Source organism: Zootermopsis nevadensis, unplaced genomic scaffold, assembly GCF_977971745.1.
Source record: "Zootermopsis nevadensis isolate Lab colony 2312 unplaced genomic scaffold, Znev_1.0 Znev_ptg000008l, whole genome shotgun sequence".
NCBI lineage: Eukaryota > Metazoa > Arthropoda > Insecta > Blattodea > Termopsidae > Zootermopsis > Zootermopsis nevadensis.
The window spans coordinates 17,958,610-18,030,698 of record NW_028259140.1 but is presented as its reverse complement, the minus strand read 5'-3'; the positions used below and the strand labels follow the sequence as shown (position 1 = coordinate 18,030,698).

General features: G+C 38.6%; 1 protein-coding gene across 4 annotated transcripts; it reads right to left on the bottom strand.

Annotated features, from left to right (window-relative positions):
* Window positions 1–17,260: 17,260 nt before the first annotated feature.
* Window positions 17,261–38,997, bottom strand: LOC147874561 (transcription-associated protein 1-like). Of its 4 annotated transcripts, none has more exons than XM_087345347.1 (10): window positions 38,068–38,997; window positions 37,162–37,875; window positions 36,389–36,540; window positions 35,819–35,894; window positions 35,219–35,304; window positions 34,197–34,396; window positions 31,223–31,312; window positions 24,887–25,360; window positions 24,255–24,430; window positions 17,261–18,397 (listed from the first exon to the last, which is right to left on the bottom strand). In XM_087345347.1, exons 3-6 carry the CDS (start codon window positions 36,429–36,431, stop codon window positions 34,224–34,226), a joined length of 378 nt encoding a protein of 125 aa, XP_087201473.1. In that variant the 5' UTR covers window positions 36,432–36,540; window positions 37,162–37,875; window positions 38,068–38,997; the 3' UTR covers window positions 17,261–18,397; window positions 24,255–24,430; window positions 24,887–25,360; window positions 31,223–31,312; window positions 34,197–34,223. The 4 variants fall into 4 exon arrangements, with proteins under 4 accessions (XP_087201473.1, XP_087201476.1, XP_087201474.1 ...); XM_087345350.1 differs by lacking the exon at window positions 35,219–35,304 and adding an exon at window positions 34,743–34,964 and having other exon boundaries at window positions 31,223–31,683; window positions 34,197–34,402; window positions 35,819–35,916; window positions 38,068–38,325; XM_087345348.1 differs by lacking the exon at window positions 31,223–31,312 and having other exon boundaries at window positions 24,887–25,293.
* Window positions 38,998–72,089: the final 33,092 nt, after the last annotated feature.

Below are 72,089 nucleotides of genomic sequence, written 5' to 3'. Positions count from 1 at the left end.
TCAATGTATGTCCAAGGGTTTGGACGATAGAGACATTTAAATTTTTCGAAATTATTCGAAAGTCAATTCTTAAAAGGCAAATATCTCCCGATCTGTAGGCATCTGAGAGACAAAACTTATGTCACTTTGAGGGTACGTATATGTCAACTTCATGTCAGAATCACGTCAATGTATGTCCAAGGGTTTGGAGGATAGAGACACTTTAATTTTTCGAGATTATTCGAAAGTCAATTTTTGAAAAGGCAAATATCTCCCGATCTGTAGGAATCTGAGAGACAAAACTTATGTCACTTTGAGGGAAAGTATATGTCAACTTGCTGTCAGAGTCACGTCAATGTATGTCGAAGGGTTTGGACGATAGAGACATTTTAATTTTTCGAGATTATTCGAAAGTAAATTTTTGATAAAGCAAATATCTCCCGATCTGTAGGAATCTGAGAGACAAACCTTATGTCACATTGAGGGAACGTATATGTCAACTTCATGTCAGAGTCACGTCAATGTATGTGCAAGGGTTTGGAGGATAGAGACTTCTTAATTTTTCGAGATTATTCGAAAATCAATTTTTTGAAGGCAAATATCTCCCGATCTGTAGGAATCTGAGAGACAAAACCTATGTCACTTTGAGGGAACGTATATGTCAACTTCTTGTCAGAGTCACGTCAATGTATGTCCAAGGGTTTGGAGGATAGAGACATTTTAATTTTTCGAGATTATTCGAAAGTCAATTTTTGAAAAGGCAAATATCTCCCGATCTGTAGGAATCTGAGAGACAAAACTTATGTCACTTTGAGGGAACGTATATGTCAACTTCATGTCAGAATCTCGTCAATGTATGTGAAAGGGTTTGGACGATAGAGACATTTAAATTTTTCGAGATTATTCGAAAGTCAATTTTTAAAAGGCAAATATCTCCCGATCTGTAGGAATCTGAGAGACAAAACTTATGTCACTTTGAGGGAAAGTATATGTCAACTTGCTGTCAGAGTCACGTCAATGTATGTCCAAGGGTTTGGACGATAGAGACATTTTAATTTTTCGAGATTATTCGAAAGTAAATTTTTGATAAAGCAAATATCTCCCGATCTGTAGGAATCTGAGAGACAAAACTTATGTCACTTTGAGGGAACGCATATGTCAAGATCATGACAGAATCTCGTCAATGTATGTCCAAGGGTTTGGACGATAGAGACATTTTAATTTTTCGAGATTATTCGAAAGTCAATTATTAAAAGGCAAATATCTCCCGATCTGTAGGCATCTGAGAGACAAAACTTATGTCGCTTTGAGGGAACGTATATGTCAACCTCATGTCAGAATCTCGTCAATGTATGTCCAAGGGTTTGGACGATAGAGACATTTTAATTTCTCGAGATTATTCGAAAGTCAATTTTTAAAAAGCAAATATCTCCCGATCTGTAGGCATCTGAGAGACAAAACGTATGTCACTTTGAGGGAACGTATATGTCAACTTCATGTCAGAATCTCGTCAATGTATGTCCAAGGGTTTGGACGATAGAGACATTTTAATTTATCGAGATTATTCGAAAGTTAATTCTTAAAAGGCAAATATCTCCCGATCTGTAGGAATCTGAGAGACAAAACTTATGTCACTTTGAGGGAACGCATATGTCAACTTCATGTCAGAATCTCGTCAATGTATGTCCAAGGGTTTGGACGATAGAGACATTTTAATTTCTCGAGATTATTCGAAAGTCAATTATTAAAAGGCAAATATCTCCCGATCTGTAGGCATCTGAGAGACAAAACTTATGTCACTTTGAGGGAAAGTATATGTCAACTTGGTGTCAGAATCACGTCAATGTATGTCCAAGGGTTTGGACGATAGAGACATTTTAATTTTTCGAGATTATTCGAAAGTAAATTTTTGATAAAGCAAATATCTCCCGATCTGTAGGAATCTGAGAGACAAACCTTATGTCACACTGAGGGAACGTATATGTCAACTTCATGTCAGAGTCACGTCAATGTATGTGCAAGGGTTTGGAGGATAGAGACATCTTAATTTTTCGAGATTATTCGAAAATCAATTTTTTGAAGGCAAATATCTCCCGATCTGTAGGAATCTGAGAGACAAAACTTATGTCACTTTGAGGGAACGTATATGTCAACTTCCTGTTAGAGTCACGTCAATGTATGTCCAAGGGTTTGGAGGATAGAGACATTTTAATTTTTCGAGATTATTCGAAAGTCAATTTTTGAAAAGGCAAATATCTTCCGATCTGTAGGAATCTGAGAGACAAAACTTATGTCACTTTGAGGGAACGTATATGTCAACTTCATGTCAGAATCTCGTCAATGTATGTGAAAGGGTTTGGACGATAGAGACATTTAAATTTTTCGAGATTATTCGAAAGTCAATTTTTGAAAAGGCAAATATCTTCCGATCTGTAGGAATCTGAGAGACAAAACTCATGTCACTTTGAGGGAAGGCATGTCAACTTCATGTCAGAGTCACGTCAATGTATGTCCAAGGGTTTGGAGGATAGAGACATTTAAATTTTTAGAGATTATTCGAAAGTCAATTATTAAAAGGCAAATATCTCCCGATCTGTAGGCATCTGAGAGACAAAACTTATGTCGCTTTGAGGGAACGTATATGTCAACCTCATGTCAGAATCTCGTCAATGTATGTCCAAGGGTTTGGACGATAGAGACATTTTAATTTTTCGAGATTATTCGAAAGTCAATTATTAAAAGGCAAATATCTCCCGATCTGTAGGCATCTGAGAGACAAAACTTATGTCGCTTTGAGGGAACGTATATGTCAACCTCATGTCAGAATCTCGTCAATGTATGTCCAAGGGTTTGGACGATAGAGACATTTTAATTTTTCGAGATTATTCGAAAGTCAATTTTTTAAAAGCAAATATCTCCCGATCTGTAGGCATCTGAGAGACAAAACTTATGTCATTTTGAGGGAACGTATATGTCAAGTTCATGTCAGAATCTCGTCAATGTATGTCCAAGGGTTTGGACGATAGAGACATTTTAATTTTTCGAGATTATTCGAAAGTCAATTCTTAAAAGGCAAATATCTCCCGATCTGTAGGAATCTGAGAGACAAAACTTATGTCACTTTGAGGGAACGTATATGTCAACGTCATGTCAGAATCTCGTCAATTTATGTCCAAGGGTTTGGACGATAGAGACATTTTAATTTTTCGAGATTATTCGAAAGTAAATTTTTTAAAGGCAAATATCTCCCGATCTGTAGGAATCTGAGAGACAAAACTTATGTCACTTTGAGGGAACGCATATGTCAACTTCATGTCAGAATCTCGTCAATGTATGTCCAAGGGTTTGGACGATAGAGACATTTTAATTTCTCGAGATTATTCGAAAGTCAATTATTAAAAGGCAAATATCTCCCGATCTGTAGGCATCTGAGAGACAAAACTTATGTCACTTTGAGGGAAAGTATATGTCAACTTGGTGTCAGAGTCACGTCAATGTATGTCCAAGGGTTTGGACGATAGAGACATTTTAATTTTTCGAGATTATTCGAAAGTAAATTTTTGATAAAGCAAATATCTCCCGATCTGTAGGAATCTGAGAGACAAACCTTATGTCACACTGAGGGAACGTATATGTCAACTTCATGTCAGAGTCACGTGAATGTATGTGCAAGGGTTTGGAGGATAGAGACATCTTAATTTTTCGAGATTATTCGAAAATCAATTTTTTGAAGGCAAATATCTCCCGATCTGTAGGAATCTGAGAGACAAAACTTATGTCACTTTGAGGGAACGTATATGTCAACTTCCTGTCTGAGTCACGTCAATGTATGTCCAAGGGTTTGGAGGATAGAGACATTTTAATTTTTCGAGATTATTCGAAAGTCAATTTTTGAAAAGGCAAATATCTCCCGATCTGTAGGAATCTGAGAGACAAAACTTATGTCACTTTGAGGGAACGTACATGTCAACTTCATGTCAGAATCTCGTCAATGTATGTGAAAGGGTTTGGACGATAGAGACATTTAAATTTTTCGAGATTATTCGAAAGTCAATTTTTGAAAAGGCAAATATCTTCCGATCTGTAGGAATCTGAGAGACAAAACTCATGTCACTTTGAGGGAAGGCATATGTCAACTTCATGTCAGAGTCACGTCAATGTATGTCCAAGGGTTTGGAGGATAGAGACATTTAAATTTTTAGAGATTATTCGAAAGTCAATTATTAAAAGGCAAATATCTCCCGATCTGTAGGCATCTGAGAGACAAAACTTATGTCGCTTTGAGGGAACGTATATGTCAACCTCATGTCACAATCTCGTCAATGTATGTCCAAGGGTTTGGACGATAGAGACATTTTAATTTTTCGAGATTATTCGGAAGTCAATTTTTTAAAAGCAAATATCTCCCGATCTGTAGGCATCTGAGAGACAAAACTTATGTCATTTTGAGGGAACGTATATGTCAACTTCATGTCAGAATCTCGTCAATGTATGTCCAAGTGTTTGGACGATAGAGACATTTTAATTTTTCGAGATTATTCGAAAGTCAATTATTAAAAGGCAAATATCTCCCGATCTGTAGGCATCTGAGAGACAAAACTTATGTCACTTTGAGGGAAAGTATATGTCCACTTGCTGTCAGAGTCACGTCAATGTATGTCCAAGGGTTTGGAGGATAGAGACATCTTAATTTTTCGAGATTATTCGAAAATCAATTTTTAAAAAACAAATATCTCCCGATCTGTAGGCATCTGAGAGACAAAACTTATGTCACTTTGAGGGAACGTATATGTCAACTTCATGTCAGAATCTCGTCAATGTATGTCCAAGGGTTTGGAGGATAGAGACATTTTAATTTTTCGAGATTATTCGAAAGTCAATAGTTAAAAGGCAAATATCTCCCGATCTGTAGGCATCTGAGAGACAAAACTTATGTCACTTTGAGGGAATGTATATGTCAACCTCATGTCAGAATCTTGTCAATGTATGTCCAAGGGTTTGGACGATAGAGACATTTTAATTTTTCGAGATTATTCGAAAGTCAATTATTAAAAGGCAAATATCTCCCGATCTGTAGGCATCTGAGAGACAAAACTTATGTCACTTTGAGGGAACGTATATGTCAACTTCATGTCAGAATCTCGTCAATGTATGTCCAAGGGTTTGGACGATAGAGACATTTTAATTTTTCGAGATTATTCGAAAGTCAATTTTTAAAAGGCAAATATCTCCCGATCTGTCGGAATCTGAAAGACAAAACTTATGTCACTTTGAGGGAATGCATATGTCAACTTCATGTCAGAGTCTCGTTAATGTATGTCCAAGGGTTTGGAGGATAGAGACATTTTAATTATTCGAGATTATTCGAAAGTCAATTATTAAAAGGCAAATATCTCCCGATCTGTAGGAATCTGAGAGACAAAACTTATGTCACTTTGAGGGAACGTATATGTCAACTTGCTGCCAGAGTCACGTCAATGTATGTCCAAGGGTTTGGAGGATAGAGACATTTAAATATTTAGATATTATTCGAAAGTCAATTTTTGAAAAAGCAAATATCTTCCGATCTGTAGGAATCTGAGAGACAAAACTCATGTCACTTTGAGGGAAGGCATATGTCAACTTCATGTCAGAGTCACGTCAATGTATGTCCAAGGGTTTGGACGATAGAGACATTTTAATTTTTCGAGATTATTCGAAAGTCAATTTTTGAAAAAGCAAATATCTTCCGATCTGTAGGAATCTGAGAGACAAAACTCATGTCACTTTGAGGGAAGGCATATGTCAACTTCATGTCAGAGTCACGTCAATGTATGTCCAAGGGTTTGGAGGATAGAGACATTTAAATTTTTAGAGATTATTCGAAAGTCAATTATTAAAAGGCAAGTATCTACCGATCTGTAGGCATCTGAGAGACAAAACTTATGTCACTTTGAGGGAACGTATATGTCAACATCCTGTCAGTGTCACGTCAATGTATGTCCAAGGGTTTGGAGGATAGAGACATTTTAATTTTTGGAGATTATTCGAAAGTCAATTTTTGAAAAGGCAAATATCTCCCGATCTGTAGGAATCTGAAAGACAAAACTTATGTCACTTTGAGGGAACGCATATGTCAACTTCATGTCAGAATCTCGTCATTGTATGTCCAAGGGTTTGGACGATAGAGACATTTTAATTTCTCGAGATTATTCGAAAGTCAATTTTAATGGCAAATATCTCCCGATCTGTAGGCATCTGAGAGACAACACTTATGTCACTTTGAGGGAACGTATATGTCAACCTCATGTCAGAATCTCGTCAATGTATGTCCAAGGGTTTGGACGATAGAGACATTTAAATTTTTCGAGATTATTCGAAAGTCAATTTTTGAAAAGGCAAATATCTCCCGATCTGTAGGCATCTGAGAGACAAAACTTATGCCACTTTGAGGGAACGTATATGTCAACTTCATGTCAGAATCTCGTCAATATATGTCCAAGGGTTTGGACGATAGAGACATTTTAATTTTTCGAGATTATTCGAAAGTCAATTTTTAAAAGGCAAATATCTCCCGATCTGTAGGAATCTGAAAGACAAAACTTATGTCACTTTGAGGGAACGTATATGTCAACTTCATGTCAAAATCTCATCAATGTATGTCCAAGGGTTTGGACGATAGAAACATTTTAATTTTTCCAGATTATTCGAAAGTCAATTTTTAAAGGAAAATATCTCCCGATCTGTTGGCATCTGAGAGACAAAACTTATGTCACTTTGCGGGAACGTATATGTGAACTTCATGTCAAAATCTCGTCAATGTATGTCAAAGGGTTTGGACGATACAGACATTTACATTTTTCGAGATTATTCGAAAGTCAATTTTTAAAAGGCAAATATCTCCCGATCTGTAGGCATCTGAGAGACAAAACTTATGTCACTTTGAGGGAACGTATATGTCAACCTCATGCCAGAATCTCGTCAATGTATGTCCAAGGGTTTGGACGATAGAGACATTTTAATTTTTCGAGATTATTCGAAAGTCAATTTTTAAAAAACAAATATCTCCCGATCTGTAGGCATCTGAGAGACAAAACTTATGTCACTTTGAGGGATCGTATATGTCAACTTCATGTCAGAATCTCGTCAATGTATGTCCAAGTGTTTGGACGATAGAGACATTTAAATTTTTCGAGATTATTCGAAAGTCAATTCTTAAAAGGCAAATATCTCCCGATCTGTAGGAATCTGAGAGACAAAACTTATGTCACTTTGAGGGAACGTATATGTCAACTTCCTCTCAGAGTCACGTCAATGTATGTCCAAGGGTTTGGAGGATAGAGACATTTTAATTTTTCGAGATTATTCGAAAGTCAATTTTTAAAAGGCAAATATCTCCCGATCTGTAGGCATCTGAGAGACAAAACTTATGTCACTTTGAGGGAATGTATATGTCAACCTCATGTCAGAATCTTGTCAATGTATGTCCAAGGGTTTGGACGATAGAGACATTTTAATTTCTCGAGATTATTCGAAAGTCAATTATTAAAAGGCAAATATCTCCCGATCTGTAGGCATCTGAGAGACAAAACTTATGCCACTTTGAGGGAACGTATATGTCAACTTCATGTCAGAATCTCGTCAATGTATGTCCAAGGGTTTGGACGATAGAGACATTTTAATTTTTCGAGATTATTCGAAAGTCAATTTTTAAAAGGCAAATATCTCCCGATCTGTCGGAATCTGAGAGACAAAACTTATGTCACTTTGAGGGAATGCATATGTCAACTTCATGTCAGAGTCTCGTTAATGTATGTCCAAGGGTTTGGAGGATAGAGACATTTTAATTATTCGAGATTATTCGAAAGTCAATTATTAAAAGGCAAATATCTCCCGATCTGTAGGAATCTGAGAGACAAAACTTATGTCACTTTGAGGGAACGTATATGTCAACTTGCTGCCAGAGTCACGTCAATGTATGTCCAAGGGTTTGGAGGATAGAGACATTTAAATATTTAAATATTATTCGAAAGTCAATTTTTGAAAAGGCAAATATCTCCCGATCTGTAGGAATCTGAGAGACAAACCTTATGTCACATTGAGGGAACGTATATGTCAACTTCATGTCATAGTCACGTCAATGTATGTGCAAGGGTTTGGAGGATAGAGACATCTTAATTTTTCGAGATTATTCGAAAGTCAATTTTTGAAAAAGCAAATATCTTCCGATCTGTAGGAATCTGAGAGACAAAACTCATGTCACTTTGAGGGAAGGCATATGTCAACTTCATGTCAGAGTCACGTCAATGTATGTCCAAGGGTTTGGACGATAGAGACATTTTAATTTTTCGAGATTATTCGAAAGTCAATTTTTGAAAAAGCAAATATCTTCCGATCTGTAGGAATCTGAGAGACAAAACTCATGTCACTTTGAGGGAAGGCATATGTCAACTTCATGTCAGAGTCACGTCAATGTATGTCCAAGGGTTTGGAGGATAGAGACATTTAAATTTTTAGAGATTATTCGAAAGTCAATTATTAAAAGGCAAGTATCTACCGATCTGTAGGCATCTGAGAGACAAAACTTATGTCACTTTGAGGGAACGTATATGTCAACATCCTGTCAGTGTCACGTCAATGTATGTCCAAGGGTTTGGAGGATAGAGACATTTCAATTTTTGGAGATTATTCGAAAGTCAATTTTTGAAAAGGCAAATATCTCCCGATCTGTAGGAATCTGAAAGACAAAACTTATGTCACTTTGAGGGAACGCATATGTCAACTTCATGTCAGAATCTCGTCATTGTATGTCCAAGGGTTTGGACGATAGAGACATTTTAATTTCTCGAGATTATTCGAAAGTCAATTTTTAAAGGCAAATATCTCCCGATCTGTAGGCATCTGAGAGACAACACTTATGTCACTTTGAGGGAACGTATATGTCAACCTCATGTCAGAATCTCGTCAATGTATGTCCAAGGGTTTGGACGATAGAGACATTTAAATTTTTCGAGATTATTCGAAAGTCAATTTTTGAAAAGGCAAATATCTCCCGATCTGTAGGCATCTGAGAGACAAAACTTATGCCACTTTGAGGGAACGTATATGTCAACTTCATGTCAGAATCTCGTCAATATATGTCCAAGGGTTTGGACGATAGAGACATTTTAATTTTTCGAGATTATTCGAAAGTCAATTTTTAAAAGGCAAATATCTCCCGATCTGTAGGAATCTGAAAGACAAAACTTATGTCACTTTGAGGGAACGTATATGTCAACTTCATGTCAAAATCTCATCAATGTATGTCCAAGGGTTTGGACGATAGAAACATTTTAATTTTTCCAGATTATTCGAAAGTCAATTTTTAAAGGAAAATATCTCCCGATCTGTTGGCATCTGAGAGACAAAACTTATGTCACTTTGCGGGAACGTATATGTGAACTTCATGTCAGAATCTCGTCAATGTATGTCAAAGGGTTTGGACGATACAGACATTTACATTTTTCGAGATTATTCGAAAGTCAATTTTTAAAAGGCAAATATCTCCCGATCTGTAGGCATCTGAGAGACAAAACTTATGTCACTTTGAGGGAACGTATATGTCAACCTCATGTCAGAATCTCGTCAATGTATGTCCAAGGGTTTGGACGATAGAGACATTTTAATTTTTCGAGATTATTCGAAAGTCAATTTTTAAAAAACAAATATCTCCCGATCTGTAGGCATCTGAGAGACAAAACTTATGTCACTTTGAGGGATCGTATATGTCAACTTCATGTCAGAATCTCGTCAATGTATGTCCAAGTGTTTGGACGATAGAGACATTTAAATTTTTCGAGATTATTCGAAAGTCAATTCTTAAAAGGCAAATATCTCCCGATCTGTAGGAATCTGAGAGACAAAACTTATGTCACTTTGAGGGAACGTATATGTCAACTTCCTCTCAGAGTCACGTCAATGTATGTCCAAGGGTTTGGAGGATAGAGACATTTTAATTTTTCGAGATTATTCGAAAGTCAATTTTTAAAAGGCAAATATCTCCCGATCTGTAGGCATCTGAGAGACAAAACTTATGTCACTTTGAGGGAATGTATATGTCAACCTCATGTCAGAATCTTGTCAATGTATGTCCAAGGGTTTGGACGATAGAGACATTTTAATTTTTCGAGATTATTCGAAAGTCAATTATTAAAAGGCAAATATCTCCCGATCTGTAGGCATCTGAGAGACAAAACTTATGCCACTTTGAGGGAACGTATATGTCAACTTCATGTCAGAATCTCGTCAATGTATGTCCAAGGGTTTGGACGATAGAGACATTTTAATTTTTCGAGATTATTCGAAAGTCAATTTTTAAAAGGCAAATATCTCCCGATCTGTCGGAATCTGAAAGACAAAACTTATGTCACTTTGAGGGAATGCATATGTCAACTTCATGTCAGAGTCTCGTTAATGTATGTCCAAGGGTTTGGAGGATAGAGACATTTTAATTATTCGAGATTATTCGAAAGTCAATTTTTAAAAGGCAAATATCTCCCGATCTGTCGGAATCTGAAAGACAAAACTTATGTCACTTTGAGGGAATGCATATGTCAACTTCATGTCAGAGTCACGTCAATGTATGCCCAAGGGTTTGGACGATAGAGACATTTTAATTTTTCGAGATTATTCGAAAGTCAATTTTTGTAAAAGCAAATATCTTCCGATCTGTAGGAATCTGAGAGACAAAACTCATGTCACTTTGAGGGAAGGAATATGTCAACTTCATGTCAGAGTCACGTCAATGTATGTCCAAGGGTTTGGAGGATAGAGACATTTAAATTTTTAGAGATTATTCGAAAGTCAATTATTAAAAGGCAAATATCTACCGATCTGTAGGCATCTGAGAGACAAAACTTATGTCACTTTGAGGGAACGTATATGTCAACATCCTGTCAGTGTCACGTCAATGTATGTCCAAGGGTTTGGAGGATAGAGACATTTTAATTTTTGGAGATTATTCGAAAGTCAATTTTTGAAAAGGCAAATATCTCCCGATCTGTAGGAATCTGAAAGACAAAACTTATGTCACTTTGAGGGAACGCATATGTCAACTTCATGTCAGAATCTCGTCATTGTATGTCCAAGGGTTTGGACGATAGAGACATTTTAATTTCTCGAGATTATTCGAAAGTCAATTTTTAAAGGCAAATATCTCCCGATCTGTAGGCATCTGAGGGACAACACTTATGTCACTTTGAGGGAACGTATATGTCAACCTCATGTCAGAATCTCGTCAATGTATGTCCAAGGGTTTGGACGATAGAGACATTTAAATTTTTCGAGATTATTCGAAAGTCAATTTTTGAAAAGGCAAATATCTCCCGATCTGTAGGCATCTGAGAGACAAAACTTATGCCACTTTGAGGGAACGTATACGTCAACTTCATGTCAGAATCTCGTCAATATATGTCCAAGGGTTTGGACGATAGAGACATTTTAATTTTTCGAGATTATTCGAAAGTCAATTTTTAAAAGGCAAATATCTCCCGATCTGTAGGAATCTGAAAGACAAAACTTATGTCACTTTGAGGGAACGTATATGTCAACTTCATGTCAGAATCTCGTCAATGTATGTCCAAGGGTTTGGACGATAGAGACATTTAAATTTTTCGAGATTATTCGAAAGTCAATTATTAAAAGGCAAATATCTCCCGATCTGTAGGCATCTGAGAGACAAAACGTATGTCACTCTGAGGGAACGCATATGTCAACTTCATGTCAGAATCTCGTCTATGTATGTCCAAGGGTTTGGACGATAGAGACATTTTAATTTTTCGAGATTATTCGAAAGTCAATTATTAGAAGGCAAATATCTCCCGATCTGTAGGCATCTGAGAGACAAAACTTATGTCACTTTGAGGGATCGTATATGTCAACTTCATGTCAGAATCTCGTCAATGTATGTCCAAGTGTTTGGACGATAGAGACATTTAAATTTTTCGAGATTATTCGAAAGTCAATTTTTAAAAGGCAAATATCTCCCGATCTGTAGGCATCTGAGAGACAAAACTTATGTCACTTTGAGGGAACGTATATGTCAACTTGCTGCCAGAGTCACGTAAATGTATGTCCAAGGGTTTGGAGGATAGAGACATTTAAATATTTAGATATTATTCGAAAGTCAATTTTTGAAAAGGCAAATATCTCCCGATCTGTAGGAATCTGAGAGACAAACCTTATGTCACATTGAGGGAACGTATATGTCAACTTCATGTCATAGTCACGTCAATGTATGTGCAAGGGTTTGGAGGATAGAGACATCTTAATTTTTCGAGATTATTCGAAAATCAATTTTTTAAAGGCAAATATCTCCCGATCTGTATGAATCTGAGAGACAAAACTTATGTCACTTTGAGGGAACGTATATGTCAACTTGCCGTCAGAGTCACGTCAATGTATGCCCAAGGGTTTGGACGATAGAGACATTTTAATGTTTCGAGATTATTCGAAAGTCAATTTTTGAAAAAGCAAATATCTTCCGATCTGTAGGAATCTGAGAGACAAAACTCATGTCACTTTGAGGGAAGGCATATGTCAACTTCATGTCAGAGTCACGTCAATGTATGTCCAAGGGTTTGGAGGATAGAGACATTTAAATTTTTAGAGATTATTCGAAAATCAATTATTAAAAGGCAAATATCTACCGATCTGTAGGCATCTGAGAGACAAAACTTATGTCACTTTGAGGGAACGTATATGTCAACATCCTGTCAGTGTCACGTCAATGTATGTCCAAGGGTTTGGAGGATAGAGACATTTTAATTTTTCGAGATTATTCGAAAATCAATTTTTAAAAAGCAAATATCTCCCGATCTGTAGGAATCTGAGAGTCAAAACTTATGTCACTTTGAGGGAACGCATATGTCAAGTTCATGACAGAATCTCGTCAATGTATGTGCAAGGGTTTGGAGGATAGAGACATTTCAATTTTTCGAGATTATTCGAAAGTCAATTTTTGAAAAGGCAAATATCTCCCGATCTGTAGGCATCTGAGAGACAAACCTTATGTCACTTTGAGGGATTGTATATGTCAACTTCCTGTCAGAGTCACGTCAATGTATGTCCAAGGGTTTGGAGGATATAGACATTTTAATTTTTCGAGATTATTCGAAAGTCAATTTTTAAAAGGCAAATATCTCCCGATCTGTAGGAATCTGAGAGACAAAACTTATGCCACTTTGAGGGAACGTATATGTCAACTTCATGTCAGAGTCTCGTCAATGTATGTCCAAACGTTTGGAGGATAGAGACATTTGAATTTTTCGAGATTATTCGAAAGTCAATTTTTAAAAGGCAAATATCTCCAGATCTGTAGGAATCTCAGAGACAAAACTTATGGCACTTTGAGGGAACGTATATGTCAACTTCATGTCAGAGTCACGTCAATGTATGTCCAAGGGTTTCGAGGATAGAGACACTTTAATTTTTCGAGATTATTCGAAAGTCAATTTTTGAAAAGGCAAATATCTCCCGATCTGTACGAATCTGAGACACAAAACTTATGTCACTTTGAGGGAACGTATATGTCAACTTCATGTCAGAGTCACGTCAATGTATGTCCAAGGGTTTGGAGGATAGAGACAATTTAATTTTTCGAGATTATTCGAAAGTCAATTTTTCAAAGGCATATATCTCGCGATGTGTAGGAATCTGAGAGACAAACCTCATATCAGTGTGAGGACACTTATATGCCAACTTCATGTCAGAGTCACGTCAATGTATGTCCAAGGGTTTGCAGGATAGAGGCATTTTAATTTTTCACGGTTATTCGAAAGTCAATTTTTCAAAGGCATTTATCTCGCGATGTGTACGAATCTGAGAGAAAGAACTCATGTCACTATGGGGTCACGTACATGTCAACTTCATGTCAGAGTCACGACAATGTACGTCCAAGGGTTTGCAAGATAGAGAACTTTTACTTTTTCGCGGGTATTCGAAAGTCAATTTTTCAAAGGCATATATCTTCCGATCTGTAGGAAACTGAGAGACAAAACTCCTGCCGTGTCTTCAAAGTGTTGGTAACGTATCTGAAACACGCATGTCATTGCTAAATGTACCTCTGACTTTTCTTCACGGTGGTACTGTCTTGTCTCAATCTCGTACGTCTTAGTTAAATGTACTCTTGTCGTGTTTTATGGAATTCATCGGAATAAAGTATAAATATCACAAAACAACGCACTTGCATACAGCACACCAGCTCAAGGAACACAATACATCATCATACAGTAGCGTATGACACAATAAATTGCCATTTGAAATATTATAAATTCTGTGTGATATGTGACTAATTTTTGTCTTAACAAACAAAATACGAGCTACAAAACATGCATGATGTGGGTGGGTGTGTGTTTGGGTTAATCTTCGTATGTATACATAGATTGGTAAATACATGAAGGGATGGATAGATATGTAGATGGGTAAATAGATAAATAGGCAGACACATAGACAGGAGACAGAGAAACAGATACACAGAGAGAGAGAGAGAGAGAGAGATATTCAGATAGATAGAATAGATAGATTATATAGGTAGAGAAACCGAGATATCTAAAGCTGGCCTGATAATCTTTTATACTCGTACTATTCTGTGGCCTGAGTGAACAACCGTCTGTCATCAAATGTTATATGAGTAAGGATCGCTTTTCACTACATCCTCGAAGTTAATTCTGAAAATACCTAAACCCCATCTCTAATGAGTATTTGTATTCATAACATAATAATATAATTGGCTTCTTTCTCTAACTAACGAAACTAAAATATTTAATCCAAGAATGTATTCCACACATACTCAAGTGTATCCACTCATGTAGCCAAAAATCTATTATGTCATATGAAAAAAGTAACGCAGTCCTAATACACGCCATGTGGGACGCTTGGCTGGAGAGGCAGTACAGTGTATACACAAAAGAATGGTGCGGTTTCAAACGTTAATAAAAAATTTATTTACCAACTTACATGTGCACAACATACACCGTCAGCGGCGGCAACTCTCAAAGTTTCTCATGCGTTCATTACAATCCTTCAATGTGTGCATCCTGGATCACACGACACACATCCACACGGTAATCAAACTCATCCCAGACCAGCGCTGTGGAAAGACACGGTTGAGAAGCACTCGTACATTCCTGTGAAAATGTCCAGTTGTAGAATGTAATCGTCATAATTGGTATTCAGTTGGAGTAACAACCAGCTTTCCAACATGTCCAGAAATGAGTCGCTGTCTAAGTTGCTTCAGCGAAGAAAGATGGGCCGTGCACTTTTTTGCTGGACACCGCACAGAAAACGTTGACTTTTGTAGAGTCACGCTGGTGCTCGGTTCCCCAGATACGGACATCGTGTATGTTCACCTTGGCACTGATGTGGAATGTGGCTTCATCGGAGAAGATCAGTCTTTCGACGAACCCATCTTCCTCCATTTTGAACCCCATCTCCTCGCAAAAGCCTCGCCTTTTCACTTTGTCTGATGGTTTAAGGGCCTGCACCAATCGCAATCTTGTACGGTTTGGCATGTCCAATTCCCTGCTTCCTCTAGCCACTGACTTGCGGGGACTTCGCTGAAACGCCTCACGAACTCTTTCAATGTTGTCATCAGTCATACGAGGTCGACCAGGACTCTTGCCTTTACAGCATCCAGTTTCTACAAACTGCTTATGTTATTCTTGTGTGGTGCGTCTTTTTGAAACCGTGCACGAAACTCACGCTCTGGACACCTCAAAACGGAGCACACAGAAAGCCTTCTCCTGCTGCAACGCCATCTTTGAAACTGGCCCCGCGGCCACGCAGTAAGCATGGGAAACTTGGACAGTTGCCGCCGCTGACGGTGTGTATGTTGTGCCCGTGTAAGGTTAGAAATAATTTTGTTATTAACTTTTGAAACCGCACCATTCTTTCTTGTATACCCTGTAATTGTCCTCCTTCACTTCATACATGTCAAAAATTTAAAATTAAACTATATTAAGTACACATTTATTTCTGCAGTAATTTTTAACTAAATTATGATATCAATCTTATACCGCATTGAATCAAAGAAGCTACTCAGGCACCTAGTCTACAAATTATGTCTACCGATGTTCATTCCCATGTTCACAGCAGCTGTTACTAGACACTCTATTATCTTCACATCAAATTTTATGTCTTCCCTTCGGGGGTTTTTTTCAGACCCAAAATCCGTATTCACTTGTAATTTCTAAGTCATCCCCGATTTTTACCGCGATTAATACTTTATTTCTGGATCCTCTGCAAGTCCGCGGTTCAACTACCGACAGCGACACAATCAAGTTCGGTCCAATTCAATAATATACACAGAAGATACCGTGAATTTTTCCTTCGGGTAAAACCGGCTGGAACGTGATGCTGTCCACGTATCTCCATCTAGCTAGCTGTTAAAGATGCACGTACCTAAACCTTCAATATCCCATACGCCTTCATGCCGTAGTGCGTAATTAAACACGGACGCAACTTATCTTTAAAAAGAAATTAGTCTATCACGTGTAAGTAATAAGATGATGAGAAAGAACGAGATGATGAAGATTTGCAATTCGTTTTCCTTCAAGGATGGAAATAAGGACTTCATTAGATAAAACCTCTCAACTACGGGATACTGGCAAAAACTAAGCTACAAACTACTACGACTACTGCAACATTGAAGAGATAAATTTCACCCACCAGCGATGAACTGGAGGTTTCTTAGATGACGTCGTCGCTGGACATGGCAATCGTCCGTTGTTTCTCGTGTCGTCTGCTACAAGTTCACTCACGTTTCAGAGCTACGCGCTACCTCCATTCACAAAGCAATGAGCAATTTGAGTTGACGTCTTTTTTTGGGGGGGAGGCTCTCTATGACTTCTGTATTATTTGATTTATGTATAATATGAGCGACGTTCTTTGCAAATGACTTGACAATGCGAGCTTTCATAAGTCTGAAAGAACAAGGGAATTAATAGAAAGTGTCGGATGCAAAGTTGTATTTTTGCCACCAAATTCGCTAGATTTAAATCCAATTGAGAACTTTTGGTTTGTCATCAATGCACACTTGAATTTGCTAGTACGCTACTATATAATTAATAATTATAATGTAACAAGTCATGGAAATTTTAGCTGCTGTTAAAATCTGATCTCATTGAAAGTCAACTCATATGCGAAAATTTAAAGACGAAATAGTGACATATGTCGTTCTTCTACCTGTTATAAAGGGAGATGGAAACAGAGGTATACAAGCAAGTGTTACAGTTTTCGATGTTTCTACAATCGGAAAAAATAAAAGTACAAGTTATTTATTTATTTATTTATTAAATAACATCTTGAACATAAAACAATCTGAAAACTTCATTTAAAATCTCAGCGACTGGCGTTTCACTTATTTCGCCTTCAAAAAGACTATATTATTTTATTCACACTTAATTTGCATGTGATTTCGTTGTCCACTACGTCTCGTCCCTAATTTCAGTGTGAATCTCCCATCAATCCACACTTTAATGTCCTAGTACCGATGCCTACGATATTACAAAATTTCAATCATTTCTCAATCAATTTCACTGAATGAACTTTGTCTACGTCAGAGGTGGTCAAATTTGGACTGTACGTCTGTCCTGCAATATGATTGTAATCTAAGGGCAAAGCTATGTAAATAAACAACGATTAGTTTTCAGCCCCATGAAATTTTCCAAATTGAAAATCTTCCCCGCTTTATAGTTTGTGTTAGCAGACGCTTAAGTCACCTCAAAATTACTTAACTTGAAAAGCTAACCGTTACTCAGATCATCAAAAGAGAAAATCCCCACTTTTTAAAATCCTCAATGTCTTCTATATATGCTTTACCGAAGCCTACCACTGCAACTTAACGCATGGTCTGTGACCTCACACCCTCAACATTTCTAATATTGTGGGCAAACTAACTGCGTCTTTGCTGGATTCCGCTGATATTCCGTTGCAGCGCAGCGGCTGGACTGCAGGGTCGATGATGTTGTTAGTGGTTAAGAATGCATGCAGCTACAACTCTACACTAACCCGTCTATCCTCTGAGGGTAGGAAGAAGGCGAAAAAGAAGAAAAGAAAGAAGAAAAAGAGTAAATAGAAAGAATCTGGATTCATTTTTCTCAAGGGATGGACACAAGAAAAACATTAATTGGAGACTCACAATTAAGGAAAATTGGAAGGAGTTTAACCCCTGCACCCCAGGCGTTAGTCGTGTGTTAATTTAAAATTAAAGTAATTCGTTTCACTCGCCAGCAAAGATGGTAGAAACGAAATATGCCGGAGAGATGACCGCCGACACTGGAAACACGACAAGAGTGCAGCGTCCGGGTGGAAGCGGCTGCGTGTAGACGCAACCGCACGGGTGAAAATGCCATGAAGATCCTCCTCTGAGTTTCGGAACCACGAAGATTCACTTGCCTTTCCCCTGAAACCAGACAGAATGTCCCATATAATGACAAGAATTTATATGTAGGGTCTGAAGCTCCATATTATTTAACAGTTTATTAACATTAATTACGATGATAGCAAACCAAATTTAAACATAACAGTGTGTTGTTCATTAATATTTACAACTTTTATTTATCAGACTAGAAGACAAAAGATTCTAAATTCATGGTCAACGTTATTTTGATTAGAACATACAAACAGCTTGGTTGAAAGTTATCTCCTAAACACAACACACTCTTTTCTGAAATGCTAGACTAATTATAGAAAAAGCACTCATTAAAAGCAGCTTGGTGGGGGGGCGGGGGGATGCGGGTATTATCTGTCCCGACACTACGCCTCGGCCTCGCAAGATAGAAATCTGTGCCTTACATCTTCAATCTGCGCGTAAATTGTTATCTCCTGTTCTCACTGTGGTGATTGTGATGATTAAGTTTACCGACGTTTAGGAAGTGATATTGCTACCTCCATCATAACAGCGATGATGGTGGGCCCTTGTGATGACGCAACATCACAAAAGACATTCATAAAACATTCTTCGGTTATGATTATTTGCTCCCAAGTGATTTTGGACCTTACGGGATAACATTTATAAATAACCGTTGCCATGGTAACGCTGCTAAGAGATGTTGGGTCTAATCGGATAATTCTTATGATTATTATTGTTTACTACTTTACATTTTTGCCGTCATTCTTAACGGGCAATTTATTAGTCTTAAAATTTTGTCCGTTATACCCCATAAAATGGCAGGATTCTTCTAAAAGATGAACTTGAAATTACATTGAATAAAGCGATAGCTGTCTACATTTAATGTGTCTTAAAATATGCTTCAGAATACTAAAAAGCACGAGAAAGATCTCTAACGATTGTCTGTCGACGGGGAGAGATTCGAACCCGAAACCTATCGAGTAGGAAAACTCAATATTTATTTCTTGTATGTTTACTTACCCAACACTCCTGATCTGTGGAACTAACCCTAACAGACTACGTGCGCGATGAGGGACCATTACATCAAAGGAAGACAGTGATTTCTATCTACACCAAGACATTCCAACAGCACCAGGTTCTAGCCAGTGTGCTCAACGGTTAAACGGGTACGGGGTTACTGCGACCTGCGGTAAACATCTGACCAGTAACGAAGTATTACGGAACAGAGAATGACGTCCACACGTTCATAATCCCATGCTCTGGCAAAACAGATACGGGTGTAATTTTTCAATATTCGATTTAAAAGAAATTGGATAATAATCATTTTATGCGGAAAAGTTTACAAAGATATGAGAGACTCAAACAAGGAACAGAAATGTGATTAGTCCGTGAAACATTAAACAAGAATAATCTCTTTTGAAATTGACATATTGCAGAGCATATAGAGTCTGGATGTAATGACTCATACGACCCGGATTTAAAGAAATCAGATATTATTCGTTCAAGTATCATGTCGAGTAACAAATATTTCCGGGGAACATATTTCTTCCATCCTCAGGGCTAAAGATTGGTGAGCATTAATGTTACATTCTACAACATTAGGTGTAACTGGGAGGATAATATTAAAATTGTTCTTACGGAAATACTTTTCAAGGTTGCGAAATGGATTAATATGGCTCAGGAAAGACACCAGTGACGGGATTTTGTGAACACTACGCTGAACTTTCCATTCAAGGCGGATAATTTGACTGGCTGAGCCTATTGTTAGCTTCTTACTCCCACCTCAGAAATTCGCAAGACTACCTTTGATGGTCATATCGATGGCAAAGCATGTAAAATTTTAAAAAAAAGTTGTACGGCATCTGGTGTCATTTCAATAAAATAAATTCTTTCTAAAATAATTAATAATGCCATACACGCATACGATAAAAATATAAAATAAAGTCTCACTGATTATTACAGAAATTTGGACATATAATAATAATAATAATAATAATATTTGCTTTAAAGGGTTATTTTGATCTGGGACCATGCACAGCTACTGTATAACTCACAGTCGAACGCACGTATATGTACGATGGTGTCCGACGCTACCAGAAGCTTGCTGGAATATCGGATGGATACCGGCCTTGCGATACGACCTTAAGGTCAAAACGTGCCCCCCATTTCCAAACTACCATTCGCAGTCAATACTCTTCGTTTCTAACACGTACTACTAACATTACACAGACCGATTTTCGTCAAATTCGATATTAACTGTATGTCACTATCTGTTACCTTCCATTGGTACTATCAGCCATGACCCTCGTTATTAATTTATGTATTAAAAGTACAAATCCACGATTAAGAATATCCATAAATTTAAATTTGCATGCATCTAGGACAAAAAATTTCTGAATGGATTAGGCATTGGACAAGGCAGGTAGCTCCAAAATTGACTTTCGATATTACGCCCGTGCGCACAGACATGTTTAATTTGTTACCATGCACTTGGGCAAACATTACACGGATCCCTAGGGTCAAATCAACAGGTCACGCCGCCATTGTGCCAATTCTTTCAAGTACTGCATAATTTTTTGAAAGCGTCTCCACGAACAGCGGAGAATTTTATGGAAGTGCATTAAGACGCACTCTTTCAACCAAGGTCAACAGTTTATGACACGAAATAACAGAAAAAGATAATTATTTGTCTGAATTCTATTCTACAAGGAATGTAATCCATGGTTACACGTGATATGAGCAATGCGACAAAGTTGGAGAATGTGTAATATTCCTAAGAATTCCATTCACGCAGTGCATTTATTGAGACTATCTGCTGGTTTCTTCCAGCTTAAAACATGTTTTCAAACACGGCAGCAATTTCTTTCTCGTACTGAACACGTACACGTGTTCAACTTATCAAATGGGACACGAAGTGCTGGAAACAGCGACTTCAAGTTTTGCTATTATTCTCGAGACAGTGTTCAATGGCGCAACAAATATTCGAGCTGAGGAACGACTGGATTTTAGAGCAACACACACCTGAACGCGGTCCTAAATTCGTCAGAATCTGTCGAGAATCGATGAACCAATTTACTGTAACCTGAGTGTCAACCCATCCTAATCTTCGGAACTTATTAAAAACACAAACAGACAGAGAGAGAGATGCTTCAACTAAGTTAACAGTCCTATAATATTTCTTTATGATTTAGACAGGCGTAATACTTCGTTTCTCACTCTGTAAGACAATCCGAACTTGAAAACACTTAGGGAAAGAGATTCAAGAAGATTATTTACAAGCGAGTGGGGCGAAGTAATACTGATAAAGAAAAAGGCATGTAAACGGTACATTAAGCCTTCAACAGAGAATACTAAATACCAATTAGTTCAATTCTGAAAGTTTACTTCAACGTATGTACCAAGTGTTTTAATTATGATGCCTTTCATATTTATGGATTTTCTATGATTCTCACTATAAACAACGATCATTTCCTTAAACAGCGTTAACCAGTTGATCTTCGTAATGGTGAAGAGTTGTGTTTTCTTCGCGGTACGGACTGGATTCTTTAATATTAATCAGACGAACTATGATTCTCGGAATAAACAGCGATCATTTCCTTAAACAGCGTTAACCAGTTGATCTTCGTAATGGTGAAGAGTTGTGTTTTCTTCGCGGTACGGACTGAATTCTTAAATATAATTCAGACGAACTATGATTCTCGGAATAAACAACGATCATTTCCTTAAACAGCGTTAACCAGTTGATCTTCGTAATGGTGAAGAGTTGTGTTTTCTTCGCGGTACGGACTGAATTCTTAAATATAATTCAGACGAACTATGATTCTCGGAATAAACAACGATCATTTCCTTAAACAGCGTTAACCAGTTGATCTTCGTAATGGTGAAGAGTTGTGTTTTCTTCGCGGTACGGACTGAATTCTTAAATATAATTCAGACGAACTATGATTCTCGGAATAAACAACGATCATTTCCTTAAACAGCGTTAACCAGTTGATCTTCGTAATGGTGAAGAGTTGTGTTTTCTTCGCGGTACGGACTGAATTCTTAAATATAATTCAGACGAACTATGATTCTCGGAATAAACAACGATCATTTCCTTAAACAGCGTTAACCAGTTGATCTTCGTAATGGTGAAGAGTTGTGTTTTCTTCGCGGTACGGACTGAATTCTTAAATATAATTCAGACGAACTATGATTCTCGGAATAAACAACGATCATTTCCTTAAACAGCGTTAACCAGTTGATCTTCGTAATGGTGAAGAGTTGTGTTTTCTTCGCGGTACGGACTGAATTCTTAAATATAATTCAGACGAACTATGATTCTCGGAATAAACAACGATCATTTCCTTAAACAGCGTTAACCAGTTGATCTTCGTAATGGTGAAGAGTTGTGTTTTCTTCGCGGTACGGACTGAATTCTTAAATATAATTCAGACGAACTATGATTCTCGGAATAAACAACGATCATTTCCTTAAACAGCGTTAACCAGTTGATCTTCGTAATGGTGAAGAGTTGTGTTTTCTTCGCGGTACGGACTGAATTCTTAAATATAATTCAGACGAACTACGATTCTCGGAATAAACAGCGATCATTTCCTTAAACAGCGTTAACCAGTTGATCTTCGTAATGGTGAAGAGTTGTGTTTTCTTCGCGGTACGGACTGAATTTTTAAATATTATTCAGACGACCTACGGCTTCATGGGGTTAATGATGCTTATTTTTTCATTTCAAAGAGCACACAAAAAGTTAATTTATGAACCCTCTTAGGAAGGGAATGAATTATTTCGGAAGATTTAGTAGCGGTGAGACTTAATATTAAACTGTGTTTTTGTATAAAGAGTATCTAGAGATGTGAATCAGACTGCAGTGACTCACGATAGACTCAAATTTCGGTTTCCTTGCACTTGTAAAGCTTCAGTTTCATTGATTAGGAAAATAGATCAGGTACTCAATTTGACGATATTTTATATTACTATACACAGAATAAACTGAAAGTCCACAAAACTGCAATTTTTATTAGCGAAGAGTAATTATAACTGTTATAAATCACGCCTTCATAGTTTTCTGACTCGAGATACTGTAAACTGGTGTAGCTTTAATTCAATATATATCTCTACTGTGTTGCTACAAGTGGACTTGAATATCAACGCACTTCCTCTTGGTCTACGCTCCTGTATCCCATCACCATCCTTCGGGATACAACGCAGAACGACACTTCGTTCTGATGACTGCCTCAATCAAGCAAAGGATGTTGAAAATGTTTCTCCATATTTTGGGAACCTCTGCTCTATACAGCGCTACATTCTAGCAGCTCTGTCTAATTCCATCACCGCGTAAAGGACGCCTATTCAGTCGCGTCCCTGGCAGACGGCTAATCCAAATCAATACAGACTCCGTACGCAATACTCGGTCCACCTAACACCAACAGCATTTCCTTACGAAATTTATCCAACAGAAATGACGTAAGGACGACCAGTCAGTTTTTAAAATTTCTGTGTCTATACACGAAGAGAAAGGCTTTGACCAGTTAAACGACTGTCAGCTACACGATGACTGCCGTACATGTTTACATCAAGAGAGACGCAAGAAACTGGTCTCATACCGCAAGTGTGCGTGTCCATTTGTCTGCATTTTCTCCTTTTCCAATTCTCAAATGATCTGTAACTTTTCCTTTCTGTTTCCAACTCATAAAAGAACTCGATTCCTTACCGTACGTAGGGGGTTTCAAACATTCTTTGATTTTGGCGATATCGGTACCTTCGCGAAATCCCATCCACGCAGACCAGGCTTTACTCAGACACTACATTACCGTCGAGACATACTAATTTCTAATTTCCCACAGAACACTATCTACGAAAGTCATTATAATTTTTAATAAACCTCGAAATAATACATCACCGTACTCACCCGAGTCCATCGCTCGCTGGTGCCTCATCGTTTCAGACGTCTCGAGCCAGACGACGTCACAGAGCAGCGTCCAGGAGCGAGACGTGGAAAAATCTTCTGGTTCAGAGGTTCACGACGGCGATGAAGAATGATGATATCATAATCACCGTGAATGTGAAGAGGGCTCCGCCAATCACCTCAAAGCAGACATAATGACAAGAATTTATAATTACGTCGCTTCTGTACTGAACCCCCCGAGGAGGAAATTGCCAGATTACGTTACTGAGGCCACGATCGTCCCAGGCCGGGAGGTGGTACGGCTTGGGGGGGGGGGGAGGTAAAGCGGTGAAAAGTCAAAAGAAAACCAAATGAAACTACTTCGAATAACTCCGGCTGGGTATCCAACTCCAGACGCCCAACTCAACCCCCCACAAACCCTGACTTGCCTTCCGACTTTCTCCTCGAGTCGTTCTCTCCGGCGGACACACACAGACTGTCCTTCTGCCCTGCTGTCTGATCAGGGCTCGAACTCGCCGACTCCAAAGACCTTAGAGAGGGGAGATAAGCCACTTCGAGCCATGAGGCATGGCTCAGTACGTACGCTCTGTAACTCGATCAGTGGGCATTATCTGACAATTTCTCATTGTACTCACCGGAGTCCTTAGTTCGCTGCTGCTGTAATATAATTTTCGGGTTGTCGTGTTAGCGACCTCACGATGTAAGCGGCCGTCATCCTCACCGCTCCGTAAACCTCAAGTCTTGAACGAGTGTCACGTGGTTGTTACCACTGACCTAGAAGGAGACGGAATGCGTGGGCAGTATCACAGAACAATGAAAACGTAAAATAGAATATCATCTCAGAATACTTAGTTCAGTGTTGCAACGTCATTTCAGCCATCTTGTCTTGTGTGACGCAGGCCAAGTCACGTTTTTTCCTCAACGTACTTTAAGAACTCTCTACTTCAGAGGACGGAATATTTCATGCAACTCACCTTGAATGACTTAAGCGGGTTCGCGTTGTACAAGACGTAGCACCCGGGGACACACAACAGTCACAGTCCTAGAGAAAAATATATAGACGATCTTATATCACTCCACTTTCTCCATGGAAAAGCGACGTAATTCACCTGTAAAGCCGCCAGACAGAAATGCCTATAAGTCAGGGTCGTTATCTATCCGACGAGGTTAAATCTGTATTCATTATGATAAGGTCAAATCCAGGAGTCAATTATAATCAATATTACAATTTTCATCGATTTGTGCTTACATTACACGTACAGTGAATGGCAAAAGAGGTGGAAATCCACACAATAAGAATTTATTATTATTATTTTCGCTTCAGATTCCAGGATTACATTTTCAATGATGCAAGGGTTAATAAAATCTAACTCAAAGACGTTTGTAATTTCTAGAGAAAATCGGTTAGTATTTTCACTATCACGAAATCGCCTGCATTCTTTAGAGCCTCGTACTACTACCACGAAAGCTTCAACAACTCTTTGGCTGTCGAACAAATCGAAAATTAAACCAAACACAAGCTGAGACGTAATATCAAAATGGCCGACTGAAGCCCCAACTTACCTAAAGACTGCGTACATCCGCGCTGTACCGAAGCAGGAGACAGACAAACGGAAAGAACTCAACTTGTTCGAGGAAACAAGTTTCGCGGAGCATGCTGGGAAAGGCAAAGATGAAAAACTCATCCAACGCGTGTCGGCAGAGATGACTAAGGGGCAGATAAAATTATACGTCCAGTAATAAAACACTAAAAGCGAAAATACTACGAGCAGCGAAAACTCAATGATTTAATCGAATGAAACCAAATCGCGGGACCGAGGGTCCTGTAAATGGTCGTACAGAATAAAACAAGGCTCAAAAACATAAAATAAATGGCAGCGTCCTCTGTGCGGGAACATCGGGACCCACCACAAGCGCCGTCCCCCACAGAGGGCGCAAGAGGTTATTTTGCTTTAAGAGGTTAGTTTAAGTTCCTATGACCACTTAGCGGCTGGGGTTGAGCCCCCCTGTCGGTATTATTCCATATCAATTACCGCGCTTTCGTTGCTGGTACTATTTTCGAATTTTGAGTGGTCCTCTCATTATACCTAATCTTACTATGTTCCTGCTATATCCCCTAGACAAGATCTGTTGCCAGGTCGGTTAGTCGAAAGAGTTGAACGATTCGCCTCGCCCACGAGGTCCTGTTTTGCGTAGCGTGCGAGCGCAAAGCCAACGAGTTGGACTCGTCCGGTTCGTTGGAACCCGGCGCCCGGGCCATTGTCCGGAGCCGGGTCCGCGCCTCTGCTCGCTCAAGAAACGGCCTGGGCCTCCACCTCCCTTCGTGGGGCGCGGGGGGGTTAGGGCGCGGGGGGTTAGGGCGCGGGGGGTTAGGGCGCGGGGGTTAGGGCGCGGGGGTTAGGGCGCGGGGGTTAGGGCGCGGGGGTTAGGGCGCGGGGGTTAGGGCGCGGGGGTTAGGGCGCGGGGGTTAGGGCGCGGGGGTTAGGGCGCGGGGGTTAGGGCGCGGGGGTTAGGGCGCGGGGGTTAGGGCGCGGGGGTTAGGGCGCGGGGGTTAGGGCGCGGGGGTTAGGGCGCGGGGGTTAGGGCGCGGGGGGGTTAGGGCGCGGGGGTGTTAGGGCGCGGGGGTTAGGGCGCGGGGGGGTTAGGGCGCGGGGGGGTTAGGGCGCGGGGGGGTTAGGGCGCGGGGGTTAGGGCGCGGGGGGGTTAGGGCGCGCGGGGGTTAGGGCGCGGGGGGGTTAGGGCGCGGGGGTTAGGGCGCGGGGGGGTTAGGGCGCGGGGGTTAGGGCGCGGGGGTTAGGGCGCGGGGGGGTTAGGGCGCGGGGGTTAGGGCGCGCGTTTTGAATTCTGGTTGTGGATCCTATGTGGGATAATATGGGGATTTTTGGTGGGGAATCCTGCAGGATCGTGGGTAATATTATGTGGTGAATCCAGGGGAATATCCTGGGAATCATGGGTTGCGATCGTGGGAAATTCTGTTGGAAATGTTTGGTGGCAGATTCTGCTAGATCTGGGTAGGGAATCCTTGGTGGGGATCCTAGGAAATCTGTGGGGAATACTAGGATGGTCATGGGGAGTCCTGGTAAATCCGAGGAATCCTGGAGGGGGTTATAGGGGATCCTAGAGGTGATTGTCTTCGGGGATCCTGCCGTGATCCTAGAGGGCAGTGTCCAGGGAATCCTGGGGTCCTAGGGGATCCTGTGGTTCCTGGGATATGGTGATGCTGCAGGGATCCTGAGGGGATGGTCCCGGGGGGGGCGATCTTGGGTAGGGGTGATCATGAGGGTTGGCCCAAAGAAGGTGATAGCCCTGGGAAGGGGTGCGACTGGGGTAGTGGCCCTGGGGTAAAGGGTGTGGCCCTAGGGTGGCTGGCTAGCAGAAATATTGGTGAGAAGATATAACCTTGAGATTTTTTAAGACCAGTATCTACGAAACTATTGGGCCGAATTTGTCGTGGCTTCCTTGACCTATACGTGACCTCATTTTGACATGAGTATGGTCAATCAGGTATTTACCGTTTGGCATAAATACGTATGACCTTGAGAATTTTAAAGACCTCTATCTGGCAAACTATTGGGGCGATCTTGTCTTGACTTTGTCATGACCTTGACCTAACAGTGACATCAATGTTACAAGAGAATAATCACTCTGATAACTGATGAAGATGTGAGGGCGAAATAATGTACAACAGTGGTCCCCAACGCGGTGCCCGCGTTGATACGGAAAGAGGTTATATTGAATAATAAATGCCGTTCAACCATGAACATTATAAAATCAAAGCACAGTTCTCTACGTACCAATGCCCATCTTGACGATTGCGAGCAGCAACATCATCCTACTCTCCCAAATTTGAAAAACTGGCCGATAAAATGCAGTGCCAAACATCACACTAACTTCCCACTTGAGTAATAATAATTGTACTTATAAAATTACGTATTTTTGATTGCGTGGTTTCTTGTATCAATAAACGTCGTGTTGTTTTGTGTATTATTTGGTGTCCATATCTTATTTGTCCAGAGAAAAGAAAATTTGGCTTTGTTAATTGGTTGGTGTCCGCCACGATCTCATAAGCTCTCAAATGTGCCCTTGGGCACAAAAAGGTTGGGGACCACTGACGTAAGGCAATACATGCCAAACATTATCATCAGTGCGTTTGGTGTAATCACGCACGTCTGCTGATATCGAAGTTTCAACGTTCCTACGTGCGGATATCCGTATATCCCATGTACACACAAGATCGAGATTAAATACATTTCTTTTGTACATTCATGTATGTCTGATGGTTGATATGGGTTGCCATTATCCACACATTGAAGGCAGATTCATATTTATTTATGACGGACTTTGCCACAGTACGTATGTGTTTGCCGTGTGGTATTCTACGTCCATACAGCATCCAGTTGATGTGATGTGTCCAGATGGAGGGGGAGGGAGGAGGTCATAAATGCAGAGGGAGTTAAAGAGAGAAAAGTAATGCCGCACCAGCTTGGCCCAAAAGTTATATTCTGAGCAAAAAATTTCGAAAAGGAATTCCCACAGTGGCAAAGCGTGACTTTTTCAAAAGTGTTGGCCAAATCCCACTCCGGGATGGGGGTCAGGGGAGTTGAAACTTTGGCAGTTGAGTTTTTGGATCGTAATTTATTTTCCATGATGAACAATTAAGTGTTAGCAGTCGAGGTTTGGCTAGCATCTTAGCTTGGTAGGTCATGTAATCCTCTACTTACCCCCTCAAACCAGAACTATATTGTAAGATTTGAGGTTTCCACAGCAGATATTGTTTCTGTCATAATTGCGTTTGCGCAAATAGACGGGGAACTTACGCCTGAATGAGGTACCCATCAACGCTTGTAGGGGGAGGTATTCCCATGTGTCATTTCAGATAAATCCATTCAAACAGCACACCCAAGTTACTGCTATTCTTATGGGCACACACTCCAGAAGCATCTATACGTTAATGTGATTAAGTCAAGGTTGTTTACAATGTCTTCCGTGGTTTAATGCGTTACTGGGACATACGATTGTGTGGGTCGTATTAACCCGGTCAGTATCGCACTCCATTGCAGCACGCTGCCACTACAAACAGTCCTACATATCGGGTGGCCATTATGTCCCATTCCACTTGCATGAATAAACGGAAAATCAGTTAACACTGACACGATATCTAGTTGCTACAGGTTGCAGCGTGAACTTGTAACTTAATCAGTACACGAACTGTAAAGAAGTTCTTGACATAATCTCGCACAGTGCTAGGACAATGGATGTAAAATAAAATGTCGTACCTTTAGTTGCAACGAAGGTAACTGTTGCGAGCAGCGCCAACTGGGACAATCATAATTAATAAGAAAGCTGGTCATGTCGTTGACCGATTAACTAACTAGATGGCTTACCGAACCAGAAGGTTCATCACCGAACTAACCAAAGCCCTCCACCGGACCCTGTCCTGGGCCAACAAAATCCAGTCTCCTTCAACTCCTATCTCCCATAGATCCCGCCTGAGATTATCCTCCCATCTACGTCTAGGTCTCCCCAGAGGTCTCTCCCCCTCAGGCTTCCCGGTGCACACCTCTTGTCCCATCCATGCACGCTACATGCCCAGACCATCTCATTCTTCTCGACTTAATCACCCTGACAATATTGGGGGAGGAGTACATATTTTTAAGCTCGTCATTGTGCAGTTTTCTCCATGCCCCATCATCTTCTCTCCTAGGCCCAAATATCCTCCTAAACACCCGATTCTCAAACACCTGCAATCTGTGTTCCTCCCTCTGAGTGAGAGACCATGTTTCGCACCCATACCACACAACAGGCAAGATTATTGTTTTGTATATTTTAATCTTCAGGTTCTTAGAAATCAGACGGGAAGACAAAATATTTTGAACTGAGAAGTAGCAAGCATTTCCAGAATTTAGTCTCCTCCTAACTTCGTCGTGAGCATCATTTTGAATCGTTTTTGTTGTTCCCAAGTATTTGAACTTTGTCACACTTTCAAAGGATTTATGAGCCACCTTAATGTCTGTCGGGTACATCATCGTGTTCACAAAAGCCCGCCACCGGGGTCTATCCTGAGTCAGTTGCATCCAGTTCACTCCATTGAGACCCATCTTCGTAAGATTCGTCTTAATGTTATCTTCCCACCTACGCCGAGGTGTTCCCTTCAGGCCTTGTAAACTTTCAACTCGCCCTAACAACATCGGGTGTGGAGTTCGTCAAGCATTTTTCTCTCTTATCTGTCCCACTCCCGTTTTGGGTCCAGACATCTTCCTCGACACTCTGTTCTCAGAGGCCCTCAGTCTATGTTCCTCCCTCAAAGTTAAAGACCACGTTTTGCACCCATAAATACTTTGCACTCAATACTAGCAATCATTCCCCGGATTTAATCTGCTGATGTAGGAGATAATGAGAGGGAGATTCTTCAATATTTATTCTTCTAAATCCGGAATACAATTTCTTTCAGTTCCCTAAAACGCTTTAATAATGTCGATGTATCAAGAGATGAAAAGCGTTAGAATTATTGTTCAGAATACAAACCCCACTTCTTAGCATCCATGTATTTTTATTAAGATTCTGGGCCACGAAACATGTTTAATTCATTTAAAATTTTAAAAAGTTAATTGCCTACTGGAATATTCTTTTATTATAAATGTTGCCGTTAACAAACAGAAGTCAATCTAATGTTACTTGAAATTGTGTTAAAAAAGTTTAATTCTCTTACACGAGTTCACAAATGCAGACGAAAACATTAAATGTGATGAACAACAATATTTATAATTAGGAATCCCTTACCTCAAACTTTGTTCAATTGTAGGAGACCACGACGTCCACGGGCAAAGATCAGTTTAATCAAAATTAAAATGGAGAGAGTGGAGGGCGGTTTCACAGATTTCTTAATAATTCTTTTATAAGATAAGAACTTGTGATATTCTATATTAGTAAGAATTGCCACAAACAACATATTCCCTCCACCTAACATTTACCTGGGCAATACTCATTACAGCTGAATCTAAACGGTGACAAGCCGCTGCATCCAGTCTGTACAGAAAGTCATTATTTCACGGTCACCAACTCTGAAATGACAAATGTTCGTGTAAAAGACAGATCAATGAAAATGTCACCTTATATTTTAAACTGCGACAGTAGCTCAGTCTCTTGTGTGGAAGGAAACAATCTTGGATGAAGATAAGTGCAAAATTCCTCTGACAGCATAGCCGAGTTTCCAGGAAATTCCAAAGTGCAATGACCGTGACTTCCACATGAAACCAGATTCATTCAGAATGGAGTTGCCTCTTTCCACATCCTACGTCATTAGGAACCCTGCATATTCCAAACTGCATTACAACACTGATATTTAAACACCGCAACCTATCTGCTGTCATACCACAGCGACCAGAATGGCATATCCAGATCACATCAGGCATTCTGAGTAAAGGTGACGATTCTGAAAAAAAAAGTAAGACAAGTTTATTGCAATTACTGTCATCATCATTATTGCCATCTTCTTCCAAACATCTAATCTGCCATATGCAACTTCCGTGCTCATTCTTTCCCTTTCTGACTGCCTCACTAGAATCGTAACAAACTGGTAATATTACCAACTACAAAACATCAGTGCCTTCCTGGACAAACACGTAGTAGCTAGTTTTAACACTTTGCTTAGTATTCAAATTGAGCCGAGTTGTTTTTTAACGATTACGAGGACGAACAAGACCTCAAATCAATGTAGAAATACACGAATTCTGTCGGCCAATGTACAAACGTTCTAGGCTACGCTTCAGGAAGTTGTCAAATGTCACTTTCATAAATTACAAAGGGACCCTTTTCCCCCGCCCAGTAATGTATCCAACGCAACGAATTATGGTCGTATTACGTAGGAAGATGGTGGGGACAAACGAAGTCAAATCAGACGACAAAACGATAAAGTAAAGCAAACGCGAAAAGCCGTTCAATATGACCTTCGTGACTGTGTGTTCGTAAATAATTTGTTTCGGCTACGGTAAACAAATGATCATTTCCTTGTTAACCAAAGCAACGCGCCATTCATTACGCTAAACTACGTTCAATTTTTCTGCTACCCTTTTTAAAACAATCCGCACACCTACGCCCACATCTTGGGGCAGATTTTTACTCGTATGGTCACATTTCCAGCAATTACAGAAGCAGCAGTTTGCCAGAAGACAACTGCCTGCCTTCTCTCCCTCGCTCCACACCCAATTCACATAACATGATGGAAGGATGACTGTAAGTGCTAAAGAAACTGGCAGGGTGCTGGGGCCACCAACCCGGTCGCAAATACTTAGACATTCTGTACTGTGGACGTGGGGATTCCCCACTAAGTAAAGGAGAGCCACCAAAAATTTCTTACTTTGAGGAAACATCTCTCCATGACACACCAGCAGCAGCAATCTCAATGTAACAAGTAGAAACACAACAAAATAAAGAAAGCAATTCTACAAAACAATATTTGGTATCTGACATTACGTCAATAAACAGTTTTACGAGATGAGTTTTAGTGCACGCTGATTACTGAATTGCCAGCATGTCTACACGAGTGGTCACAATGTTTATTAAGATCCCGGGACCCCTTCAACATCATAATCGTATGTTGATTGACTACCCAATAACAAGATCAATAAAACGTGCAACAAACAAAGCTACGTTCTGCCTCCAAGAATCATACGCAAAGGAATCTTCACTCGCAGACAGCTCAAACACTCTAATATTTTAACAAACATCCTGCAAAAGAGCTGTACCACTTAAAGTCCTCTCCCTTCCATTTCAGCACAGATTCTTACAGTAGTAATAAGTTCTAGAAATGAATGGAGGGGAGACACGGGTTTCGTATTGTATGCATTTCCTTCCTGATTTCTGCCCTCTAAAAAATAACTGAGGGTTTTCGTGGGTGCGATATGGGAGCCCAAGATGAGAGGAAGGAGGGGTTATGTAAAAATATATTTATGAGGGAGCAGCCAAGGTGGTCAACGAACACCAAACAGACATCATATATCATTTCATTTCCAGGTCAACAATCTTTAACCAAACTAAATTGTCAATAACTTCAGCCTGTCTCTCTCTCACACACACAAAAACACAATCTCTACATTCTTCCTATAAACAATCTGACTGACAACACTAACAAATTAGTCTTTCCTAAGCCAAGAACTCTTCACAACCATTTTACAGACATAAAATAACAATCCTGACAAACACCAGCACTGGTACATTGTGACCCACATAAGTGGCACTGCCTTTCTATACTTGGGTCCAACCCACCACACCACTCCTCATTCCTAATGCAAATCCCCTTACCCCACCACCAACCACGGAATATACCAGAAGTAATACTGAGCCTCATCACATGTCCATGAGACTGACACCTGACAACTCTCAACTTATGGTTAAGTGTCAAATAAATGGAACCTCTGACAGTCATCTCCATTTTTGCAAGCAAATCCAAATTCATAACGAACACCACACCACAAACTTACAAGTTTTGTAACCGATCCCCTTGCTCAACACAGGATACTCTAAACTTAAGCACAAGAACAGAAAATATCCCGGCAGCTCCGCTAACTGTGCACAAAACTAAATTACTTACACTGGCAAATGCTCACTTATTAATTAGTAAACAGACCACATTAAAGGCTCCTCAGCACTGCACACATCTCACGTGTAACAAAACCTTATCACAAATAGTCACCACCCTCGTCTACAAGCTACACCTAACCTCCAATTTTGGTGTCCTATAAACAATATATTCACTAGAGAATCATGAATGCCTCTAGCATACCACAGATACTGCAATAATGCCAATCCCTCACCACATTTACGTCTTTCAACATATCAAATCTCACGCTTTAAGTCACAACATCTAAAGTACCTAATAAAATTGGACAGACTCATCTCTCTCACACGACAACCGCATCAAATACATTCTAATGCTCATGTACTCACACAACGAATGCCTGGTTCAGACCGATATCAGTCTCTTGCGGATATGAGGTTCCTTCTTTGTCCCAGCAGGTTTAATCTTCTGACATGAAGTCGGTCTGCCAACTGTTGCCGCACGTACTTCAACGCTTCTCTGGCCAGCAGTACGCAGGTCACGTGGTGCTCAGTAGAATCTGAAGGATCATTCTGTTTCTCGTAATCTGCTACTCCTAGAAAGAGAAAATAAATTCACATTCAAGAAATCAAGACATCACACTCTTCTAAGAACACACAGTTTTACTTCACCAAGCAGTTAACACTCCCACCTTAGCCAATGAACAAGCACCTTCCATTTTCAGAAGACAAATTCTGTCAAATTCATTACAAACTCATTCACAAGTTAACTTTAAATACGGGTCACGACCAGCGACCTGACAAATTCTGAACTCCCTCGCTTACAGATTCATACTGGAGCCTTTCTTTCCTCCCCCCCAACAAATTTAAAACATTCGCCAAGTGGGCCATTATTCCACACGTCATAATACTGCAACTACAAACTCTACAACTCACACACGTCACGTCAGACCCACGCAACTTCCGTTGCCACTGATTCAGTGGATATTTAACGAACAGTTCGCTTGCCGTCGGTTTGGAGCCGAGGATGTTGATCGCTGTCTCCAAGAAAAGAACAAGTGCCAGGTGTCCTGGCTTACACGGCTCCCTCTCCTCGTGCCCCATTATGACAGCGAGGGAGTCTGTAAACACCAGTCGGTCCATGCCCTTCAGGTTCGCCTGTTTTGATGTCATGGAGAAAGGACGTAAATGAAAGATTAAGAAATGGCAAGCCTCTACAACACAGCCAACATCTGTAGCACTTCTACTACTAAGGTGAATTCAACCGACAAGGGGCAATTAGATTTATTTTCCATATCACCATCAGTAATGCCACTTTATAATGCCTTCTGGAAGCAAAGGTGGAAGCTTCACCATCAGTAATATAAATTGTTTCAATGTTGAACAATCTAAATTTATAAAACTGAACTCACCAGCTTCCTGTGATATCGCCACCATTGTGCAGTGACAAACAAGGAACACCGTCGTAACTCTTTCATGGCTGCAGCAACAAACACTCCTACCAACTTACACAACAGGCCTTACTGCTTTTTCCAGATATGAAGCAGACGCTTTCAACCAGTTCACATACTAAATGTGGTTTTAAGAGAGATTTCAGGTTCTCACAGTGGTCTTTGGGTTCTAACACCACTTGGACTTACAGAAAACCAACACCGATTATGATTTTTAAACATTTAATGGTTCGCTATATCAGCTGAAGTTATCCTTGTGACTAAGCGCAATGCCATGAGGCAGTGGGAGCATGGAGGTAAACTCCATGCATTCTCAATTATAGAACTATGTGGAGGTCAGCCTCAAAATGTGGTTCCTTAAACTGGCAAAGAAAAATCACGTTCTTCATTGTTTCTTTGTAGTCTCAATATAAGAAATAGACAAGTTCTTTATTTCATTAAAACCATTTGCTACTTTTCAGGACAAAAGGTCTTCAACACTTTCTCCTTCTTCTTTCAATAATGGCATTGTAATTCAGAGAAGAAGTTTATTAAACAATTTACTCAAATGGATGAACTTGCCTGTGACTGCCGTCTGGTGAGTGGCTCTGGCTCGCTTGTCCTGCAATCTGTAGGGAATCCCATGGACTGCGGAGATCTCCACATGTGGATCATCAAAACTGCAACAGCGAATCACAATGAGTACAGATAATTACACTCACATCCTAATGTTCAATGGTCACAGCAGTGGCCAATGCAGTAGCTGCTTCCTAAATCAGCAACTGATGTAAGAGGCACAGAGCAAATGGGAAATCTGGTTTTATGATATGACAAAGAAATACATTACTTGTAGAAGCCTCCTGGTACTGGCAGGATACTAAACACAAACTAATTGTGATACAGCCTCTAACGGGCTCACTGTACCAGTAAATAATGAGCTCTGGGTGCTCAGAGAAAAATCTATATCAGTGCCTCATAGACTGCCTTGGGACTCGCTTACAATTCTGCGTTGAAAAGCCAGTGATTAACAATCTGTTATGTCATGTTAGTACCATCAGGCTGGAAAAACATCTTTTATTTTGTACACTATTTTAATATCAAGAATGAGGTTAGTTTGACAATATTCTTCTGCCTCCAACTGCTCTTATATACCTTGGACAGGAGAAAAGCTGCTGCGCTCTATTCTCATCATCATTAAAATTCAGGGATGCCACCAAGAAACAGCAAATTATTTCCCAGCACTGACAACGGTAGAACGGATCCGTCGTGCTTGACTTCAGAGCACTAGATGCTGTCTCCACGACCTGGAAAACACAAGCAACAGTTTCAAGTTATAACGAGTGACAACGCAAGCCAGATTCAATGGTAAGGGAAGTCAAATGTTTTAGTTACAGTAACTTCCACGTACTGCACTTACTGTAATACTCTAAACACATTTTCTCCACATCAGGGCGCATGTCATATTTATTTCCAGAAACTTTGGGTTTCATGGACACCAAACTTTTATTTTGTATGTAAAAAACGAGTTTGACAAATCTCAACAACACTGAAATAAAAATTAACTACAAGCATATAATTTTTGTGTAGTCTATGCTAACCCTAATAAACGTCAAAAAGGAACGTACTATACGCGTATCAAGTTATTTAATAATCACCAACCAACAATTAAAACTCTAAATTGTGATATAAATGTATTCAAGCCTGCACTGAAATTAGCTTTCATACTTGAATTGCAAAATCTGAAGGTTATGTACATTCATATGTGAAACACGTTCTTGTAATTGTGTCAAAAGTACCGAGGTTTACGTATATTGAATGAAGTCCTGAAGTTTATGTTTACTGTATGAAATGACTTGCTCTGCATCCTTTGGATTACTCCTAAGAAGGATCTATGGAATGCAAACAAACTCTACTCTCTAACATACCTGAATAATGCAATTCCTTATCCAAGTAACAAACACTCCAGGTGCTTCGTTCTGTCTCGTTCTTCACATCTCCAACTCCAAAAAAGCTGCTTCCCCATCACGCACACAACAGATCTTCTGAAACACTGATATTCAGACAAATTGGTCCTCCATGTCTTCGTTGATGCCAGTAAACACACACTACAGCTACAGTTCACATGAAAGTTGCTACTCAGCACATCCCCTGATCTCAAACTCCTCTTTGAGACAGACTAGGCACTCCCACTAAATCTATAACAGTACACCTCCTCGGAAAGCAAGGTATATAATCGCACGAGGGCCTGAGGTCTTCCTTGTGGCATTGTGAGGCATGCTACGAACACCCCATACTTGGTCACTAGGAATCAAAAGTGGGCAACTGTGGTGTGGTGCAGTGGCCACGTAACCAACATTACAACCTGTAACCCTAGCTGCTTACTTCTAGCTTCTTCACTGCGATAAGCTCTTGCACAAATTTAAATCAACAGCTACTGAATTTCCACATGCAAGTCACAAAAACAGAGGCTGCCACCACGAGTCTGTGGGTCATCCCAACCGCATCGACTGATGAATTGTGTCCATCACGCACAATGGTCATGTCAGCTAACGGAGCAAAGTCTTGCTACCTCCGTAGTAATGATGGACTCGAAACTGCATAACGGCTGAAGTATCCCATATGCTTGCATTCACGCCTACCTGAAACAAAACCATGTACAGAAATAAACATCCGCATTGAGAGACCAGTATTAATTCTTACTACGAAGGCACTCTACACCACATTAATAACCTACTGGCAACTAATCCGGCCTTTCGTGCAACCAAAATATTTCCCACTTTACGTACTTCACACAGGAGAAAGATGACAAACATCAGTTCAAATAAACTTACAAGCCCTGGCAATATAAGAGAGTAAAGCTGCACTCGACTGGGCATGCATCCTACCATCACGCCGTCCGAAGTAAACAATACCAGCAGAGAAGCTGCGCCATTTTCTCGCGCGCAGGGACGGCAACGTCTGAAAAACAGCGAACACATCCCGCAACCGCCGGAGCACGAGGGATATTCAATGATCATTATGTGCGCACCCTGACGAACTCTCCTGTCATCTACCGACAATACCCCTGAGGTACATGCCCAACCGCGAACACTACACGGCACTGCCGAACAAAATGCTGCCTGAAATACCACTCCACAGTTTGTAAACTTATAAGCACCTGAAACGTAATTAAAGCCCTTCTTCCTTCTTGTCCACATGAAGTATTGTGGTTGTTATCAGGAATACAAAATATATTTGTGATTACATAAACTTTACATCAGGTACCCATCATATATGAGTTTGTTGTAAATGTAAACTGTGCTGTAGTTCACTGAAACATAATATAAAATATTCTCTTTAGCACCACTTTAAACAAACAATATTATGCCTCCTCTTTTTTTGGGAACCAGGAATCTGACCATCTCCTCACTGCGGTAAATTTTGCCTGACTGTTCCTACCTCCATGCAGCTGAGTAACCACGATCCAAACTTTCCGGTCTTATCGCGTTCCCTCAGTACTAATCTACACTTACCCACATGCTCCTGCCATCCTAAAGTGAACTGCGTTAATTTGTATTTTGGCTGCAATGTACCAGAGTAATAAGCATTTGTATAATCCATTTTCATCAAAATATTCTTTGCATTACGGCAAACCTGACACTATTTTAAATGAAGTTATTTTAGAATCCCTTGACATTTTAGATTTCTTTACAGACAGTTACAGTGGTTATATGTGATTCCTCACGTAGCAAACGGAAAACGATTCACCACTGGGGGAGCCATCACACTTCTTACTAATGAACTGGTGAAATTGTTAAATGCAACTAAGAATATAAGGACATTATGCAGAGAGCTTATAACATTTCAATCTCTATCCATCTCCTACCCTTATTCAAAAGACTGAAACCTTATCATTTCACACACACGAAAGTTTAACGTTACGTTAGAACAGTGTGGGAACTGAAACCAATAAGTGAAGAGAACGCTGTGGCAACGCAAAGACAGTCACCATTTCAACATATTTCACTAGGAGACAGGAACAAAATTCGAATGTCTAAGATACCGAAGACCACGAACAAAAGTGCTTTCAAGTATTTAGGCTGGAAGAGGGTTAAGAATTTCGATTAAACTTTATTTATTAATTTGTGGTTTATATAAAGTCAGTGTCAGAAGCTCATACAATGTAGCATAGATGACAATATTTGCTTTTAGGTTCATGAACATGCTCTTTCTTGCATGGAAATTTTAGAATGCCGTCTTCTGACAAATTATCAACAAACTGTGAAAGTGTGGAAGAATGGAGTCATGATTTCATATTTGTTATCTGTAATTTCCAATGCATTAATCTGTTACCAGAATAATGGTTAACTGCAACTGTTGGTAAACAAACTGCTAAGGAAAATATTGTTGAATGAAGATTTCAGTCTACAATTATTACACGTATAGCACAAAATTTCTCAGGTTATGTGCATCTCATGTTACTTGTAGGATAATAAAAGGAAGGAAGGTGGCATTTCAATAATATTGATGCACAAGGCATGCATGTACTGTGTTTGAAAGAATATTTATTGTAATTGGCCACTTCAGTGACGGGGGGGAGGTGGCATGGAAACATTACGATGGATTTTAGGGAAATATTTTTGGAACCTCTGAGATGACTGGAAATGGCTGACCACGGATTCCCATGTGCAGGCGTTGTTATTACTCGTGATTAATCTTCCAACTGTGGGCTACGACTTATAGTGGCAATGACATAAGATATTCAGATAGTTTAGTTGAAAATATTTATTCTTTATAACGATGACTGGGGTCACTGTAGTAAGTACATGTAGTGTAATATAAAATTAAATAAATATTTTAATAAATTATTCTTCGTGTGACAACATATATACTTCCACAATGAAATATTCAATAACATCATATTTAAGTGATAAGTGATTGGTGTACTTGTAATTACTGAAAGTATGTGTCCAATAAAATATCTTTGTAAAAAAATTAAATCAGGTATGAAATTGAAGCCCAGAATATAATATACTTTTTAAAGTGACGGAATCGAATTTTTGAGTTTTTAATAATATAAAATTAACCATAACGAGCTCAAGGTGCCCTCACATGCGCAAGTCATACGACTGCACTGCGCAACAACGTCTGCGCAGGTGCCCCACTAACCTAACCTAACCTAACCTAACCTAACCCAAGCCAACCAAAACGGGGTAATCTGCATCAGTGCAAAATGGTTTCCTGCGCACGAATTTTGGAAAAACCGAATGGATGCTCAGAAATTATTGAAATTTTGTATGGACGTCATGCCACAGGTAAGTTAATAATATTCATACTCTATTATGTCTTATCGCTTTTTAGAAATTCGCACGAAAGCATCAAAGTCGTGAGGTGGAGGATGAGCAAAGTCGGCCACGACCACTTATCAATAACGATATTAAGCGCTCACACAATCCCCATATAACACAATTAGTGCTTATATGCATGTAATATGTCATAAGACGTCTAAAATTACATAATATTTCCACAAGAAATATTTCTTCCAAAATTGATGCTGTGTAGATGTTGACGCAAATACGTAGCAGATTCATGCGTAACAATGACCCAATCTAACTCACTATAATTAAGTATCATGTAACGAAAGAATCGGAATAAACATAGTGAATGATAGTACGTCATTTATTTTTATAAATCGCCTCACAAAGAAACTGAATATAATTTTCTGGTCCATCAATTGGAATGTTTGGTGGGCGCGGAATTCGTGGCGCACGTCAAACGTGTGGTAACATATTGGTGTCCTATGTCAAACTTCTACAAAATATATCGAAAATATTGCCTCACATTTACTCGAGGACACGACGTACAAACACAAGGACGCAGTCTATCGCAGAAAATACGGAACCAAAGATAAGACGTGCCATCTGTGACGACCTAAATGGAAAGAAATCAATATTTCGAATGGCATCGAGGACCAATCAGAAGCCAGTCAGTACTGATTCTGTCTTGGAACAGTCGGCTGGTCCCATTGGAATAGTCGCCATTAAACTACGGTTGGGATTATTTGATACCGGTCGGTCAGTATCAACGTAACTTTGTGTTCTAGGAATAGAGTTCTTCGGGACCTTTAACAAAATTAATTACCACCGTTCAATCAAGTATTGACGGGTGCTACCTACACTGAATCTCAGTGTAAGGATGTCTTCTCGTTGACGTGTGAGAATAGAAACAATTGAAACATCAATCCAACATAACAAGCAAGAATATGTGCGGTTCGCCACATTGAGACATACGACTTCAGTGAATGGACATTTCCATGCCATGTGTGCTCAGTAAACACGTTTGTAGAAGTTAGTAACACGTAAATCATATACAGACATCGCTTAACTGCAGAAGCTGGACCTATGTAATTTGAAAATATTTATTCTTTATAACGATGACTGGGGTCACTGTAGTAATTACATGTAGTGTAATATAAAATTAAATAAATAATTTAATAAATTATTCTTCGTGTGACAACATATATACTTCCACAATGAAATATTCAATAACATCATATTTAAGTGATAAGTGATTGGTGTACTTCCAATAACTGAAAGTATGTGTCCAATAAAATATCCTTGTAAAAATATTAAATCAGGTATGAAAGTGAAGCCCAGAATATAGCATACTTTTTAAAGTGACGGAATCGAATTTTTGAGTGTTTAATAATATACAATTAACCATAACGAGCTCAAGGTGCCCTCACATGCGCAAGTCATACGACTGCACCGCGCAACAACGTCTGGGCAGTTGCCCCACTAACCTAACCTAACCTAACCCAAACCAACCTAAACGGGGTAATCTGCATCAGTGCAAAATGGCTTCCTGCGCACGAATTTTGGAAAAAACGAATGGATGCTCAGAAATTATTGAAATTTTGTATGGACGTCATGCCACAGGTAAGTTAATGATATTCATACTTTATTATGTCTTATCGCTTTTTAGAAATTCGCACGAAGGCATCAAAGTCGTGAGGTGGAGAATGCGCAGAGTCGGCCACGACCAATTATGAATAACGATATTAAGCGCTCACACAATCCCCATATAACACAATTAGTGCTTATATGCGTGTAATACATCATAACACGTCTAAAATTACATAATGTTTCCACAAGAAATATTTCTTCCAAAATTTGATGCAGTGTAGATGTTGACGCAAATACGTAGCAGATCCATGCTTAACGATGACCCAATCTAACTCACTATAAATAAGTAACATGTAACGAAAGAATCGGAATAAACATAGTGAATGATAGTACGTCATTTATTAATATAAATTGCCTCACAAAGAAACTGAATATAAATCTCTGTTACATCAATTGCAATGTTTGGTGGACGCGGAATTCGTGGCGCACGTCAAACTTGTGGTAACATATTGGTGTCCTATGTCAAACTTCTACAAAATATATCGAAAATATTGCCTCACATTTACTCGAGGACACGACACTCAAACACAATGAGGCAGTCTATCGGAAAAATACGGAACCAAAGATAAGACGAGCCATCTGTGACGACCTAAATGGAAAGAAATCAATACTTTCGAATGGCATCGAGGACCAATCAGAAGACAGTCAGTACTGATTCCGTCTTGGAACAGTCGGCTGGTCCCATTGGAATAGTCGCCATTAAACTACGGTTCGGATTATTTGATACCGGTCGGTCAGTATCAACGTAACTTTGTGTTTTAGGAATAGAGTTCTTCGGGACCATTAACAAGATTAATTACCACCGTTCAATCAAGTATTAACGGGTGCTACCTACACTGAATCTCAGTGTAGGGATGTCTTCTCGGTGACGTGTGAGAATAGAAACAATTGAAACAACAATCAAACATAACACGCAAGTATATGTGCGGTTCGCCACATTGAGACATACGACTTCAGTGAATGGACATTTCCATGCCATGTGTGCTCAGTAAAGACGTTTGTACGAGTTAGTAACACGTAAATCATATACATACATCGTCTATCTGCAGAAGCTGGACCTATGTAATTTGAGAACATTTATCCTTTATAACGATGACTGGGGTCACTGTAGTAATTACATGTAGTGTAATATAAAATTAAATAAATATTTTAATAAATTATTCTTCGTGTAACAACATATATACTTCCACAATGAAATATTCAATAGCATCATATTTAAGTGATAAGTGATTGGTGTACTTGCAATTACTGAAAGTATGTGTCCTATAAAATATCCTTGTAAAAAAATTAAATCAGGTATGAAAGTGAAGCCCAGAATATAATATACTTTTTAAAGTGACGGAATCGAATTTTTGAGTGTTTAATAATATACAATTAACCATTACGAGCTCAAGGTGCCCTCACATGCGCAAGTCATACGACTGCACTGCGCAACAACGTCTGCGCAGGTGCCCCACTAACCTAACCTAACCTAACCTAACCTAACCTAACCCAAACCAACCAAAACGGGGTAATCTGCATCAGTGCAAAATGGTTTCCTGCGCACGAATTTTGGAAAAACCGAATGGATGCTCAGAAATTATTGAAATTTTGTATGGACGTCATGCCACAGGTAAGTTAATGATATTCATAATCTCTTATGTCTTATCGCCTTTTAGAAATTCGCACGAAGGCATCAAAGTCGTGAGGTGGAGGATGCGCAAAGTCGGCCACGACCACTTATCAATAACGATATTAAGCGCTCACACAATCCCCATATAACACAATTAGTGCTTATATGCGTGTAATACATCATAACACGTCTAAAATTACATAATGTTTCCACAAGAAATATTTCTTCCAAAATTGATGCAGTGTAGATGTTGACGCAAATACGTAGCAGATTCATGCGTAACGATGACCCAATCTAACTCACTATAAATAAGTATCATGTAACGAAAGAATCGGAATAAACATAGTGAATGATAGTACGTCATTTATTAATATAAATTGCCTCACAAAGAAACTGAATATAAATCTCTGTTACATCAATTGCAATGTTTGGTGGACGCGGAATTCGTGGCGCACGTCAAACTTGTGGTAACATATTGGTGTCCTATGTCAAACTTCTACAAAATATATCGAAAATATTGCCTCACATTTACTCGAGGACACGACACTCAAACACAACGAGGCAGTCTATCGGAAAAATACGGAACCAAAGATAAGACGAGCCATCTGTGACGACCTAAATGGAAAGAAATCAATACTATCGAATGGCATCGAGGACCAATCAGAAGACAGTCAGTACTGATTCCGTCTTGGAACAGTCGGCTGGTCCCATTGGAATAGTCGCCATTAAACTACGGTTCGGATTATTTGATACCGGTCGGTCAGTATCAACGTAACTTTGTGTTTTAGGAATAGAGTTCTTCGGGACCATTAACAAGATTAATTACCACCGTTCAATCAAGTATTAACGAGTGCTACCTACACTGAATCTCAGTGTAGGGATGTCTTCTCGGTGACGTGTGAGAATAGAAACAATTGAAACAAAAAACCAACATAACACGCAAGAATATGTGCGGTTCGCCACATTGAGAAATACGACTTCAGTAAATGGGCATTTTCATGCCATGTGTGCTCAGTAAAGACGTTTGTACGAGTTAGTAACACGTAAATTATATACAGACATCGCGTATCTGCAGAAACTGGACCTATGTAATTTGAGAACATATGTTCTTTTTAACGATGACTGGGGTCACTGTAGTAATTACATGTAGTGTAATATAAAATTAAAAAATATTTTAATAAATCATTCTTCGAATGACAGCATATATACTTCCACAATGAAATTTTCAATAACATCATATTTAAGTGATAAGTGATTGGTGTACTTGCAATTACTGAAAGTATGTGTCCAGTAAAATATCTTTGTAAAAAAATTAAATCAGGTATGAAAGTGAAACCCAGAATATATTATACTTTTTAAAGTGACTGAATCGAATTTTTGAATGTGTTTAATAATATACAATAAACCATAACGAGCTCAAGGTGCCCTCACATGCGCAAGTCATAAGACTGCACTGCGCAACAACGTCTGCGCAGGTGCCCCACTAACCTAACCTAACCTAAACCAACCAAAGCGGGGTAATCTGCATCAGTGCAAAATGGTTTCCTGCGCACGAATTTTGGAAAAAACGAATGGATGCTCAGAAATTATTGAAATTTTGTATGGACGTCATGCCACAGGTAAGTTAATGATATTCATACTCTATTATGTCTTATCGCTTTTTAGAAATTCGCACCAAGGCATCAAAGTTGTGAGGTGGAGGATGCGCAAAGTCGGCCACGACCACTTATCAATAACGATATTAAGCGCTCACACAATCCCCATATAACACAATTAGTGCTTATATTCGTGTAATACATCATAACACGTCTAAAATTACATAATGTTTCCACAAGAAATATTTCTTCCAAAATTGATGCAGTGTAGATGTTGACGCAAATACGTAGCAGATTCATGCGTAACGATGTCCCAATCTAACTCACTATAAATAAGTATCATGTAACGAAAGAATCGGAATAAACATAGTGAATGATAGTACGTCATTTATTAATATAAATTGCCTCACAAAGAAACTGAATATAAATCTCTCGTACAATAATTGCAATGTTTGGTGGGAGCGGAATTCGTGGCGCACGTCCAACTTGTGGTAACATATTGGTGTCCTATGTCAAACTTCTACAAAATATATCGAAAATATTGCCTCACATTTACTCGAGAACACGACGTACAAACACAAAGACGCAGTCTATCGCAGAAAATACGGAACCAAAGATAAGACCTGCCATCTGTGACGACCTAAATGGAAAGAAATCAATACTTTCGAATGGCATCGAGGACCAACCAGAAGCCAGTCAGTACTGGTTCTGTCTTGGAACAGTTGGCTGGTTCCATTTGACTAGTCGCCATTAAACTACGGTTGGAATTATTCAATTTCCGTCGGTCAGTATCAACCTAAATTTGTGTTCTAGAAATAGAGTTCTTCGGGACCATTAACAAGATTAATTACCACCGTTCAATCACGTATTATCGGGTGCTACCTACACTGAATCTCAGTGTAAGGATGTCTTCTCGGTGACGTGTGAGAATAGAAACAATTGAAACAACAATCCAACATAACACGCAAGAATATGTGCGGTTCGCCACATTGGGACATACGACTTCAGTGAAAAGACATTTCCATGCCATGTGTGCTCAGTAAAGACGTTTGTACGAGTTAGTAACACGTAAATCATATACAGACATCGCGTAACTGCAGAAGCTGGACCTATGTAATTTGAGAATATTTATTCTTTATAACGATGACTGGGGTCACTGTAGTAATTACATGTAGTGTAATATAAAATTAAATAAATATTTTAATAAATTATTCTTCGTGTGACAACATATATACTTCCACAATGAAATATTCAATAACATCATATTTAAGTGATAAGTGATTGGTGTACTTCCAATTACTTAAAGTATGTGTCCAATAAAATATTCTTGTAGAAATATTAAATCAGGTATGAAAGTGAAGCCCAGAATATAATATACTTTTTAAAGTGACGGAATCGAATTTTTGAGTGTTTAATAATATATAATTACCCATAACGAGCTCAAGGTGCCCTCACATGCGCAAGTCATATGACTGCACTGCGCAACAACGTCTGCGCAGTTGCCCCAATAACCTAACCTAACCTAACCCAAACCAACCAAAACGGGGTAATCTGCATCAGTGCAAAATGGTCTCATGCGCACGAATTTTGGAAAAAGCGAATGGATGCTCAGAAATTATTGAAATTCTGTATGGACGTCATGCCACAGGTAAGTTAATGATATTCATACTCTATTATGTCTTATCGCTTTTTAGAAATTCGCACCAAGGCATCAAAGTCGTGAGGTGGAGGATGCGCAAAGTCGGCCACGACCACTTATCAATAACGATATTAAGCGCTCACACAATCCCCATATAACACAATTAGTGCTTATATTCGTGTAATACATCATAACACGTCTAAAATTACATAATGTTTCCACAAGAAATATTTCTTCCAAAATTGATGCAGTGTAGATGTTGACGCAAATACGTGGCAGATTCATGCTTAACGATGACCCAATCTAACTCACTATAAATAACTATCATGTAACGAAAGAATCGGAATAAACATACGTGAATGATAGTACGTCATTTATTTATATAAATCGCCTCACAAAGAAACAGAATATAGATTTCTGCTACATCAATTGCAATGTTTGGTGGGCGCGTAATTCGTGGCGCACGTCAAACTTGTGGTAACATATTGGTGTCCTATGTCAAACTTCTACAAAATATATCGAAAATATTGCCTCACATTTACTCGAGGACACGACGTACAAACACAAGGACGCAGTCTATCGGAAAAATACGGAACCAGAGGTAAGACGTGCCATCTGTGACGACCTAAATGGTAAGAAATAAATACTTTCGAATTTCACGGAAGACCAATCAGAAGACAGTCAGTACTGATTCTGTCTTGGAACAGTCGGCTGGTCCCATTGGAATAGTCGCCATTAAACTACGGTTGGGATTATTTGATACCGGTCGGTCAGTATCAAAGTAACTTTGTGTTCTAGAAATAGAGTTCTTCGGGACCATTAACAAGATTAATTACCACCGTTCAATCAAGTATTAACGGGTGCTACCTACACTGAATCTCAGTGTAAGGATGACTTCTCGTTGACGTGTGAGAATAGAAACAATTGAAACATCAATCCAACATAACAAGCAAGAATATGTGCGGTTCGCCACATTGAGACATACGACTTCAGTGAATGGAGATTTCCATGCCATGTGTGCTCAGTAAAAACGTTTGTACGAGTTAGTAACACGTAAATCGTATACAGACATCGCGTATCTTCTGAAGCTGGACCTATGTATTTTGAGAATATTTATTCTTTATAACGATGACTGGCGTCACTGTAGTAATTACATGTAGTGTAATATAAAATTAAAAAAATATTTTAATAAATTATTCTTCGTGTGACAACATATATACTTCCACAATGAAATATTCAATAACATCATATTTAAGTGATAAGTGATTGGTGTACTTCCAATTACTGAAAGTATGTGTCCAATAAAATATCCTTGTAAAAATATTAAATCAGGTATGAAAGTGAAGCCCAGAATATAATATACTTTTTAAAGTGACTGAATCGAATTTTTGAATGTGTTTAATAATATACAATAAACCATAACGAGCTCAAGGTGCCCTCACAAGCGCAAGTCATATGACTGCACTGCGCAACAACGTCTGCGCAGGTGCCCCACTAACCTAACCTAACCTAAACCAACCAAAGCGGGGTAATCTGCATCAGTGCAAAATGGTTTCCTGCGCACGAATTTTGGAAAAAGCGAATGGATGCTCAGAAATTATTGAAATTTGGTATGGACGTCATGCCACAGGTAAGTTAATGATACTCATACTCTATTATGTCTTATCGCTTTTTAGAAATTCGCACCAAGGCATCAAAGTCGTGAGGTGGAGGATGCGCAAAGTCGGCCACGACCACTTATCAATAAAGATATTAAGCGCTCACACAATCCCCATATAACACAATTAGTGCTTATATTCGTGTAATACATCATAACACGTCTAAAATTACATAATGTTTCCACAAGAAATATTTCTTCCAAAATTGATGCAGTGTAGATGTTGACGCAAATACGTAGCAGATACATGCGTAACGATGTCCCAATCTAACTCACTATAATTAGTATCATGTAACGAAAGAATCGGAATAAACATAGTGAATGATAGTACGTCATTTATTAATATAAATTGCCTCACAAAGAAACTGAATATAAATCTCTCGTACAATAATTGCAATGTTTGGTGGGAGCGGAATTCGTGGCGCACGTCCAACTTGTGGTAACATATTGGTGTCCTATGTCAAACTTCTACAAAATATATCGAAAATATTGCCTCACATTTACTCGAGAACACGACGTACAAACACAAAGACGCAGTCTATCGCAGAAAATACGGAACCAAAGATAAGACCTGCCATCTGTGACGACCTAAATGGAAAGAAATCAATACTTTCGAATGGCATCGAGGACCAATCAGAAGCCAGTCAGTACTGGTTCTGTCTTGGAACAGTTGGCTGGTTCCATTTGACTAGTCGCCATTAAACTACGGTTGGAATTATTCGATTTCCGTCGGTCAGTATCAACCTAAATTTGTGTTCTAGAAATAGAGTTCTTCGGGACCATTAACAAGATTAATTACCACCGTTCAATCAAGTATTAACGGGTGCTACCTACACTGAATCTCAGTGTAAGGATGTCTTCTCGGTGACGTGTGAGAATAGAAACAATTGAAACAACAATCCAACATAACACGCAAGAATATGTGCGGTTCGCCACACTGAGACATACGACTTCAGTGAAAAGACATTTCCATGCCATGTGTGCTCAGTAAAGACGATTGTACGAGTTAGTAACACGTAAATCATATACAGACATCGCGTAACTGCAGAAGCTGGACCTATTTAATTTGAAAATATTTATTCTTTATAACGATGACTGGGGTCACTGTAGTAATTACATGTAGTGTAATATAAAATTAAATAAATATTTTAATAAATTATTCTTCGTGTGACAACATATATACTTCCACAATGAAATATTCAATAACATCATATTTAAGTGATAAGTGATTGGTGTACTTCCAATTACTGAAAGTATGTGTCCAATAAAATATTCTTTTAGAAATATTAATTCAGGTATGAAAGTGAAGCCCAGAATATAATATACTTTTTAAAGTGACGGAATCGAATTTTTGAGTGTTTAATAATATATAATTACCCATAACGAGCTCAAGGTGCCCTCACATGCACAAGTCATATGACTGCACTGCGCAACAACGTCTGCGCAGGTGCCCCAATAACCTAACCTAACCTAACCTAACCTAATCCAAACCAACCAAAACGCGGTAATCTGCATCAGTGCAAAATGGTCTCCTGCGCACGAATTTTGGAAAAAGCGAATGGATGCTCAGAAATTATTGAAATTTTGTATGGACGTCATGCCACAGGTACGTTAATGATATTCATACTCTATTATGTCTTATCGCCTTTTAGAAATTCGCACGAAGGCATCAAAGTCGTGAGGTGGAGGATGCGCAAAGTCGGCCACGACCACTTATCAATAACGATATTAAGCGTTCACACAATCCCCATATAACACAATTAGTGCTTATATGCGTGTAATACATCATATCACGTCTAAAATTACATAATGTATAAACAAGAAATATTTCTTCCAAAATTGATGCAGTGTAGATGTTGACGCAAATACGTAGCAGATCCATGCGTAACGATGACCCAATCTAACTCACTATAAATAAGTATCGTGTAACGAAAGAATCGGAATAAACATACGTGAATGATAGTACGTCATTTATTAATATAAATTGCCTCACAAAGAAACTGAATATAAATCTCTGGTACATCAATTGCAATGTTTGGTGAGCGCGGAATTCATGGCGCACGTCAAACTTGTGGTAACATATTGGTGTCCTATGTCAAATGTCTACAAAATATATCGAAAATATTGCATCACATTTACTCGAGGACACGAAGTACAAACTCAAAGACGCAGTCTATCGGAAAAATACGGAACCAAAGATAAGACGTTCCACCTGTGACGACCTAAATAGAAAGAAATCAATACTTTCGAATGGCATCGAGGATCAATCAGAAGACAGACCGTACTGATTCTGTCTTGGAACAGTCGGCTGGTCCCATTGGAATAGTCGCCATTAAACTACGGTTGGCATTATTTGATACCGGTCGGTCAGTATCAAAGCAACTTTGTGTTCTAGGAATAGAGTTCTTCGGGATCATTAACAAGATTAATTACCACCGTTCAATCAAGTATTAACGCGTGCTACCTACACTGAATCTCAGTGTAAGGATGTCTTCTCGGTGACGTGTGAGAATAGAAACAATTGAAAAAAACAATCCAACATAACATGCAAGAATATATGCGTTTCGCCACATTGAGATATACGACTTCAGTGAAAGGACATTTCCATGCCATGTGTGCTCAGTAAAGACGTTTGTACGAGTTAGTAACACGTAAATTATATACAGCCATCGCGTAACTGCAGAAGCTGGAACTATGTAATTTGAGAACATTTATTCTTTATAACGATGACTGGGGTCACTGTAGTAATTACATGTAGTGTAACATAAAATTAAATAAATATTTTAATAAATTATTCTTCGTGTGACAACATATATACTTCCACAATGAAATATTCAATAACATCATATTTAAGTGATAAGTGATTGGTGTACTAGCAATCACTGAAAGTATGTGTCCAATAAAATATCTTTGTAAAAAAATTAAATCAGGTATGAAAGTGAAGCCCAGAATATAATATACTTTTTAAAGTGACGGAATCGAATTTTTGAGTGTTTAATAATATACAATTAACCATAACGAGCTCAAGGTGCCCTCACATGCGCAAGTCATACGACTGCACTGCGCAACAACGTCTGCGCAGGTGCCCCACTAACCTAACCTAACCTAACCCAAACCAACCAAAACGGGGTAATCTGCATCAGTGCAAAATGGTTTCCTGCGCACGAATTTTGGAAAAACCGAATGGATGCTCAGAAATTATTGAAATTTTGTATGGACGTCATGCCACAGGTAAGTTAATGATATTCATACTCTATTTTGTCTTATCGACTTTTAGAAATTCGCACGAAGGCATCAAAGTCGTGAGGTGGAGGATGCGCAAAGTCGGCCACGACCACTTATCAATAACGATATTAAGCGCCTACAAAATACCTATATAACACAATTAGTGCTTATATGCGTGTAATACATCATAAATCGTCTAAAATTACATTGTTTCCACAAGAAATATTTCTTCCAAAATTGATGCAGTGTAGATGTTGACGCAAATACGTAGCAGATTCATGCGTAACGATGACCCAATCTAACTCACTATAAATAAGTATCATGTAACGAAAGAATCGGAATGAACATAGTGAATGATAGTACGTCATTTATTAATATAAATTGCCTCACAAAGAAACTGAATATAAATCTCTGGTACATCAATTGCAATGTTTGGTGGGCGCGGAATTCGTGGCGCACGTCAAACTTGTGGTAACATATTGGTGTCCTATGTCAAACTTCTACAAAATATATCGAAAATATTGCCTCACATTTACTCGAGGACACGACGTACAAACACAAAGACGCAGTCTATCGCAGGAAATACGGAACCAAAGATAAGACGTGCCATCTGTGATGACCTACATGGAAAGAAATCAATACTTTCGAATGGCATCGAGGGCCAATCAGAAGCCAGTCAGTACTGGTTCTGTCTTGGAAAAGTTGGCTGGTTCCATTTGACTAGTCGCCATTAAACTACGGTTGGAATTATTCGATTTAAGTCGGTCAGTATCAACCTAAATTTGTGTTCTAGAAATAGAGTTCTTCGGGACCATTAACAAGATTAATTACCACCGTTCAATCAAGTATTAACGGGTGCTACCTACACTGAATCTCAGTGTAAGGATGTCTTCTCGGTGACGTGTGAGAATAGAAACAATTGAAACAACAATGCAACATAACACGCAAGAATGTGTGCGGTTCGCCACATTGAGACATACGACTTCAGTGAATGGACAATTCCATGCCATGTGTGCTCAGTAAAGACGTTTGTACGAGTTAGTAACACGTAAATCATATACAGACATCGCGTATCTGCAGAAGCTGGAACAATGTAATTTGAGAAAAATTATTCTTTATAACGATGACTGGGGTCACTGTAGTAATTACATGTAGTGTAATATAAAATTAAAAAAATATTTTAATAAATTATTCTTCGTGTGACAACATATATACTTCCACAAATAAATATTCAATAACATCATATTTAAGTGATAAGTGATTGGTGTACTAGCAATCACTGAAAGTATGTGTCCAATAAAATATCTTTGCAAAAAAATTAAATCAGGTATCAAAGTGAAGCCCAGAATATAATATACTTTTTAAAGTGACGGAATCGAATTTTTGAGTGTTTAATAATATACAATAAACCATAACGAGCTTAAGGTGCCCTCACATGCGCAAGTCATACGACTGCACTGTGCAACAACGTCTGCGCAGGTGCCCCACTAACCTAACCTAACCTAACCTAACCTAACCCAAAACAACCAAAACGGGGTAATCTGCATCAGTGCAAAATGGTTTCCTGCGCACGAATTTTGGAAAAGAGAATGATTGCTCAGAAATTATTGAAATTTTGTATGGACGTCATGCCACAGGTAAGTTAATGATATTCATACTCTCTTATGTCTTATCGCTTTTCAGACATTCCCACGAAGGCATCAAATTCGTGAGGTGGAGGATGAGCAATGTCGGCCACGACCACTTATCAATAACGATATTAAGCGCTCACACAATCCCCATGTAACACAATTAGTGCTTATATGCGTGTAATACGTCATAACACGTCTGCAATTACATAATGTTTCCACAAGAAATATTTCTTCCAAAATTGATGCAGTGTAGATGTTGACGCAAATACGTAGCAGATTCATGCGTAACGATGACCCAATCTAACTCACTATAAATAAGTATCATGTAACGAAAGAATCGGAATAAACATACGTGAATGATATTACGTCATTTATTAATATAAATCGCCTCACAAAGACACAGAATATATATTTATGGTACATCAATTGCAATGTTTGGTGGGCGCGGAAATCGTGGCGCACGTCAAACTTGTGGTAACATATTGGTGTCCTATGTCAAACTTCTACAAAATATATCGAATATATTGCATCACATTTACTCCAGGACACGACGTACAAACACAAGGACGCAGTCTATCCGAAAAATACGGAACCAAAGATTAGAAGTGCCATCTGTGACGACCTAAATGGAAAGAAATCAATACTTTCGAATTGCATCGAGGACCAATCAGAAGACAGTCAGTACTGATTCCGTCTTGGAACAGTCGGCTGGTCCATTGGAATTGTCGCCATTAAACTACGGTTGGGATTATTTGATACCGGTCGGGCAGTATCAACGTAACTTTGTGTTCTAGGAATAGAGTTCTTCGGGACCATTAACAAGATTAATTACCATCGTTCAATCAAGTATTAACGGGTGCTACCTACACAGAATCTCAGTGTAAGGATGTCTTCTCGGTGACGTGTGAGATTAGAAACAATTGAAACAACAATCCAACATAACACGCAAGAATATGTGCGGTTCGCCACATTGAGACATACGACTTCAGTGAATGGACATTTCCATGCCATGAGTGCTCAGTAAAGACGTTTGTACGAGTTAGTAACACGTAAATCATATACAGACATCATGTATCTTCTGAAGCTGGACCTATGTATTTTGAGAACATTTATTTTTATAACGATGACTAGGGTCACTGTAGTAATTACATGTAGTGTAATATAAAATTAAATAAATAATTTAATAAATTATTCTTCGTGTAACAACATATATACTTCCACAATGAAATATTCAATAACATCATATTTAAGTGATAAGTTATTGGTGTACTTGCAATTACTGAAAGTATGTGTCCAATAAAATATCCTTTTAAAAAAATTAAATCAGGTATGAAAGTGAAGCCCAGAATATAATATACTTTTTAAAGTGACGGAATCGAATTTTTGAGTGTTTAATAATATACAATTAACCATAACGAGCTCAAGGTGCCCTCACATGCGCAAGTCATACGACTGCACTGCGCAACAACGTCTGCGCAGGTGCCCCACTAACCTAACCTAACCTAACCCAAACCAACCAAAACGGGGTAATCTGCATCAGTGCAAAATGGTTTCCTGCGCACGAATTTTGGAAAAACCGAATGGTTGCTCAGAAATTATTGAAATTTTGTATGGACGTCATGCCACAGGTAAGTTAATGATATATATAATATCGCTTTTCAGAAATTCCCACGAAGGCATCAAATTCGTGAGGTGGAGGATGCGCAAAGTCGGCCACGACCACTTATCAATAACGATATTAAGCGCTCACACAATCCCCATATAACACAATTAGTGCTTATATGCATGTAAAATGTCATAACACGTATAAAATTACATAATGTTTCCACAAGAAATATTTCTTCCAAAATTGATGCTGTGTAGATGTTGACGCAAATACGAAGCAGATTCATGCGTAACGATGACCCAATCTAACTCACTATAAATTAGTATCATGTAACGAAAGAATCGGAATAAACATAGTGAATGATAGTACGTCATTTATTAATATAAATTGCCTCACAAAGAAACTGAATATAAATCTCTGGTACATCAATTGCAATGTTTGGTGGGCGCAGAATTCGTGGCGCACGACAAACTTGTGGTAACATATTGGTGTCCTATTTCAAATTTCTACAAAATATATCGAAAATATTGCCTCACATTTACTCGAGGACACGACGTACAAACACAATGACGCAGTCTATCGGAAAAATACGGAACCAAAGATAAGACGTTCCACCTGTGACGACCTAAATGGAAAGAAATCAATACTTTCGAATGGCATCGAGAACCAATCAGAAGACAGTCAGTACTGATTCTGTCTTGGAACAGTCGGCTGGTCTCATTGGAATAGTCGCCATTAATCTAAGGTTGGGATTATTTGATACCGGTCGGTCAGTATCAAAGCAACTTTGTGTTCTAGGAATAGAGTTCTTCGGGACCATTAACAAGATTAATTACCACCGTTCAATCAAGTATTAACGGGTGCTACCTACACTGAATCTCCGTGTAAGGATGTCTTCTCGGTGACGTGTGAGAATAGAAACAATTGAAACAACAATCCAACATAACACGCAAGAATATGTGCGGTTCGCCACATTGAGACATACGACTTCAGTGAATGGACATTTCCATGCCATGTGTGCTCAGTAAAGACGTTTGTACGAGTTAGTAACACGTAAATCATATACAGACATCGCGTATCTTCTGAAGCTGGACCTATGTATTTTGAGAACTTTTATTCTTTATAACGATGACTGGGGTCACTGTAGTAATTACATGTAGTGTAATATAAAATTAAATAAATATTTTAATAAATTATTCTTCGTGTGACAACAAATATACTTCCACAATGAAATATTCAATAACATCATATTTAAGTGATAAGTGATTGGTGTACTTGCAAATACTGAAAGTATGTGTCCAATAAAATATCCTTGTAAAAAAATTAAATCAGGTATGAAAGTGAAGTCCAGAATATAATATACTTTTTAAAGTGACGGAATCGAATTTTTGAGTTTTTAATAATATACAATTAATCATAACGAGCTCAAGGTGCCCTCACATGCGCAAGTCATACGACTGCACTGCGCAACAACATCTGCGCAGGTGCCCCACTAACCTAACCTAACCTAACCTAACCTAACCCAAACCAACCAAAACGGTGTAATCTGCATCAGTGCAAAATGGTTTCCTGCGCACGAATTTTGGAAAAAGCGAATGGATGCTCAGAAATTATTGAAATTTTGTATGGACGTCATGCCACAGGTAAGTTAATGATATTCATACTCTATTATGTCTTATCGCTTTTTAGAAATTTGCACGAAGGCATCAAAGTCGTGAGGTGGAGGATGCGCAAAGTCGGCCACGACCACTTTTCAATAACGATATTAATCGCTCACACAATACCCATATAACACAATTAGTGCTTATATGCGTGTAATACGTCATAACACGTCTACAATTACATAATGTTTCCACAAGAAATATTTCTTCCAAAATTGATGCAGTGTAGATGTTGACGCAAATACGTAGCAGATTCATGCGTAACGATGAACCAATCTAACTCACTATAAATAAGTATTATGTAACGAAAGAATCGGAATAAACATACGTGAATGATAGTACATCATTTATTAATATAAATGGCCTCACAAAAAAACTGAATATAAATCTCTGGTACATCAATTGCAATGTTTGGTGGACGCGGAATTCATGGCGCACGTCAAACGTGTGGTAACATATTGGTGTCCTATGTCAAATGTCTACAAAACATATCGAAAATATTGCCTCCCATTTACTCGAGGACACGAAGTACAAACACAAAGACGCCGTCTATCGGAAAAATACGGAACCAAAGATAAGACGTTCCACCTGTGACGACCTAAATGGAAAGAAATCAATACTTTCGAATGGCATCGAGAACCAATCAGAAGACAGTCAGTACTGATTCTGTCTTGGAACAGTCGGCTGGTCTCATTGGAATAGTCGCCATTAATCTAAGGTTGGGATTATTTGATACCGGTCGGTCAGTATCAAAACAACTTTGTGTTCTAGGAATAGAGTTCTTCGGGACCATTAACAAGATTAATTACCACCGTTCAATCAAGTATTAACGGGTGCTACCTACACTGAATCTCAGTGTAAGGATGTCTTCTCGGTGACGTGTGAGAATAGAAACAATTGAAACAACAATCCAACATAACACGCAAGAATATGTGCGGTTCGCCACATTGAGACATACGACTTCAGTGAATGGACATTTCCATGCCATGTGTGCTCAGTGAAGACGTTTGTACGAGTTAGTAACACGTAAATTATATACATACATTGCGTAACTGCAGAAGCTGGACCTATGTAATTTGAGAACATTTATTCTTTATAACGATGACTGGGGTCACTGTAGTAATTACATGTAGTGTAATATAAAATTAAATAAATATTTTAAGAAATTATTCTTCGTGTAACAACATATATACTTCCACAAAGAAATATTCAATAACATCATATTTAAGTGATAAGTGATTGGTGTACTTGCAATTACTGAAAGTATTTGTCCAATAAAATATCCTTGTAAAAAAATTAAATCAGGTATGAAAGAGAAGCCCAGAATATAATATCCTTTTTAAAGTGACGGAATCGAATTTTTGAGTGTTTAATAATATACAATTAACCATAACGAGCTCAAGGTGCTCTCACATGCGCAAGTCATACGACTGCACTGCGCAACAACATCTGCGCAGGTGCCCCACTAACCTAACCTAACCTAACCTAACCTAACCCAAACCAACCAAAACGGTGTAATCTGCATCAGTGCAAAATGGTTTCCTGCGCACGAATTTTGGAAAAAGCGAATGGATGCTCAGAAATTATTGAAATTTTGTATGGACGTCATGCCACAGGTAAGTTAATGATATTCATACTCTATTATGTCTTATCGCTTTTTAAAAATTCGCACCAAGGCATCAAAGTCGTGAGGTGGAGGATGCGCAAAGTCGGCCACGACCACTTATCAATAACGATATTAAGCGCTCACACAATCCCCATATAACACAATTAGTGCTTATATTCGTGTAATACATCATAACACGTCTAAAATTACATTGTTTCCACAAGAAATATTTCTTCCAAAATTGATGCAGTGTAGATGTTGACGCAAATACGTAGCAGATTCATGCGTAACGATGACCCAATCTAACTCACTATAAAGAAGTATCATGTAACGAAAGAATCGGAATAAACATAGTGAATGATAGTACGTCATTTATTAATATAAATTGCCTCACAAAGAAACTGAATATAAATCTCTGGTACAATAATTCCAATGTTTGGTGGGAGCGGAATTCGTGGCGCACGTCAAACTTGTGGTAACATATTGGTGTCCTATGTCAAACTTCTACAAAATATATCGAAAATATTGCCTCACATTTACTCTAGAACACGACGTACAAACACAAAGACGCAGTCTATCGCAGAAAATACGGAACCAAAGATAAGACCTGCCATCTGTGACGACCTAAATGGAAAGAAATCAATACTTTCGAATGGCATCGAGGACCAACCAGAAGCCAGTCAGTACTGATTCTGTCTTGGAACACTCGGCTGGTCCCATTGGAATAGTCGCCATTAAACTACGGTTGGGATTATTTGATACCGGTCGGTCAGTATCAACGTAACTTTGTGTTCTAGGAATAGAGTTCTTCGGGACCATTAACAAGATTAATTACCACCGTTCAATCAAGTATTAACGGGTGCTACCTACACTGAATCTCAGTGTAAGGATGTCTTCTCGGTGACGTGTGAGAATAGAAACAATTTAAACAACAATCCAACATAACACGCAAGAATATGTGCGGTTCGCCACATTGAGACATACGACTTCAGTGAATGGACATTTCCATGCCATGTGTGCTCAGTAAAGACGTTTGTACGAATTAGTAACACGTAAATTATATACAGACATCGCGTAACTGCAGAAGCTGGACCTATGTAATTTGAGAACATTTATTCCCTATAACGATGACTGGGGTCACTGTAGTAATTACATGTAGTGTAATATAAAATTAAATAAATATTTTAATAAATTAATCTTCGTGTAACATATATACTTCCACAATGAAATATTCAATAACATCATGTTTAAGTGATAAGTGATTGGTGTACTTGCAATTACTGAATGTATGTGTCCAATAAAATATCCTTGTAAAAAAATTAAATCAAGTTTGAAAGTGAAGCCCAGAATATAATATACTTTTTAAAGTGACGGAATCGAATCTTTGAGAGTTTAATAATATACAATTAATCATAACGAGCTCAAGGTGCCCTCACATGCGCAAGTCATACGACTGCACTGCGCAACAACGTCTGCGCAGATGCCCCACTAACCTAACCTAACCTAACCTAACCTAACCCAAACCAAACAAAACAGGGTAATCTGCATCAGTGCAAAATGGTTTCCTGTGCACGAATTTTGGAAAAAGCGAATGGATGCTCAGAAATTATTGAAATTTTGTATGGACGTCATGCCACAGGTAAGTTAATGATATTCATACTTTATTATGTCTTATCGCTTTTTAGAAATTCGCACGAAGGCATCAAAGTCGTGAGGTGGAGAATGCGCAGAGTCGGCCACGACCAATTATGAATAACGATACTAAGCGCTCACACAATCCCCATATAACACAATTAGTGCTTATATGCGTGTAATACATCATAACACGTCTAAAATTACATAATGTTTCCACAAGAAATATTTCTTCCAAAATTGATGAAGTGTAGGTGTTGACGCAAATACGTAGCAGATTCATGCGTAACGATGACCCAATCTAACTCACTATAAATAAGTATCATGTAACGAAAGAATCGGAATAAACATAGTGAATGATAGTACGTCATTTATTAATATAAATGGCCTCACAAAGAAACTGAATATAAATCTCTGGTACATCAATTGCAATGTTTGGTGGACGCGGAATTCATGGCGCACGTCAAACGTGTGGTAACATATTGGTGTCCTATGTCAAATTTCTACAAAATATATCGAAAATATTGCCTCACATTTACTCGAGGACACGAAGTACAAACACAAAGACGCAGTCTATCGGAAAAATACGGAACCAAAGATAAGACGTTCCACCTGTGACGACCTAAATGGTAAGAAATCAATACTTTCGAATGGCATCGAGGATCAATCAGAAGACAGACCGTACTGATTCTGTCTTGGAACAGTCGGCTGGTCCCATTGGAATAGTCGCCATTAAACTACGGTTGGCATTATTTGATACCGGTCGGTCAGTATCAAAGCAACTTTGTGTTCTAGGAATAGAGTTCTTCGGGATCATTAACAAGATTAATTACCACCGTTCAATCAAGTATTAACGCGTGCTACCTACACTGAATCTCAGTGTAAGGATGTCTTCTCGGTGACGTGTGAGAATAGAAACAATTGAAAAAACAATCCAACATAACATGCAAGAATATATGCGTTTCGCCACATTGAGATATACGACTTCAGTGAAAGGACATTTCCATGCCATGTGTGCTCAGTAAAGACGTTTGTACGAGTTAGTAACACGTAAATTATATACAGCCATCGCGTAACTGCAGAAGCTGGACCTATGTAATTTGAGAACATTTATTCTTTATAACGATGACTGGGGTCACTGTAGTAATTACATGTAGTGTAACATAAAATTAAATAAATATTTTAATAAATTATTCTTCGTGTGACAACATATATACTTCCACAATGAAATATTCAATAACATCATATTTAAGTGATAAGTGATTGGTGTACTAACAATCACTGAAAGTATGTGTCCAATAAAATATCTTTGTAAAAAAATTAAATCAGGTATGAAAGTGAAGCCCAGAATATAATATACTTTTTAAAGTGACGGAATCGAATTTTTGAGTGTTTAATAATATACAATTAACCATAACGAGCTCAAGGTGCCCTCACATGCGCAAGTCATACGACTGCACTGCGCAACAACGTCTGCGCAGGTGCCCCACTAACCTAACCTAACCTAACCCATACCAACCAAAACGGGGTAATCTGCATCAGTGCAAAATGGTTTCCTGCGCACGAATTTTGGAAAAACCGAATGGTTGCTCAGAAATTATTGAAATTTTGTATGGACGTCATGCCACAGGTAAGTTAATGATATTCATACTCTCTTATGTCTTATCGCCTTTTAGAAATTCGCACGAAGGCATCAAAGTCGTGAGGTGGAGGATGCGCAAAGTCGGCCACGACCACTTATCAATAAAGATAATAAGCGCTCACACAATCCCCATATAACACAATTAGTGCTTATATGCGTGTAATACATCATAACACGTCTAAAATTACATAATGTTTCCACAAGAAATATTTCTTCCAAAATTGATGCAGTGTAGATGTTGACGCAAATACGTAGCAGATTCATGCGTAACGATGACCCAATCTAACTCACTATAAATAAGCATCATGTAACGAAAGAATCGGAATAAACATACGTGAATGATATTACGTCATTTATTAATATAAATCGCCTCACAAAGACACAGAATATAAATTTATGGTACATCAATTGCAATGTTTGGTGGGCGCGGAAATCGTGGCGCACGTCAAACTTGTGGTAACATATTGGTGTCCTATGTCAAACTTCTACAAAATATATCGAATATATTGCATCACATTTACTCCAGGACACGACGTACAAACACAAGGACGCAGTCTATCGGAAAAATACGGAACCAAAGATTAGAAGTGCCATCTGTGACGACCTAAATGGAAAGAAATCAATACTTTCGAATTGCATCGAGGACCAATCAGAAGACAGTCAGTACTGATTCCGTCTTGGAACAGTCGGCTGGTCCATTGGAATTGTCGCCATTAAACTACGGTTGGGATTATTTGATACCGGTCGGTCAGTATCAACGTAACTTTGTGTTCTAGGAATAGAGTTCTTCGGGACCATTAACAAGATTAATTACCATCGTTCAATCAAGTATTAACGGGTGCTACCTACACAGAATCTCAGTGTAAGAATGTCTTCTCGGTGACGTGTGAGATTAGAAACAATTGAAACAACAATCCAACATAACACGCAAGAATATGTGCGGTTCGCCACATTGAGACATACGACTTCAGTGAATGGACATTTCCATGCCATGAGTGCTCAGTAAAGACGTTTGTACGAGTTAGTAACACGTAAATCATATACAGACATCATGTATCTTCTGAAGCTGGACCTATGTATTTTGAGAACATTTATTTTTATAACGATGACTAGGGTCACTGTAGTAATTACATGTAGTGTAATATAAAATTAAATAAATAATTTAATAAATTATTCTTCGTGTAACAACATATATACTTCCACAATGAAATATTCAATAACATCATATTTAAGTGATAAGTTATTGGTGTACTTGCAATTACTGAAAGTATGTGTCCAATAAAATATCCTTTTAAAAAAATTAAATCAGGTATGAAAGTGAAGCCCAGAATATAATATACTTTTTAAAGTGACGGAATCGAATTTTTGAGTGTTTAATAATATACAATTAACCATAACGAGCTCAAGGTGCCCTCACATGCGCAAGTCATACGACTGCACTGCGCAACAACGTCTGCGCAGGTGCCCCACTAACCTAACCTAACCTAACCTAACCTAACCCAAACCAACCAAAACGGGGTAATCTGCATCAGTGAAAAATGGTTTCCTGCGTACGAATTTTGGAAAAAGCGAATGGATGCTCAGAAATTATTGAAATTTTGTATGGACGTCATGCCACAGGTAAGTTAATGATATTCATACTCTATTATGTCTTATCGTTTTTCAGAAATTCCCACGAAGGCATCAAATTCGTGAGGTGGAGGATGCGCAAAGTCGGCCACGACCACTTATCAATAACGATATTAAGCGCTCACACAATCCCCATATAACACAATTAGTGCTTATATGCATGTAAAATGTCATAACACGTCTAAAATTACATAATGTTTCCACAAGAAATATTTCTTCCAAAATTGATGCTGTGTAGATGTTGACGCAAATACGAAGCAGATTCATGAGTAACGATGACCCAATCTAACTCACTATAAATTAGTATCATGTAACGAAAGAATCGGAATAAACATAGTGAATGATAGTACGTCATTTATTAATATAAATTGCCTCACAAAGAAACTGAATATAAATCTCTGGTACATCAATTGCAATGTTTGGTGGGCGCAGAATTCGTGGCGCACGACAAACTTGTGGTAACATATTGGTGTCCTATGTCAAATTTCTACAAAATATATCGAAAATATTGCCTCACATTTACTCGAGGACACGACGTACAAACACAATGACGCAGTCTATCGGAAAAATACGGAACCAAAGATAAGACGTTCCACCTGTGACGACCTAAATGGAAAGAAATCAATACTTTCGAATGGCATCGAGAACCAATCAGAAGACAGTCAGTACTGATTCTGTCTTGGAACAGTCGGCTGGTCTCATTGGAATAGTCGCCATTAATCTAAGGTTGGGATTATTTGATACCGGTCGGTCAGTATCAAAGCAACTTTGTGTTCTAGGAATAGAGTTCTTCGGAACCATTAACAAGATTAATTACCACCGTTCAATCAAGTATTAACGGGTGCTACCTACACTGAATCTCCGTGTAAGGATGTCTTCTCGGTGACGTGTGAGAATAGAAACAATTGAAACAACAATCCAACATAACACGCAAGAATATGTGCGGTTCGCCACATTGAGACATACGACTTCAGTGAATGGACTTTTCCATGCCATGTGTGCTCAGTAAAGACGTTTGTACGAGTTAGTAACACGTAAATCATATACAGACATCGCGTATCTTCTGAAGCTGGACCTATGTATTTTGAGAACTTTTATTCTTTATAACGATGACTGGGGTCACTGTAGTAATTACATGTAGTGTAATATAAAATTAAATAAATATTTTAATAAATTATTCTTCGTGTACCAACAAATATACTTCCACAATGAAATATTCAATAACATCATATTTAAGTGATAAGTGATTGGTGTACTTGCAAATACTGAAAGTATGTGTCCAATAAAATATCCTTGTAAAAAAATTAAATCAGGTATGAAAGTGAAGTCCAGAATATAATATACTTTTTAAAGTGACGGAATCGAATTTTTGAGTTTTTAATAAAATACAATTAATCATAACGAGCTCAAGGTGCCCTCACATGCGCAAGTCATACGACTGCACTGCGCAACAACGTCTGCGCAGGTGCCCCACTAACCTAACCTAACCTAACCCAAACCAACCAAAACGGGGTAATCTGCATCAGTGCAAAATGGTTTCCTACGCACGAATTTTGGAAAAAGAGAATGGATGCTCAGAAATTATTTAAATTTTGTATGGACGTCATGCCACAGGTAAGTTAATGATATTCATACTCTATTATGTCTTATCGCTTTTTAGAAATTCGCACGAAGGCATCAAAGTCGTGAGGTGGAGGATGCGCAAAGTCGGCCACGACCACTTATCAATAACGATATTAAGCGCTCACACAATCCCATATAACACAATTAGTGCTTATATTCGTGTAATACATCATAACACGTCTAAAATTACATTGTTTCCACAAGAAATATTTCTTCCAAAATTGATGCAGTGTAGATGTTGACGCAAATACGTAGCAGATTCATGCGTAACGATGACCCAATCTAACTCACTATAAATAAGTATCATGTAACGAAAGAATCGGAATAAACATAGTGAATGATAGTACGTCATTTATTAATATAAATTGCCTCACAAAGAAACTGAATATAAATCTCTGGTACAATAATTCCAATGTTTGGTGGGAGCGGAATTCGTGGCGCACGTCAAACTTGTCGTAACATATTGGTGTCCTATGTCAAACTTCTACAAAATATATCGAAAATATTGCCTCACATTTACTCTAGAACACGACGTACAAACACAAAGACGCAGTCTATCGCAGAAAATACGGAACCAAAGATAAGACGTGCCATCTGTGACGACCTAAATGGAAAGAAATCAATACTTTCGAATGGCATCGAGGACCAACCAGAAGCCAGTCAGTACTGATTCTGTCTTGGAACACTCGGCTGGTCCCATTGGAATAGTCGCCATTAAACTACGGTTGGGATTATTTGATACCGGTCGGTCAGTATCAACGTAACTTTGTGTTCTAGGAATAGAGTTCTTCGGGACCATTAACAAGATTAATTACCACCGTTCAATCAAGTATTAACGGGTGCTACCTACACTGAATCTCAGTGTAAGGATGTCTTCTCGGTGACGTGTGAGAATAGAAACAATTTAAACAACAATGCAACATAACACGCAACAATGTGTGCGGTTCGCCACATTGAGACATACGACTTCAGTGAATGGACATTTCCATGCCATGTGTGCTCAGTAAAGACGTTTGTACGAATTAGTAACACGTAAATTATATACAGACATCGCGTAACTGCAGAAGCTGGACCTATGTAATTTGAGAACATTTATTCCCTATAACGATGACTGGGGTCACTGTAGTAATTACATGTAGTGTAATATAAAATTAAATAAATATTTTAATAAATTAATCTTCGTGTAACATATATACTTCCACAATGAAATATTCAATAACATCATATTTAAGTGATAAGTGATTGGTGTACTTGCAATTACTGAATGTATGTGTCCAATAAAATATCCTTGTAAAAAATTAAATCAGGTATGAAAGTGAAGCCCAGAATATAATATACTTTTTAAAGTGACGGAATCGAATCTTTGAGAGTTTAATAATATACAATTAATCATAACGAGCTCAAGGTGCCCTCACATGCGCAAGTCATACGACTGCACTACGCAACAACGTCTGCGCAGGTGCCCCACTAACCTAACCTAACCTAACCTAACCCAAACCAAACAAAACAGGGTAATCTGCATCAGTGCAAAATGGTTTCCTGTGCACGAATTTTGGAAAAAGCGAATGGATGCTCAGAAATTATTGAAATTTTGTATGGACGTCATGCCACAGGTAAGTTAATGATATTCATACTTTATTATGTCTTATCGCTTTTTAGAAATTCGCACGAAGGCATCAAAGTCGTGAGGTGGAGAATGCGCAGAGTCGGCCACGACCAATTATGAATAACGATACTAAGCGCTCACACAATCCCCATATAACACAATTAGTGCTTATATGCGTGTAATACATCATAACACGTCTAAAATTACATAATGTTTCCACAAGAAATATTTCTTCCAAAATTGATGCAGTGTAGATGTTGACGCAAATACGTAGCAGATCCATGCTTAACGATGACCCAATCTAACTCACTATAAATAAGTATCATGTAACGAAAGAATCGGAATAAACATAGTGAATGATAGTACGTCATTTATTAATATAAATTGCCTCACAAAGAAACTGAATATAAATCTCTGTTACATCAATTGCAATGTTTGGTGGACGCGGAATTCGTGGCGCACGTCAAACTTGTGGTAACATATTGGTGTCCTATGTCAAACTTCTACAAAATATATCGAAAATATTGCCTCACATTTACTCGAGGACACGACACTCAAACACAATGAGGCAGTCTATCGGAAAAATACGGAACCAAAGATAAGACGAGCCATCTGTGACGACCTAAATGGAAAGAAATCAATACTTTCGAATGGCATCGAGGACCAATCAGAAGACAGTCAGTACTGATTCCGTCTTGGAACAGTCGGCTGGTCCCATTGGAATAGTCGCCATTAAACTACGGTTCGGATTATTTGATACCGGTCGGTCAGTATCAACGTAACTTTGTGTTTTAGGAATAGAGTTCTTCCGGACCATTAACAAGATTAATTACCACCGTTCAATCAAGTATTAACGGGTGCTACCTACACTGAATCTCAGTGTAGGGATGTCTTCTCGGTGACGTGTGAGAATAGAAACAATTGAAACAACAATCAAACATTACACGCAAGTATATGTGCGGTTCGCCACATTGAGACATACGACTTCAGTGAATGGACATTTCCATGCCATGTGTGCTCAGTAAAGACGTTTGTACGAGTTAGTAACACGTAAATCATATACATACATCGTCTATCTGCAGAAGATGGACCTATGTAATTTGAGAACATTTATCCTTTATAACGATGACTGGGGTCACTGTAGTAATTACATGTAGTGTAATATAAAATTAAATAAATATTTTAATAAATTATTCTTCGTGTAACAACATATATACTTCCACAATGAAATATCCAATAACATCATATTTAAGTGATAAGTGATTGGTGTACTTTCAATTACTGAAAGTATGTGTCCTATAAAATATCCTTGTAAAAAAATTAAATCAGGTATGAAAGTGAAGCCCAGAATATAATATACTTTTTAAAGTGACGGAATCGAATTTTTGAGTGTTTAATAATATACAATTAACCATAACGAGCTCAAGGTGCCCTCACATGCGCAAGTCATACGACTGCACTGCGCAACAACGTCTGCGCAGGTGCCCCACTAACCTAACCTAACCTAACCTAACCTAACCTAACCCAAACCAACCAAAACGGGGTAATCTGCATCAGTGCAAAATGGTCTCCTGCGCACGAATTTTGGAAAAAGCGAATGGATGCTCAGAAATTATTGAAATTTTGTATGGACGTCATGCCACAGGTAAGTTAATGATATTCATACTCTATTATGTCTTATCGCTTTTTAGAAATTAGCACGAAGGCATCAAATTCGTGAGGTGGAGGATGCGCAAAGTCTGCCACAACTACTTATCAATAACGATATTAAGCGCTCACACAATCCCCATATAACACAATTAGTGCTTATATTCATGTGATACATCATAACACGTCTAAAATTACATAATGTTTCCACAAGAAATATTTCTTCCAAAATTGATGCAGTGTAGATGTTGACGCAAATACGTAGCACATCCATGCTTAACGATGACCCAATCTAACTCACTATAAATAAGTATCATGTAACGAAAGAATCGGAATAAACATAGTGAATGATAGTACGTCATTTATTAATATAAATTGCCTCACAAAGAAACTGAATATAAATCTCTGTTACATCAATTGCAATGTTTGGTGGACGCGGAATTCGTGGCGCACGTCAAACTTGTGGTAACATATTGGTGTCCTATGTCAAATATCTACAAAATATATCGAAAATATGGCCTCACATTTACTCGAGGACACGACACTCAAACACAATGAGGCAGTCTATCGGAAAAATACGGAACCAAAGATAAGACGAGCCATCTGTGACGACCTAAATGGAAAGAAATCAATACTTTCGAATGGCATCGAGGACCAATCAGAAGACAGTCAGTACTGATTCCGTCTTGGAACAGTCGGCTGGTCCCATTGGAATAGTCGCCATTAAACTACGGTTCGGATTATTTGATACCGGTCGGTCAGTATCAACGTAACTTTGTGTTTTAGGAATAGAGTTCTTCGGGACCATTAACAAGATTAATTACCACCGTTCAATCAAGTATTAACGGGTGCTACCTACACTGAATCTCAGTGTAGGGATGTCTTCTCGGTGACGTGTGAGAATAGAAACAATTGAAACAACAATCAAACATAACACGCAAGTATATGTGCGGTTCGCCACATTGAGACATACGACTTCAGTGAATGGACATTTCCATGCCATGTGTGCTCAGTAAAGACGTTTGTACGAGTTAGTAACACGTAAATCATATACATACATCGTCTATCTGCAGAAGCTGGACCTATGTAATTTGAGAACATTTATCCTTTATAACGATGACTGGGGTCACTGTAGTAATTACATGTAGTGTAATATAAAATTAAATAAATATTTTAATAAATTATTCTTCGTGTAACAACATATATACTTCCACAATGAAATATTCAATAACATCATATTTAAGTGATAAGTGATTGGTGTACTTGCAATTACTGAAAGTATGTGTCCAATAAAATATCCTTGTAAAAAAATTAAATCAGGTATGAAAGTGAAGCCCAGAATATAATATACTTTTTAAAGTGACGGAATCGAATTTTTGAGTGTTTAATAATATACAATTAACCATAACGAGCTCAAGGTGCCCTCACATGCGCAAGTCATACGACTGCACTGCGCAACAACGTCTGCGCAGGTGCCCTACTAACCTAACCTAACCTAACCTAACCTAACCCAAACCAACCAAAACGGGGTAATCTGCATCAGTGCAAAATGGTTTCCTGCGCACGAATTTTGGAAAAACCGAATGGATGCTCAGAAATTATTGAAATTTTGTATGGACGTCATGCCACAGGTAAGTTAATGATATTCATAATCTCTTATATCTTATCGCCTTTTAGAAATTCGAACAAAGGCATCAAAGTCGTGAGGTGGAGGATGCGCAAAGTCGGCCACGACCACTTATCAATAACGATATTAAGCGCTCACACAATCCCCATATAACACAATTAGTGCTTATATGCGTGTAATACATCATAACACGTCTAAAATTACATAATGTTTCCACAAGAAATATTTCTTCCAAAATTGATGCAGTGTAGATGTTAACGCAAATACGTAGCAGATTCATGCGTAACGATGACCCAATCTAACTCACTATAAATAAATATCATGTAACGAAAGAATCGGAATAAACATACGTGAATGATAGTACTTCATTTATTAATATAAATCGCCTCACAAAGAAACTGAATATAAATTTCTGGTACATCAATTGCAATGTTTGGTGGGCGCGGAATTCGTGGCGCACGTCAAACTTGTGGTAACATATTGGTGTCCTATGTCAAACTTCAACAAAATATATCGAAAATATTGCCTCACATTTACTCGAGGACACGACCTACAAACACAAGGACGCAGTCTATCGGAAAAATACGGAACCAAAGATAAGACGTGCCATCTGTGACGACCTAAATGGAAAGAAATCAATATTTCGAATGGCATCGAGGACCAATCAGAAGACAGTCAGTACTGATTCTGTCATGGAACAGTCGGCTGGTCCCATTGGAATAGTCGCCATTAAACTACGGTTGGGATTATTTGATACCGGTCGGTCAGTATCAACGTAACTTTGTGTTCTAGGAATAGAGTTCTTCGGGACCATTAACAAGATTAATTACCACCGTTCAATCAAGTATTAACGGGTGCAACCTACACTGAATCTCAGTGTAAGGATGTCTTCTCGGTGACGTGTGAGAATAGAAACAATTGAAACAAAAATCCAACATAACACGCAAGAATATGTGCGGTTCGCCACATTGAGACATACGACTTCAGTAAATGGGCATTTTCATGCCATGTGTGCTCAGTAAAGACGTTTGTACGAGTTAGTAACACGTAAATTATATACAGACATCGCGTATCTGCAGAAACTGGACCTATGTAATTTGAGAACATATATTCTTTTTAACGATGACTGGGCTCACTGTAGTAATTACATGTAGTGTAAAATAAAATTAAAAAATATTTTAATAAATCATTCTTCGTGTGACAGCATATATACTTCCACAATGAAATTTTCAATAACATCATATTTAAGTGATAAGTGATTGGTGTACTTGCAATTACTGAAAGTATGTGTCCAATAAAATATCTTTGTAAAAAAATTAAATCAGGTATCAAAGTGAAGCCCAAAATATATTATACTTTTTAAAGTGACTGAATCGAATTTTTGAATGTGTTTAATAATATACAATAAACCATAACGAGCTCAAGGTGCCCTCACATGCGCAAGTCATAAGACTGCACTGCGCAACAACGTCTGCGCAGGTGCCCCACTAACCTAACCTAACCTAAACCAACCAAAGCGGGGTAATCTGCATCAGTGCAAAATGGTTTCCTGCGCACGAATTTTGGAAAAAACGAATGAATGCTCAGAAATTATTGAAATTTTGTACGGACGTCATGCCACAGGTAAGTTAATGATATTCATACTCTATTATGTCTTATCGATTTTTAGAAATTCGCACCAAGGCATCAAAGTCGTGAGGTGGAGGATGCGCAAAGTCGGCCACGACCACTTATCAATAACGATATTAAGCGCTCACACAATCCCCATATAACACAATTAGTGCTTATATTCGTGTAATACATCATAACACGTCTAAAATTACATAATGTTTCCACAAGAAATATTTCTTCCAAAATTGATGCAGTGTAGATGTTGACGCAAATACGTAGCAGATTCATGCGTAACGATGTCCCAATCTAACTCACTATAAATAAGTATCATGTAACGAAAGAATCGGAATAAACATAGTGAATGATAGTACGTCATTTATTAATATAAATTGCCTCACAAAGAAACTGAATATAAATCTCTCGTACAATAATTGCAATGTTTGGTGGACGCGGAATTCGTGGCGCACGTCCAACTTGTGGTAACATATTGGTGTCCTATGTCAAACTTCTACAAAATATATCGAAAATATTGTCTCACATTTACTCGAGAACACGACGTACAAACACAAAGACGCAGTATATCGCAGAAAATACGGAACCAAAGATAAGACCTGCCATCTGTGACGACCTAAATGGAAAGAAATCAATACTTTCGAATGG

Bases quoted from the DNA above. Each gene is read 5' to 3' on its own strand.
- LOC147874561 (XM_087345347.1), bottom strand. From the start codon at position 36,431: ATGATGATGAGAATAGAGCGCAGCAGCTTTTCTCCTGTCCAAG. The intron at 35,305-35,818 runs GCAAGTTCATCC...GTAAGTTGGTAG, and splicing joins TCACCAGACGGCAGTCACAG to GAGTGTTTGTTGCTGCAGCC. The intron at 34,397-35,218 runs GTGAGTTCAGTT...TTCTAGGAGTAG, and splicing joins GGCGATATCACAGGAAGCTG to CAGATTACGAGAAACAGAAT.